General features: G+C 31.8%; 1 long non-coding RNA gene across 1 annotated transcript; it reads left to right on the plus strand.

The window, feature by feature from the left end:
* Positions 1-22,990: 22,990 nt before the first annotated feature.
* Positions 22,991-25,197, plus strand: LOC131627612 (uncharacterized). The gene is made up of 3 exons (XR_009291532.1): positions 22,991-23,092; positions 23,192-23,351; positions 24,950-25,197. It is a non-coding gene; the product is annotated as an uncharacterized LOC131627612 (long non-coding RNA).
* The last annotated feature ends 46,892 nt before the right edge of the window (positions 25,198-72,089 follow it).

Below are 72,089 nucleotides of genomic sequence, written 5' to 3' on the forward strand. Positions count from 1 at the left end.
CTCTGTTTACAGTAAAGAGACATGAAGTCATCTTTATAGAGAGGTATTTCTACTATTCCACCACAAACATTAAAAGAGTGACAGAATAACTGAATTCATTTCATTCAAGATGGGGACCTTACTTGTGTATGTGCAAGTATACCGGTCAATTTTGTCTTGAATGAAAGAAAGATGCTCATCCAAATTAGGGAAAGTTAATCACATGTCTGGGTTTTACTGCCAACTCATGCCTTTCAAAATCCTAAATGGGAAACTTGATTAAAATTAAAATGAAATGTAATGTTTGTTTGTATGGATGTGGTAGAGTAGTAAAAATATATCTCTATAGAGATAAGCAATATGTATCTATTGTATAAAAGATTTGACTTTACCTGGCTTGCATGAGGCCCAAGCTTGGGGCTTTTGATTGTTTTTATTGACTCTGGGAGATAACTCTACTGGGGGTTAATTTACAGGGAATTTATGTTCTGTACAAAGCCCAGAATTGAGGCTGACTCTAGTTGGAGAGTGTTTATTTGATGGATTTTATTTGGTGTTCTGTACAAAGCCCAGAATTGTGGCTGGCTCTACTTAGGGAGACTCTATTTGTGTGCCTTGTACAAAGCCCAAGGTTGTGGCTGACTGCTGAGGATAACTGAGTTTTTTAAGACTATGGATGACTCTATTTTGTGTGCCTTGTACAAAGCCCAAGGTTGTGGCTGACTCTTAACTGTGAAAGTTATTTAATTTGTGCCTTGTATGAAGCCCAAGGTTGTGGCTACTCTAGCTATTGGAAAGATTACTTTCTGCCTTGTACAAAGCCCAAGGTTGTGGAGGACTCTTAAAGAAACTGATTATGGAAGACTCTATGGGGAAAAGATCCTTGAGATTAGGAATCTTTGACACAGGGAAATATGGTTTATCTGCCTTGTACAAAGCCCAAGGTTGTGGCTACTAAAAATGAAGGACTCATTGGGGGAGTTTTATTCTGCTAGAGGTTTTAACAAACTAATTTATTTTTTTATGTTCTTTGGAAGCTAACCCTTTCCAGGGATTTTGACTCAGCTGGAGAAATTGTCTATAAAAAGACTGGATTTTTGGAGGCTAACCCTTTCCAGGGGTTTTGACTCTTTTGGGGAATTTATCTCTTAAAGGAATGAATCTTTGTTAAAATGATAGAATGATTTGGAGGCTGACCCTTTCCAGGGATTTTTTTTTAAAATGAAGGAATGTGTGGAGGCTAACCCTTTCCAGGGGTTTTTGTTAAAATGAAAGAATGTGTGGAGGCTAACCCTTTCTAGGGGTTTTGTGTTAAAAAAAAGAATGGAAGAAAGATTATCTAGTGGAGACTTCTTGTTTTAAAGCCCAAGATTAAGGCTGACTCTGATTGAGAATAAACAAACATAGATCCTAGAATCTGCTAAGGAAGATTGATGAAGATAAGGGTGACAGAGACTGTCCATGTCTCTCATTCCAAAAAGTATACTCGATATGAGATTGAGACAATCTTAGCTTATTTAAAGTCTGGTTTAAAGAATGGAAGAAACTCATCAGGATAGGCTAAAAGGTAACTAAAGACTTATTCCTATGTTTATAAGAAACCTGATGGGTCCTTGTATACAAGCTCAAGAGGAAGCTGGAAATGCTTTTAAGAAGCCTGTGGGTCCTTGTACAAAGCCCAAGAGGAGGCTAATCGAGGGTCATCGAGGGTCCTTGTTATAGCACAAGAGAAATCTATGTGGTTTTGAACTTATTTTGGCTTTAAGCAAACGGGTAAGAGGTTTCACCGGGAATAATTCCTCTTTGGGTGGATGTGTCCTATTTTGGGTTCTAAGGCTTTTGCCATGATGTTTCACCGGGAATAATTCATCTTGGGGGTTTGAACTACAGATCTCTAATTAGGAAAGAGCCTTCACCAGGAAGACATTCTCAATCCTAGGCCATATTCCTATAATATATATATAGTTTAATTGTCCTAGGGTTTACACTCAAACGTAGTTCTAAACAATATATATAAACAGTTCTATATTTGACAGTAATTTAAATAAAGACTGTAAATTGAAAGCTTGTAAAGCCTAACCTGGATGGAGTGGAGGCCTTTGAAGAAGTATATACAAAGCCTTACCAGCAATTTTTGTTGTTTTATTGATAAAACTTGAATATTTATGATAAACAGTTACAGGTTTTGAAAACAGAAGAAGTGAAGATGGACAAAGGTCACATAGGTATCTGAAGAGTTTCACCGGGAATAATGCCCTTCAAATACCAGAAGAATGTTTTGAAAACAGAAAGAAGATTTTGTAAATACAGTTTTTGAAAACAAACTAATGAAAAGAAAAAAAGGTGTTGGGTCTTACACTCTAATAGAAGCCCAATGATTTATTTACCGTTTAAAAAAAACATTTGTTTAAAAAAATATTGAAATATGTTTGAGATTTGACAAAAGTCAACCTAATTAAGGCAAAGACAAAATCTATACCTAATTAAGACCTAAATGATTAGGGTTTTAACTTAAAATCATTCACAAAATGATTAGGTTTAAAAAAACAAATGAAAATGTATTTAAAAGTATTTTAGAAATACTTTAAAAAACATCATTTTAAACCTAATAAAAATTCATGAAATAAATAATATTTTTTGTGATTTTTTTGATTATTCATAAAATAGATATATTAAATGATAAGTGTGTGAAAAATGAAGTGAAAATGATTTAATTTGATAGGCGAAATAATCATGTGAAGTTGTGAAGAAAATAAATGAGAAAAGTGATAAAAATTAAGGATTTGTCTCCACCAAGGCTTGAACCCACGCTCCCATGGTCACCACACAAAACAAAGCCAACTGAGCTACACGCTCAGTGTGACTAAAGAGGGATCCGAGTTGATTATATGTGAAACACGCGCGTTTAAAATAAAAAAGAAAACAAAAGGTCTGAGGGGGGATCGAACCCCATACCTAAGGCATGAGAATGTGAGAGGCGCTTGTAACCAAGTGAGCTGAACGTTTTAGTCGTTCAAAACACACTTCCAATTGATTATATTTTAAACTTGCTTCTGAAAACTCAAAAAAACGCGCGCAAAGTATAACACCCCGAATTTTATTTAATTGGTTAATTATATTATTGAAGGATTTAAATATTTGATTTAGTCGAATTTGGATTGTCGGTGTTATTTAAGGGCGTATTTGGAATTATATAAATTGAAGTCGGATAGTCGGAAAATAATATTAAGAATAATATTATTTATATGTCGGAATTATTATATTGAAGGAATTATTATTATAAGTGATATAATTGATTATTTGAGTTATATCTCTTATTGGGCCTAAATTGATTTTGGAGGATATTAAATAAAGAGAGGATTTAAACACTAAGCCCAATTGGTTTTATATTAGGGTTTTAGAGATTTTGGAAAGTGAGAGTTGTCATAATGAAGAAGCAAGAATAGAGGAGAAAGAGGCAAGACTATGGAGAAGAAGAAGCTTGAAGATTTTTCATCCGTGGTGTCACCCATTGAGTTGCTTCCATTGATAAGGTAAGGGTGGGGTTCTTTTCCTATAATAGGGTTTATGAGCATTTGTATGTTGGGGATGAGGGATTTATATTATTCCAATTGCTTGTGTTAATTGTTGCTGGAAATTAGGATATAGGTTGTAGTTAAAGTTGCTTTCTCCTGCCTTTGATGTCCGGCAGCAAATTTTGTATGGCGGTCGTTGCCGAGCGACACACCCACTTACCCATGTTATTTTATTTCGTTGCTTTTAATTGTCTGCTGTATCCATGCTGTGACCTTGCTTGTTTCTGTTTCAAATTGTTTTACATTGTTTGTTTCTGTTTCATATTACATTCCATTATTTATTCTCATGTTTATACAGTAGCTTAATATAAATACATATATATATATATATATATATATATATATATATATATATATATATATATATATATATATATATATATATATATATATTACTTAATCATACCTTATATGTGCCGTGTGTTACTTAAATATGTATATGTTACTTAATGAAACATATATAATATATATGTGAATAATGACATATATATATATATATATATATATATATATATATATATATATATATATATATATATATATATATATATATATATATATATATATATATATATATTATAGAATGTAAAACAGCCACGTTCGATCGAAATAACCAAATTAAGCGGTATAATTAGTTGCTCGGAATTTGATAAAAATTTACGTGGTAGCTAAGTTTAATTAGTAGATTAACGTGATGGTGATATTTTGTTGAAATTGTGATATTTTATGAGTCGACCGAAATTGTGTTTGATTTAAATATTATTTATAAATAAATATTGATTTTGTGATGGAAATTGACAAACATTTTAGGAATAGAATATAATGAAATTGGAATTAATATTATTTGTAATAATTTTAGGAGTTTTAGAATTAGATATAAATAATTAGAATAATAAGCTAATTTAAATTATTTTAATTTGAATAGAGTTGTTAGAGTTGCTAATAAGGTTGTCAATAGAGTTATTAAAGTTGTCAATAGAGTTGTTAGAGTTGACAATAAAGTTGTTAGAGTTATTTTGAATTACTGAGAGTCGTGCTTTTGTTTGTTTTGAGTAATTCTGACATGTTTAGAGTTGTCAGTGTATAATGTCGGTGTTTGCTTTTCATTGGAACTTTAACAATTCATATCTTTTAAACCGTAACTCCGTTCGAGTTCCCGTTCAAAGCGTTAGAAAGCTAGCGCGATATTTTTTTCAATAAAAATGGTCTTGAGCAATAGAATGCTAGAAATTGGAAATGGAGTAGAAATAGAAGTGAATTAAATTAATAGTGTGATTATTAATTGGTTGATTAAATTGATAGTGGAATTAATTTTAATGTGTTTAATTGATTGGAATATAATTTGGAATTAGATCAACTATTCGGTTTGTCGGTAAATTACGATATTTTGAGAATTTATCCGTAATTGTGTTTTGGCTTGAATATGTATGTTGAGAAATATATATTGCTATGCCAATGATGTCGTTTTGATATTGATTCTCTGTGGGTAGTTGGATAGCATTAATTTTAATGATTAATTGCTTGATTTTAAAAGTGTATGGTCATATATAATTGGCAAAATGAGAATTAACATGAGATAGTATGGTTACTAGTGTTAATTGGATTTTGTGAATCGTAATGGATTAATTGGCCTTTTATATGTGAAAAATATCTATGTGTTGTGAATGTTGTGTATAATTGGTGGATAATTCATAGAGTTGGATTATTGTGGTATGCGGTAGGTTAAGATTGAAGAGAATATCTTAATTGCATATATTGTTGTTAATTGTACATTCATTCATAGCATGGTCGGCTTTATTGTGGAAGCGGTGAAACTGTGGGTTCACATGGTATTAGACGGTGATCCTTGAATGGAAATAGACGTAGATTACGTTGATCCTTAATTGGAAACATGCGTAGTAGCTTTGATCTTGTCCGGATCGGAAGCGGCTTGGATTCTAGAGTGAATTCGGAAAGCGGTAAACTATATGTTTACATTTGGTGGCTTTGATCTTGTCCGAATCTGAAGCGTGGCTAGATTCTATATGAATCGGAAGCGGTGGAACTTTGGGTCCATATTGGGTACCACATGCATAGAGTCACATGTCTTGCATTGAGTCACATTGAGGTTATGTGATGTTTGAATATATGCATTTATGTGATTTTTATGTGTACATGAGATGTGATAATTGAAACTGGTGATATTTTGATACATAATTGGTTAAATGTGTGAATATGTGATAATGATGGATTGTGTATATATTTGGGATAATAGTATTGAATCTTTTGAGTATTATACTATTGAATTTTGTGCATACTTGAATATGTGAAATTTATTGGATGATAATATTTACATGATTATGACTTGTTGTGTGATGAAAAGGATGTGAGACTAATGAATTGTAGAAGTAAGATGTGTATAGTAGCTATTGATACTTGCGATGTGATGATTTTATATGTCTGAATCCTAGCATGCACTTTATCATATGCCCACTTATATGATTTGATATCTCACCCTTTTCTCTTATTTCGCCGTTGCCTTTATATTGGCAACGTGCAGGTATTCAAGTATGAAGATTTAGTTGCCGTTACTCGAGTCGGTTGTCGCTCTGATACGTAGCACTCTGGGGGAACGATTTATATTATTTATGATGTTTCTATTTAATTGTTTCATTTTGGTTGGACAAAATGATAAGTTAACTGAAGATATTTTATTGAATATATTCTTAAGTAATTCCGCTGTGTTTTAATAAAATAAGTTATTCTGTTTCAAAGGTGCTATGTATCCGCTTTATGCGACGAGGTGATTTGTTTTGTTTTGATTATGTGACACCTCATTTGTTTATTGAGGAATTTTGAAAACTCTGATTTTTATATATATTTGTCGAGTAGAAATGGGGTGTTACATTAGTGGTATCAGAGCAGGTCGGTCCGTCCGGCCAAATTGTCGAGTCTGTTGAGTTGTGCGACAGTTGAATGCTGTCAGTGTTTTAGTCTTTAGTACATGACACATGTGTGAAACACTGTCCGTACTTGTTTGTTTTGTTGCAGGAATTGGTTTGATTCCAAGTGGGGGAGAAGTTTTACTTCTCGAAGATGTTTCTGTTGTAAGGGATGGTCAGGTATGCTGTCGACAAGCGACGATGCAAGTATTGTTTTTTGGATGTTACCCAGAGTCGAAGATGATGTGAAGTTAAGGATAATTTTGGGAGACAGAAGTTAGAGAGTGGCGATGTTCGGCACGGTTGAGGACTGAGAACTTGTCGGTGTGTTTAACCTTTGCGTCTGATGCCGGTGTTTGACAAGTGTTAAAGTGATAAAGTTGCGGTAGACTTTATGTTAGACTCGTATAACTGATTAACAGATGTAGTCGATGTGTGAAGTGTTGTGAATCGCGAACCCGAGTTGGAACTCAAGAATGCACGTAGCTTGAGTTTCGGATATCTGATTTGAACTCCGTTTGAAGCGTCAGAAAGATAACGATATGAAGTGTATTATAAGAATGATTGCCGCAAGCGTAATAGATTTGATTCTTACGTGATGATGTTGGGATGAGGTACAGTTGTCGTCAAGGTTAATTGAGGAGTTTAGGAGATAAAATAAAAATTGTCGATGCTTGACGTCGATGTTTACAATTCGAATAACATTAAAGATTTGTATCTTAGGTTTCGAGTATCAGTTCGACGTACCGTTTGAGCCTACGAAGAGGTGAAATTGTATTCTACCTTATGGAAATGTGTAAGCCTGTTGAATAAGAATGGTTATTACCGCATATGTCTGAAGCGAAGTTAAGCAGAACTTGTCGTTGATGATTAAGATGAGAAAACGAGATGTTCGGTATTAAAGATGATTTGAGTACTGATGACTTTTAAGGAAGAGTGAAGTAGTAGCGAAGAAAAAGTCAGACTTCGGGATGATAGAAGTCGTATTTGGGATGCCAAAAGTGGCGGTGTGTACAAAAGAATGACTGTATAGAATTTCTATCGCCAGTTTATCGTGAGGAGGTCTTCGGTTGAGACAAAACGAATTGTGTGATGCTAAGTGATTATGAATTAGACTTCTGTATTATGTTTGGACGTCGGTGTCTCATCGACAAGATCGATTGATAAGGTAAGATGTTGTAGAAGTTGTGAAAACCCAAAGTGAATCATTGGATTACGTCGTGTTATTGGATTTAAGTGGAAATTCGGAAAGAACACTATTATGATGTAACAACGATTTATACTCACTAAGGTTGTCGGATACTAATTGAAAAATTGGGGAACTGATCACCCTCAATCTATTGTTAATGGTAGACGAAACTCGTGTTGGACGTTATAGATTTATCTTGTTGTCTTAATAGTGTAGAAAGAGTATCTATATTTTATCGTGAAGATAGTCGCCCATCAGTTTGTGTAGCTTGGTAAGAGGGATGGTTGAGTTAGAATTAGATGAGATTAACAATCAGTGTGGTACGTATTATGCAAGCGAGTGTTGCAAAGTGAAAGATTGGAAATATCAAGTAAACAACGATGTGAGGATGAGTATTAAAGAAAGTTTGTATTGGATCGAGAATTTGTGAACCATATAAGTAGACAGAATTTTATCGAGAATGGTGACTTAAAAGAGAATTATCAGAGTTGAGCATCGGAAGCCTTAGGTGACACTGTTGTTGAAAGGCTTGGGGGAGTAAGAAACTATATGCCAGAAGTCGGTAAAGATGAGTTATCTTGATATTGGATTGATGGACTGTTGGAATAAATGTGATGCGCCAGAATACTGCATTGATTCGTTGATTATTGAAAAACTGGTAAGAACTGTAATGTGTTTTTGTTCATGAGAATCATTGTTGTGACGAAGAGGTAGTGATCGAAGTGTTACCAAGCGTGATTTGGAGATTTGAGATTTGGATACGAGGTTTGTGTTTGGATGGTGTTGAGCGAATTTTCGAGGACGAAAATATTCTAAGTGGGGGAGAGTTGTAACACCCCGAATTTTATTTAATTGGTTAATTAAATTATTGAAGGATTTAAATATTTGATTTAGTCGAATTTGGATTGTCGGTGTTATTTAAGGGCGTATTTGGAATTATATAAATTGAAGTCGGATAGTCGGAAAATAATATTAAGAATAATATTATTTATATGTCGGAATTATTATATTGAAGGAATTATTATTATAAGTGATATAATTGATTATTTGAGTTATATCTCTTATTGGGCCTAAATTGATTTTGGAGGATATTAAATAAAGAGAGGATTTAAACACTAAGCCCAATTGGTTTTATATTAGGGTTTTAGAGATTTTGGATAGTGAGAGTTGTCATAATGAAGAAACAAGAATAGAGGAGAAAGAGGCAAGACTATGGAGAAGAAGAAGCTTGAAGATTTTTCATCCGTGGTGTCACCCATTGAGTTGCTTCCATTGATAAGGTAAGAGTGGGGTTCTTTTCCTATAATAGGGTTTATGAGCATTTGTATGTTGGGGATTAGGGATTTATATTATTCCAATTGCTTGTGTTAATTGTTGCTGGAAATTAGGATATAGGTTGTAGTTAAAGTTGCTTTCTCCTGCCTTTGATGTCCGGCAGCAAATTTTGTGTGGGGGTGGTTGCCGAGCGACACATCCACTTACCCATGTTATTTTATTTCGTTGCTTTTAATTGTCTGCGGTATCCATGCTGTGACCTTGCTTGTTTCTGTTTCAAATTGTTTTACATTGTTTGTTTCTGTTTCATATTACATTCCATTATTTATTCTCATGTTTATACAGTAGCTTAATATAAATACATATATATATATATATATATATATATATATATATATATATATATATATATATATATATATATATATATATAATAGAATGTAAAACAGCCCCGTTCGATCGAAATAACTAAATTAAGCGGTATAATTAGTTGCTCGGAATTTGATAAAAATTTACGTGGTAGCTAGGTTTAATTAGTAGATTAACGTGGTGGTGTTATTTTGTTGAAATTGTGATATTTTACGAGTCGACCGAAATTGTGTTTGATTTAAATATTATTTATAAATAAATATTGATTTTGTGATGGAAATTGACACATATTTTAGGAATAGAATATAATGGAATTGGAATTAATATTATTTGTAATAATTTTAGGAGTTTTAGAATTAGATATAAATAATTAGAATAATAAGCTAATTTAAATTATTTTAATTTGAATAGAGTTGTTAGAGTTGCTAATAAGGTTGTCAATAGAGTTATTAAAGTTGTCAATAGAGTTGTTAGAGTTGACAATAAAGTTGTTAGAGTTATTTTGAATTACTGAGAGTCATGCTTTTGTTTGTTTTGAGTAATTCTGACATGTTTAGAGTTGTCAGTGTATAATGTCGGTGTTTGCTTTTCATTGGAACTTTAACAATTCATATCTTTTAAACCGTAACTCCGTTCGAGTTCCCGTTCGAAGCGTTAGAAAGCTAGCGCGATATTTTTTTCAATAAAAATGGTCTTGAGCAATAGAATGCTAGAAATTGGAAATGGAGTAGAAATAGAAGTGAATTAAATTAATAGTGTGATTATTAATTGGTTGATTAAATTGATAGTGGAATTAATTTTAATGTGTTTAATTGATTGGAATATAATTTGGAATTAGATCAACTATTCGGTTTGTCGGTAAATTACGATATTTTGAGAATTTATCCGTAATTGTGTTTTGGCTTGAATATGTATGTTGAGAAATATATATTGCTATGCCAATGATGTCGTTTTGATATTGATTCTCTGTGGGTAGTTGGATAGCATTAATTTTAATGATTAATTGCTTGATTTTAAAAGTGTATGGTCATATATAATTGGCAAAATGAGAATTAACATGAGATAGTATGGTTACTAGTGTTAATTGGATTTTGTGAATCGTAATGGATTAATTGGCCTTTTATATGTGAAAAATATCTATGTGTTGTGAATGTTGTGTATAATTGGTGGATAATTCATAGAGTTGGATTATTGTGGTATGCGGTAGGTTAAGATTGAAGAGAATATCTTAATTGCATATATTGTTGTTAATTGTACATTCATTCATAGCATGGTCGGCTTTATTGTGGAAGCGGTGAAACTGTGGGTTCACATGGTATTAGACGGTGATCCTTGAATGGAAATAGACGTAGATTACGTTGATCCTTAATTGGAAACATGCGTAGTAGCTTTGATCTTGTCCGGATCGGAAGCGGCTTGGATTCTAGAGTGAATTCGGAAAGCGGTAAACTATATGTTTACATTTGGTGGCTTTGATCTTGTCCGGATCTGAAGCGTGGCTAGATTCTATATGAATCGGAAGCGGTGGAACTTTGGGTCCATATTGGGTACCACATGCATAGAGTCACATGTCTTGCATTGAGTCACATTGAGGTTATGTGATGTTTGAATATATGCATTTATGTGATTTTTATGTGTACATGAGATGTGATAATTGAAACTGGTGATATTTTGATACATAATTGGTTAAATGTGTGAATATGTGATAATGATGGATTGTGTATATATTTGGGATAATAGTATTGAATCTTTTGAGTATTATACTATTGAATTTTGTGCATACTTGAATATGTGAAATTTATTGGATGATAATATTTACATGATTATGACTTGTTGTGTGATGAAAAGGATGTGAGACTAATGAATTGTAGAAGTAAGATGTGTATAGTAGCTATTGATACTTGCGATGTGATGATTTTATATGTCTGAATCCTAGCATGCACTTTATCATATGCCCACTTATATGATTTGATATCTCACCCTTTTCTCTTATTTCGCCGTTGCCTTTATATTGGCAACGTGCAGGTATTCAAGTATGAAGATTTAGTTGCCGTTACTCGAGTCGGTTGTCGCTCTGATACGTAGCACTCTGGGGGAACGATTTATATTATTTATGATGTTTCTATTTAATTGTTTCATTTTGGTTGGACAAAATGATAAGTTAACTGAAGATATTTTATTGAATATATTCTTAAGTAATTCCGCTGTGTTTTAATAAAATAAGTTATTCTGTTTCAAAGGTGCTATGTATCCGCTTTATGCGACGAGGTGATTTGTTTTGTTTTGATTATGTGACACCTCATTTGTTTATTGAGGAATTTTGAAAACTCTGATTTTTATATATATTTGTCGAGTAGAAATGGGGTGTTACATTAGTGGTATCAGAGCAGGTCGGTCCGTCCGGCCAAATTGTCGAGTCTGTTGAGTTGTGCGACAGTTGAATGCTGTCAGTGTTTTAGTCTTTAGTACATGACACATGTGTGAAACACTGCCCGTACTTGTTTGTTTTGTTGCAGGAATTGGTTTGATTCCAAGTGGGGGAGAAGTTTTACTTCTCGAAGATGTTTCTGTTGTAAGGGATGGTCAGGTATGCTGTCGACAAGCGACGATGCAAGTATTGTTTTTTGGATGTTACCCAGAGTCGAAGATGATGTGAAGTTAAGGATAATTTTGGGAGACAGAAGTTAGAGAGTGGCGATGTTCGGCACGGTTGAGGACTGAGAACTTGTCGGTGTGTTTAACCTTTGCGTCTGATGCCGGTGTTTGACAAGTGTTAAAGTGATAAAGTTGCGGTAGACTTTATGTTAGACTCGTATAACTGATTAACAGATGTAGTCGATGTGTGAAGTGTTGTGAATCGCGAACCCGAGTTGGAACTCAAGAATGCACGTAGCTTGAGTTTCGGATATCTGATTTGAACTCCGTTTGAAGCGTCAGAAAGATAACGATATGAAGTGTATTATAAGAATGATTGCCGCAAGCGTAATAGATTTGATTCTTACGTGATGATGTTGGGATGAGGTACAGTTGTCGTCAAGGTTAATTGAGGAGTTTAGGAGATAAAATAAAAATTGTCGATGCTTGACGTCGATGTTTACAATTCGAATAACATTAAAGATTTGTATCTTAGGTTTCGAGTATCAGTTCGACGTACCGTTTGAGCCTACGAAGAGGTGAAATTGTATTCTACCTTATGGAAATGTGTAAGCCTGTTGAATAAGAATGGTTATTACCGCATATGTCTGAAGCGAAGTTAAGCAGAACTTGTCGTTGATGATTAAGATGAGAAAACGAGATGTTCGGTATTAAAGATGATTTGAGTACTGATGACTTTTAAGGAAGAGTGAAGTAGTAGCGAAGAAAAAGTCAGACTTCGGGATGATAGAAGTCGTATTTGGGATGCCAAAAGTGGCGGTGTGTACAAAAGAATGACTGTATAGAATTTCTATCGCCAGTTTATCGTGAGGAGGTCTTCGGTTGAGACAAAACGAATTGTGTGATGCTAAGTGATTATGAATTAGACTTCTGTATTATGTTTGGACGTCGGTGTCTCATCGACAAGATCGATTGATAAGGTAAGATGTTGTAGAAGTTGTGAAAACCCAAAGTGAATCATTGGATTACGTCGTGTTATTGGATTTAAGTGGAAATTCGGAAAGAACACTATTATGATGTAACAACGATTTATACTCACTAAGGTTGTCGGATACTAATTGAAAAATTGGGGAACTGATCACCCTCAATCTATTGTTAATGGTAGACGAAACTCGTGTTGGACGTTATAGATTTATCTTGTTGTCTTAATAGTGTAGAAAGAGTATCTATATTTTATCGTGAAGATAGTCGCCCATCAGTTTGTGTAGCTTGGTAAGAGGGATGGTTGAGTTAGAATTAGATGAGATTAACAATCAGTGTGGTACGTATTATGCAAGCGAGTGTTGCAAAGTGAAAGATTGGAAATATCAAGTAAACAACGATGTGAGGATGAGTATTAAAGAAAGTTTGTATTGGATCGAGAATTTGTGAACCATATAAGTAGACAGAATTTTATCGAGAATGGTGACTTAAAAGAGAATTATCAGAGTTGAGCATCGGAAGCCTTAGGTGACACTGTTGTTGAAAGGCTTGGGGGAGTAAGAAACTATATGCCAGAAGTCGGTAAAGATGAGTTATCTTGATATTGGATTGATGGACTGTTGGAATAAATGTGATGCGCCAGAATACTGCATTGATTCGTTGATTATTGAAAAACTGGTAAGAACTGTAATGTGTTTTTGTTCATGAGAATCATTGTTGTGACGAAGAGGTAGTGATCGAAGTGTTACCAAGCGTGATTTGGAGATTTGAGATTTGGATACGAGGTTTGTGTTTGGATGGTGTTGAGCGAATTTTCGAGGACGAAAATATTCTAAGTGGGGGAGAGTTGTAACACCCCGAATTTTATTTAATTGGTTAATTAAATTATTGAAGGATTTAAATATTTGATTTAGTCGAATTTGGATTGTCGGTGTTATTTAAGGGCGTATTTGGAATTATATAAATTGAAGTCGGATAGTCGGAAAATAATATTAAGAATAATATTATTTATATGTCGGAATTATTATATTGAAGGAATTATTATTATAAGTGATATAATTGATTATTTGAGTTATATCTCTTATTGGGCCTAAATTGATTTTGGAGGATATTAAATAAAGAGAGGATTTAAACACTAAGCCCAATTGGTTTTATATTAGGGTTTTAGAGATTTTGGATAGTGAGAGTTGTCATAATGAAGAAACAAGAATAGAGGAGAAAGAGGCAAGACTATGGAGAAGAAGAAGCTTGAAGATTTTTCATCCGTGGTGTCACCCATTGAGTTGCTTCCATTGATAAGGTAAGAGTGGGGTTCTTTTCCTATAATAGGGTTTATGAGCATTTGTATGTTGGGGATTAGGGATTTATATTATTCCAATTGCTTGTGTTAATTGTTGCTGGAAATTAGGATATAGGTTGTAGTTAAAGTTGCTTTCTCCTGCCTTTGATGTCCGGCAGCAAATTTTGTGTGGGGGTGGTTGCCGAGCGACACATCCACTTACCCATGTTATTTTATTTCGTTGCTTTTAATTGTCTGCGGTATCCATGCTGTGACCTTGCTTGTTTCTGTTTCAAATTGTTTTACATTGTTTGTTTCTGTTTCATATTACATTCCATTATTTATTCTCATGTTTATACAGTAGCTTAATATAAATACATATATATATATATATATATATATATATATATATATATATATATATATATATATATATATATATATATATATATAATAGAATGTAAAACAGCCCCGTTCGATCGAAATAACTAAATTAAGCGGTATAATTAGTTGCTCGGAATTTGATAAAAATTTACGTGGTAGCTAGGTTTAATTAGTAGATTAACGTGGTGGTGTTATTTTGTTGAAATTGTGATATTTTACGAGTCGACCGAAATTGTGTTTGATTTAAATATTATTTATAAATAAATATTGATTTTGTGATGGAAATTGACACATATTTTAGGAATAGAATATAATGGAATTGGAATTAATATTATTTGTAATAATTTTAGGAGTTTTAGAATTAGATATAAATAATTAGAATAATAAGCTAATTTAAATTATTTTAATTTGAATAGAGTTGTTAGAGTTGCTAATAAGGTTGTCAATAGAGTTATTAAAGTTGTCAATAGAGTTGTTAGAGTTGACAATAAAGTTGTTAGAGTTATTTTGAATTACTGAGAGTCATGCTTTTGTTTGTTTTGAGTAATTCTGACATGTTTAGAGTTGTCAGTGTATAATGTCGGTGTTTGCTTTTCATTGGAACTTTAACAATTCATATCTTTTAAACCGTAACTCCGTTCGAGTTCCCGTTCGAAGCGTTAGAAAGCTAGCGCGATATTTTTTTCAATAAAAATGGTCTTGAGCAATAGAATGCTAGAAATTGGAAATGGAGTAGAAATAGAAGTGAATTAAATTAATAGTGTGATTATTAATTGGTTGATTAAATTGATAGTGGAATTAATTTTAATGTGTTTAATTGATTGGAATATAATTTGGAATTAGATCAACTATTCGGTTTGTCGGTAAATTACGATATTTTGAGAATTTATCCGTAATTGTGTTTTGGCTTGAATATGTATGTTGAGAAATATATATTGCTATGCCAATGATGTCGTTTTGATATTGATTCTCTGTGGGTAGTTGGATAGCATTAATTTTAATGATTAATTGCTTGATTTTAAAAGTGTATGGTCATATATAATTGGCAAAATGAGAATTAACATGAGATAGTATGGTTACTAGTGTTAATTGGATTTTGTGAATCTTAATGGATTAATTGGCCTTTTATATGTGAATAATATCTATGTGTTGTGAATGTTGTGTATAATTGGTGGATAATTCATAGAGTTGGATTATTGTGGTATGCGGTAAGTTAAGATTGAAGAGACAATCTTAATTGCATATATTGTTGTTAATTGTACATTCATTCATAGCATGGTCGGCTTTATTGTGGAAGCGGTGAAACTGTGGGTTCACATGGTATTAGACGGTGATCCTTGAATGGAAATAGACGTAGATTACGTTGATCCTTAATTGGAAACATGCGTAGTAGCTTTGATCTTGTCCGGATCGGAAGCGGCTTGGATTCTAGAGTGAATTCGGAAAGCGGTAAACTATATGTTTACATTTGGTGGCTTTGATCTTGTCCGGATCTGAAGCGTGGCTAGATTCTATATGAATCGGAAGCGGTGGAACTTTGGGTCCATATTGGGTACCACATGCATAGAGTCACATGTCTTGCATTGAGTCACATTGAGGTTGTGTGATGTTTGAATATATGCATTTATGTGATTTTTATGTGTACATGAGATGTGATAATTGAAACTGGTGATATTTTGATACATAATTGGTTAAATGTGTGAATATGTGATAATGATGGATTGTGTATATATTTGGGATAATAGTATTGAATCTTTTGAGTATTATACTATTGAATTTTGTGCATACTTGAATATGTGAAATTTATTGGATGATAATATTTACATGATTATGACTTGTTGTGTGATGAAAAGGATGTGAGACTAATGAACTGTAGAAGTAAGGTGTGTATAGTAGCTATTGATACTTGCGATGTGATGATTTTATATGTCTGAATCCTAGCATGCACTTTATCATATGCCCACTTATATGATTTGATATCTCACCCTTTTCTCTTATTTCGCAGTTGCCTTTATATTGGCAACGTGCAGGTATTCAAGTATGAAGATTTAGTTGCCGTTACTCGAGTCGGTTGTCGCTCTGATACGTAGCACTCTGGGGGGAACGATTTATATTATTTATGATGTTTCTATTTAATTGTTTCATTTTGGTTGGACAAAATGATAAGTTAACTGAAGATATTTTATTGAATATATTCTTAAGTAATTCCGCTGTGTTTTAATAAAATAAGTTATTCTGTTTCAAAGGTGCTATGTATCCGCTTTATGCGACGAGGTGATTTGTTTTGTTTTGATTATGTGACACCTCATTTGTTTATTGAGGAATTTTGAAAACTCTGATTTTTATATATATTTGTCGAGTAGAAATGGGGTGTTACACAAAGCAACTTCATCTTCAACCTCACGATTTCAATTTCTGGAAATCCTATCTCCCTCAATTCTCAACTAAATTCAAAGATGTAAAGATGGATTTTGCTCGTTTTTGGACGAGGATCATGATGGTGTCCTTTAATTTCATTAATTCTACGCGTAACATAAAATTCGCAAGCATGAACACTAAGAACCATAAAACTGAAATTAAACATGAAATACTATATATGCATGATTTGATGCAATTGATTGAGGGTTAATGATCTATGAAGGTGCAGAAACCAACTGGTAACTTCATTTTAGATTTATCATGCGTGAATCATAGAGTTTGAAGCTTTTGAAACTTACCTGAAAAATGAAGATTTGGCTCTGATCAAAGTGTGTTGCAGAGTTGTTGCAACGATCCAGATAGCTTCAGTGATTCTCCTGGAAGGTGTTGAGATGCTTAACTTGGATTTAAAGTGCCCAGAACCACTTGCTCGACCCCAGCTGCAACAGCTCCAAGTGAGAGGTGAAGATGATGATTCTCCACGTACAGAAGTGTTTCAGAGGTTTGGATCACTTCTAAATGACTCCCCTAAGGTGTTTGAATACTTAATTCCAAAGGAAGAGCTTTGGTTTGAAGAATCCGAGTCTTCTTGCCAAAGAACCTTTGAAAAACTTAAGTATGAAGAAAGAAGAGAGAAAGCAAGAATTATTTTGCTTTGGTGTGTCTAATACTGAGGAATGCATCTGTATTTATAGGCAAATGAATGCAGAGCAATTGTACATCGTGAGCTTGCTTAGTGAAGGAAGTTTGGTTTCTTAAGCATGAAGGAATTAAAAGAATATTCCAAGTGCAATGATGAGCTCTTTGATACCACTCCCTAGCTATCATTTTTGCTTGATCTTAGGGGACAATTCTGATGCAGAAGTGAGCTCCAATTGGTTGGGAAGAGATTCCTTTGGTGATTCATCAATTTGCCATAAATTCTCAAATGTAATCATTACATAATCACATGTCTTTGTTTTTGGGAATATTCTCCAATCCTTATGCAATGATGTAAATTGATCTATGGCATGCTTTCAGATGTATTAGAGGTCGTATAGCATCACTTAGTGAAGCTATTTGCACAAAATTACAAAGCTTCAAATTGTACATGACCTATAATTTCACTTCATGAGGCCAACTTTGAACAAGCATAACTCCTAGCTCAAAATGAATTTGGAGAAGGTTGAGCACAATTTGGAAAGCCATAAACATCTAATTCAAATCATTAGTTTGGGGTTTCTTCAGATTCATTTGGGAAAATTGTGAAAAATGAACCCAAAGTTGGATGAAAACTAGGTTAAAAACACTTAGAAAAATTTCTAAGTTTTTATAACCTAAAGCTTGAAAATTCCAAATCTCTTAAATGATTGATTTCTTGAAAAAAGTTGCATTGTAAGATGTTGTTTTATTTTGCAAGATCTACAACTTTCATGTCGGAAGTTTTTTGAGTTGTGTAGGTGAAGTTTTGAGTTCCCAAAATGCCCTCAAAAACCCTAATTCCCGACTTTTTGCTCCTTGATGAATTTCCTTGAATTTATTTGGTCAAATGACTTTAATAACCATATATTTATGATATTAATCTTTAAAAGTCATGGTTTGACCAAAAATCTTAAAAGTCAAAGGTGATCTTATATAGTTGACTTTTTCCAAATAAAGTGAGATTTTGGACTTTTGTGTGGAATTAAGATCTTCTCCTCAAATGAGTGATGTAAATGGATTATATTGAGGTAGTAGAAGTCCTTTAACCATGTATTGAGTTTTGGATCCATGCTCTGATTAAAATTCAACCATCCCGGTGAATTAGGTCAAAAACCCTAATTGTCGACCAGATGAAATTGATGACTGTGGATCTTGAATTGGAGTGTAATGACCAATGGATATTGTTATATGGATCATTTGAAGATGATTGAAGTCTTTGATAAATACCTTTGAGCTTTCTAGGGTTCCCCAAATGTGACCCCTGACTTTAGTCCCTGATGGGCTCAAAACCCTAGACTGGTGAGGTAAGCAAACCTTAGTCCAGGTGATGGGTATCTAATCAATCATAGGTGGATAGAATGAATCTTTTGAGTCCTATGATTGTGTTAGAGACTAATTATTCTATTGATTGATCCTTTGCCTGAGTTCTTTTACTTCTGACCATCGTCGATTAAATGCCAAATGAAGAAGTGACTGCTCTTGGGTATTTGTTTTGATCTGATGAAAAGCCTAAAGATATGACATCTTAGGGGGGTAAAAATTAGAGATGACAGATATGGACATCCGAAACGAGGGGAGGTTGTTTATCGTCATTATAATTGAGACCAGTTCCGCGATATAGACATCCGGATCGAGGGGAGGTTATCACAACTGAGACCAGTTTCGAGATATGGACATCCGAGACGAGGGGAGGTTGTTTATCGTCATTATAACTGAGACCAGTTCCGCAATATAGACATCTGGATTGAGGGGAGGTTATCACAACTGAGACCAGTTTCGAGATATGGACATCCGAAACGAGGGGAGGTTGCTTATCGTCATTATAACTTAGACCAGTTCCGCGATATAGAAATTCGGATCGAGGGGAGGTTATCACAACTGAGACCAGTTTCGAGATATGGACATCCGAAACGAGGGGAGGTTGTTTATCGTCATTATAACTGAGACCAGTTCCGCGATATAGACATCCGAAACGAGGGGAGGTTGTGTACCTTTTTCTAAGTATCGACACTTAGTTGAAGAAGATGGATTGCACATGTTACTTTTCCATCCATTCACTAGAATCCACATTACGTGTTTCTACAGGAGTTTTTCTCCCCATCCCCCGCCAAGTGCGACAACGGGATCAAGTCATGCAAAGATTTTATCACTATTACATCTCAGGAACGCCCAAAATTCGGGCATTCTTTGGTATTTAAGTCTCTTTCACTCTGAAGCATTCGAGATATAAATCTCTCTCCCTCCAGTTGAAAGAAAATTAAATAGGGGCATCTGTCATACCCTAATTTTGACCCCCCTGAGATGTCATATCTTTTAACTGTTCATCAAAGTCAAAGCAGATACTCAGAGCAGTCACCTATTCATCTGGTACTTAGTCGAGGGTGTTCAGGAACAAAAGAACTCAGGCAAAGGATCAATCAGAAAAAGGGATGGTTTCTAACACAACTATGGGACTCAAAAGCTTCATTCTACTCACCTATGATTGATTAGATACCCATCACCTGGACTCAGGATTGCTTACCTCACCAGTCTAGGGTTTTGAGCTCATCAAGGACTAAAATCAGGGATCACATTTGGGAAACCCTAGAAAGCTCAAGGGCATCACTCAAAGGCTTCAATAATTCTCAATTAGTTCATATGACAATGTCCATAGGGCATTACACTTCAATCCAAGGCCTACAGTCATCAATTTCATCTAGTCGATAATTAGGGTTTCTGACCTAATTCACCAAGATAGTTGACTTTTTAATCACGAAATGGATCCAAAACTCAAAGTAAGACTCAAGAGCTTCTATTACCTCAATATAATCCACTCACATTACTCATTTGAAGAGGAGAGTTTGATTCATCACAAAAGTCCAAGAATTCACTTCATTTGGAAAAAGTCAACTGTACAGGATCACCTTTAACTTTTTGGAAATTTTGGTCAACCATGACTTTTGAAGTTTTAAATCATAAATATGTGATATTTGAAGTCATTTGATCAAGAAAAATCAAGAAAATCAATCAAGAATCAAAAGTCAAAAGTTTGTCTTTTCATACTTAGAAAATTTTCTAAGTGTTTTCAAGTGGTTTTTGCCAAACTTTGGAAGGGATTTTCTCAAAATTTCACCTACTTTATGGGACTTTTTCACTAATGAATTGAAGTACATTTTAAGGGCTTTCCAAATTGTGCTAAACCTTCTCCAAATTCATTTTGAGGCTAAGAATTATGATTGATCAAAGTTAGGCACTTGAAGTGAAAATTATAGGTCATGTGCAATTTGGAACTTTGCAATTTTGTGCAAATGACTTCACTAAGTGATGCTACCCGACCTCTAATACATCTGCAAGCACACCATACATCCATTTTCATCATTGCATAAGGATTAGAGAATATTCCCAAAAACAAAGGCATGTGATTATGTAATGATTACATTTGAGAATTTATGGCAAGATGATGAATCACCAAAGGAATCTCTTCCCAACCAATTGGAGCTCATTTCTGTCTCAGATTTGTCCCCTAAGATCAAGCAAAATCGAGGGCTAGGGGATTGATCAAATGGAATCAAAATTCCCATCATTGCATTTTGGATATTTTTGAATTCCTTCATAGCCAAGAAACCAAATCAACCTCACTAAGTAACCACACTCCTCTGCAACTACACTAAACCATTTTCCTATAAATACAAGTGCTATCCTTCATACAATTCACACCAAAGCAACTCTATTCCTTGCTTTCTCTTTCTCTTCTCATGCTTATGGTTTTTCAAAGTTCTTTGGCAAGAAGAATCGTTTTCTTCAAACCAGAGCTTCTCTTTGGAAAGTAAGCATTCTAACATTTCAAGGGGGCTCATTTGAGGTGATCCAAGCACCTGGATCACTTCTGTAGGTGGAGGAACACCATTGTTGCTTTCACTTTGGAGCTGTTGCAGTTGGAGGTCCATAGAGCAATTCAGAAGGTTTCAAACAAAGCCAAGCATCCAGACACGTTCCTTTGGGCATAGTGAAGCTGTTCAGATGGCTACAGCTCATCTGTAACTGAAGATTCATCATCCTCCATGTCCACTTGAAGCTCAAATCGAAGGTGTCGGGTAGAGCAATTCAGAAGGATTGAAGCCACAATAAGCATTCAGTTAGCATCACTGAGTCCCAAGGAAGCTTTTAGGATCACTCACACAAGCCCAGGTGTTCCTCATTATCCTCACGACCTCCATTTTCAGAGGTATTTTTTCAAACTCCAACCCACTTATTTGAGTATTCTTTCTCATATAGCTCGATACTATCTTGTTCAGCATCATCAGAGGATTGAAAACCCTCTATCATCATTCATTTATTCATCTTGTTTGTCATTTAATTTTAAATTTAGGGTTTATGTGTTCTTCGTGTTCATACTGAAATTAGTTAGTTACACTTAGAATAAATGAATTCTGAACCCATGATCATGTTCCTCGTCCAAAAACGAGCAAAATTGATGTTTACATCATACCATTTGGTTGAGAAACCAGAGAGTTAGAATCTTGAATTCTCACAAGCTCAAGGAAGAAGACGACCATGGCTATGGCGCGCAATTTTCAAATCTTTGGGCAAAGTTTATTTTATTTTTAATGGTAGTTTCTTAAACGAATGAATAAGGAAGAGTGTGAGTCCTAAATCTCACAAGAAAATATTGGATTCTCATAAATAACTGTCTTTTAATATTATAATTATCATAATCAAGTAAAAATGTCAATTCATAATGCAAATTTAAAAAAATTGTTTTAAAACATAAAATGATATTTATAAAAGTAGTAAAATTGTAATATATATTAAAATTATGACTCTAAATTAATAATCATAATATTTATATTTATAATAATAAAACGAAACAAAAGTATTGTTTTTTTTACAAAATAAAGACAATATTTGACCGTTGTCTTATTGATGTGCAAAATAAATATCTATATAAACCACTTATATTCGCCAATTATAATCCAATTTCAATATCAAAATACCTGTCATCGTACTATTGATTTTAATAATAATAATAATAATAATAATAATAATAATAATAAAGTTAATAGTAGACATATAGGAGAAAATACATTATTATTGTAATATCCCGATCCTTCGACACCGATAATTATCATTTAAGTGAGTAAATGGTAATTAGAGAGAAAGCATTGGTCTTATTCTCTATTAATCTAAAGAATGATTAATAACAAGAATTAGTGGAGTAGTTAGAATCACATGTGTTTAGTTGGGATGCAACCATATGGCATGATGGTAATTAACACTAAGTTGGAGGGCATCATGAGCACTAAAGAATAAATGCATGGAATATTAGGTCTTGTTTTGGTGAAGACCCATACTTGCCACTACCAAACCAGAATTTTGGGGAAAGAAGAGTTTAGAAGTTAGTGGGAGAAAGAAGAATCATGTTCATCTTTTCCATTTTCGTATTCCATGGCAGCCTCCACTAAATCAGGTATATCTCTCTGCTCGTAACTCCGATTGTAACGATTCTGGTCCCGTTGGATAGCTAACGAATTTCTCTTCAATTTGCACCTATGGTTCGCGTTCATAGCTTATGTTTTGAAGGAGAAAATTGAGCTTGAAGTTGGGACATGCATGCTGATTGTGTGTTAAAGAGTGGATACGGGTTTGATGAATTTGGAGTTGGAGTTTTGGTCAAGTGAGGAGCTCAATTGCAGCATGTTCATCATCCAAAGCTCCATTGATGCAAGGTGAGTCCTTAGATAGTGACTTGGGGGTGTTGCATGTAATGGGGTTATGGTGAGATACACTTGATGCATGTTAGACTAATTGGTGATATGAGTTCTTGATGATAAAGCTATATTGCATGTTGATAGTATGTTTGTGTTCCATATTAATTACTACTAATAGCTGATATTACATGATTTAGACTCCTTTAGAACATTGAGATGTTTGGATTTGGTTTAGAATTTGACTTGATATAGTATTGAGATGTTAGAGGTGTTTGGTTGAAGTTGTATTAGGTTTAGAACCCTTAGAAATGCAGAAAATTGATTCTGCTTCAGGGTAATCGGTTACTGGCATTTGGGTAACCGGTTACTCTGTAGAAAATTGCGTTACTGGGCATTTTGCATGCCAGTAACCGGTTACTGGCTTCTGGGTAACCGGTTACCCTGGGCAAAAGTGCAAAAATCAGCAAACTTCGGAAATTCGTAACTTTCGGCTCGGGTATCGGAATTGCGCAAACTTTATATCGTTGGAAAGCTAGCGACGTGTACTTTCTAATAAAATTGGTCCCCAAACCAGAATGTTTGATTTAATAATAGTGGAGCCCCACTTAGTGAATCAATGAATTAGTATGGGAACTTATGTCTTTACCAATTGATTAATAATTTTTATGTTAAGCATGGCATAGTTGTTTATTGCTTATTATGATTGTGATAACCATATTTGAAAGCGTTATGTCATTATGTTTTATACATGAAAATCTATGGACACCGTCGTTTTGGTTAAACGATCGGTATTGATTGTATTGTTTGTGACCTTGACATTACGTCATATTTCCGTATGCTTGAATCGAAGTGGCCGGAAGGCTAGATTGGGACGCTGCTCCGACTATGTAGTCTATGAGCCCTCCCGGACCGTGTAGTCCAATGGAATAACCCGTTCATGTGTATTGTTCGATATGGTGTGCATCTGAGCTACCGTTGCAGTGTGCTCGTGAGTTTCCGTACGGGGTTTTACTCACTTGCCGTTAACACACTTGCGTGCTCGGTATGGTGGGGTTATGCGGCTATGTAGGCTAATGCATAATGTGGTAACTCACCTCTAGTAAAGTAAAGTAGACTAATACTAGGCTTTCGCCCGATGGGCTCAGGCGTCAAGGTGGCGATTTGTACTCGGCATAACTCACTAGCGTGAAGAAGGTTAACGGAACAATGACGCCATTTAGGCAAAAGTCATCTCGCGGCAATTTAGGCTTGTGCGAACCCGTTTAACCGTCTTGCAGTGTGCTTGTACAAGTCCCTTGACATATAGGCAGGAGGTTACTCATCGAGGATGCATTTATTCCATAATCTAGCCGAGGTTGTTACACTTCTGGATTCCCCGTGTGTGGATGCGGGTTTGCATACTTGTTTGCTATACAGTGTGTATTTGCTTGAGACAAGTCCAATGGTGGACGAGTCACTTTGTTTTCTTCGTACTTGTACCGGATGTGAGGATAAACCCCGGATCAATGGTGGATTCGGTTTGATGCATGTACCCTGTAGATCCGAGTGGACCCATAGGATAGGAGGACTCACTGAGATTTAGTAATCTCACCACAATCAACTTATATTTTTTTCAGGTGCAGTTTAGTAGCGTTTGGTCAGAAGCAGGTTCGGACTAAAGACTTGGAAGTGGTGTTGGCTCGAAGACCTCGTTGGTTTTGACATTCCGCTGTGCAAGATCCATTGAAGACTCATGTATTATGCTTCTTAGTAGAATTTCATGTTGTATTTTATATGGATCTTTCTATAACTATAGCTTTTGTATGTACTCAATATCAATTTTAACGTTTCATGCATAATATACTAGTCAGTTATGTATGGGGTGTTACAATTATACCTTTTACTCATTAATTTGACATCTAATCACATCCCTTCATTTTTATTATATGTGTCTCGGACTTTATTATACATACATTATTATATGACTATGACCAAACCATAATTCAAAACACAAATAGGGTATGCCTTTTTCCATTTTTTTAAATGGCAAAATTTATCATCCTATAGTACAACAACATTTATAAGAACTAGGATAAATTATTCTGCAGGTACCACCTTTCTTAAATCCGCTTTTAATACAATTTGTATTGCATTGTCCACCAGATGCACATTGACCATCCATACATTTGATATCCATAAGGCTGTACTCACCCCTTGATAAACCTACAACCAAACAAACTTCATTATAGATCTTGTGTTCTTAAGTATATTGGAGTATGTAGATTGAATATCAAGTATATAACTAGAGAGAAAAAACAAACTTTTATTTACTACCTGAAAGTAACATCATAGAAATGAACAAAATCAAGCAAAAATAAGATCGATTGAATAACACGGAGGCCATTTTAAAAAAGTTCTCCTTTTACTATTTTTCTTGTGAGATTTAGGACTCACACTCTTCCTTATATATATACTATTTAACTGATTATTAGTAGGTAAAGAATATTCTTTAAAGAAAAGAAATAAATTAATTTAACTTTTTTTGATATTTGCCTTATTTTAAGTTCATTTTTGAAAAGAAAAAAAAAATTAAAAAATATTTTCAAAAGTGTATTTTAGTCAAATGGATGGGCAATTTAATAAGTTGTATATTTGTTATTTTTATTGTGTAATTATGGCTTTTCTTGAAGGACAATTTATTTGGTCGGTAGTATGCAAAAATTTGAAATTTTAATACTTTACTTCATATACTTGATAAATGATTAATTTAAATATATATCTTTCCTATGACACTAAATTTATCCATTCATTTTTATAATTCTAATGGTCTATATTTATTCATTTAATGTTGAAGTTGTTCAAATTAATTAATTCATTTATTTCCTTTATAAATATTAAATGATATTTGTTTTTCAATATGAAATCATAAATTTTTTATTATTTATATTATGTAAATTGTATGATGATAAGTTTTTTATTTGGAATTAAAAAATATCCAATAGTTTAACGGGTATAAATAACACTCTTTTAATACTATAATTACCATAATCAAGTAAAAACGTCAATTCATAATTGAAATTTAAAAACAATTTGTTTTAAAACATAAAACTATACTCCCTTCATTCCTTATTATAAGCAAAATTTCATTTTTTTTAGATACATTGAATAATTAATGTATTAGGACTATATATAATCCAGATACATTAACTATTCAATGTATCTAAAAAAGTGAAATTTTGCTTATAATAAGGAATGAAGGGAGTATTTATTAAAGTAGTAAAATTATAACATAAATTAAAATTAGTGACTCTATACTAATAATCATAATATTTATATTTATAATAATAAAAACGATACAAAAAATATTAGTTTTTACAAAATAAAGATAATATTTGACCATTATCTTATTTATGTACAAATTAAATATCTTAATAAGCTACTTCTAATCGCCAATTATAATCCAATTTAATTACTAAAATACCTATTATGTAAATTGTTTGATGATTAGTTTTTTTTGGAATTTGAAAAAAATCCAATATTTTCTCGCGTATAAATGACTGTCTTTTAATATTATAATTATCATAATCAAGTAAAAATGTCAATTCATAATGCAAATTTAAAAAAATTGTTTTAAAACATAAAATGATATTTATAAAAGTAGTAAAATTGTAATATAAATTAAAATTATGACTCTAAATTAATAATCATCATATTTATATTTATAATAATAAAACGAAACAAAAGTATTGTTTTTTTTTTACAAAATAAAGACAATATTTGACCGTTGTCTTATTGATGTGCAAAATAAATATCTCTATAAACCACTTATATTCGCCAATTATAATCCAATTTCAATATCAAAATACCAGTCATCGTACTATTGATTTTAATAATAATAATAATAATAATAATAATAATAATAATAATAATAATAATAAAGTTAATAGTAGACATATAGGAGAAAATACATTATTATACCTTTTACTCATTAATTTGACATCTAATCACATCCCTTCATTTTTATTATATGTGTCTCGGACTTTATTATACATACATTATTATATGACTATGACCAAACCATAATTGTAACACCCCATACATAACTGACTAGTATATTATGCATGAAACGTTAAAAATTGATATTTGAGTACATACAAAAGCTATAGTTATAGAAACATCCATATTGAGTACAACATGAAATTCTACTAGGAATAATAAAACATTTGTCTTCAATGGATCTGCACATCGGAAGATGAGATCTGACGAGGTCTCCGAGCCATCACCACTTCCAAGTCTTCAGTCCAAACCTGCTACTGATCAAACGCTACTAAACTGCACCTGAAAAAATATAAGTTGATTGGGGTGAGATTACTAAATCTCAGCGAGTCCTCCTATCCTATGGGTCCACTCGGTTCTACGGGGTACATGCATCAACAACCGAATCCACCATTGATTCGGGGTTATCGTCACATCCGGTACAAGTACGGAGCAAACACATGAATCGTCCACCATAGGAGTCATCATATCACAAATACACATTTGTATAACAAACAAGTATGCAGACCCATACCCATGTACGGGGAATCCAGAAGCGCGTTATTGCCTCGACTAGGTTATAAAATACACACCTCGGTGAGTTACACCCATGCCTATTGCCAAGAGACTCGTACAAGCACACTGCAAGAATAGTTAAGCGGGTTCGCACAAGCCTATTTGGCCGCGAGATGACATTGGCCAAAATGGCGTCATTGTCCCGGTAACCACCTTTACGCACGTGTGTTCACTCCGAGTACTGAACCGTCGTCTTGACACATGAGCCCACCGGGCGAAAGCCTAGTGCTTAGTCTACTTGACTTCACTAGAGGTGAGTTACCGATTATGTATTAGCCTACATGGCCACATAACCCCACCATACCGAGCACGCAAGTGTGTTAACGCCAAGTGAGTAAAAACCCCGTACGGAAACTCACGAGCACACTGCAGCGGTAGCTCAGGTGTAAGCCCCAATGATCATAAGATCGAGCTATAACATGGACCACAAATTCTGGGACACTCCATTGACCATAAGGTCGGAGTCATGTTCCCAACCTAGCCCCTGGCCCGCTTTGATTCAAGCATACACACGCATAACAAGCGATAATCCATACAATACAATCAGTTCCGATCGTTTAACCAGAACGACGGTGTCCACAGATTCCATGCATCATACATAATGGCATAATAATTCCAAATATGGATATCACATTCATAAGAAGTAATAGATAATTTATATCCCGCATAACGTAAGAATTATTAATCAGTTAGTAAAGACATAAGTTCTTATACTAATTCAGTGGTTCACTAAGTGGGGTTCCAATATTATTAAATCAAACATTCTGGTTTAGGGACCTATTTCATTAGATAGTACGTATTACTAGCTTTCCAACGATATAAAGTTTGCGCGAAACGGACTTACGACGCAAAAGTTATGAATTTCCGAAGTTTTGGAAAATCTGCCCAACAGCAATGTAATGGGTTACATGAATCATGTAACCGGTTACATCACTGTAAAACTGCATTTTTCACCCTTTTTCACACATGTAACCGGTTACAACAACCATGTAACCGGTTACATCGCTGACAGACCCAAAATTCTGCATTTCAAGAGTTCTAAACCAGTCCAAATGCCCTGTAGTTGATCCCCTGCATCTTTAATACAATCCCAACGAATTTCTAACATATTTATATAATCAAAACCACCAGCATGCAATCACTAACAACATGTGCAACTAGTAGCTATCACACACAACTAGCAATTATCATATAAGCATGTTTTAACATCATAGATTCATGGATTATTTCTCACAATCCCTAACCCCAAATCTAACCCTTGCATGCAAATTCCCCAAGCCACTATCTAAGGACTCACCTTGGATTGATAGATATTTAGATGGTGTTAATGCAGCCTTTGGACTCTCCTCTTGCCCAAAGGTTTACCTTCTTCATCATCAAATTCGCAGCTGCGTTCACACACAAACTCAGCATGGAACACTCCACTTCAAACCTGCTTATTTCCCTCAAAACAGAACCCATGAATGCGAATTAGTACATCAGATTGAAGGGAATTTCGTTAGCTATCCAAAACTTCAAGAATTACCTCAATCGGAGCTGTGAGCAGAGAGTTATGGCACTTTTAGTGGAGGCTGTCTATGGGTTGCGAAAATGGAGAAGATGGACATGACTTCTACTTTCTCCCACTTGCTTCTAAGTTCTTCTTTGTTAAAAATTCTGACTTATAACAACTAACCCTCCAAACATGCCCTTATGATCATGCAATAGAGATCAAGGTCCATTATGTCCTCTAACTTGTTCATATTTACAACAATGCCATGTAGCCATATTCTAACTATGCCATTAGATTCTAACCATTCCACATGAAACTTCCTCTTAATAATCCTTCTTAGATTAACATAATCCAATATCAATATGCCTTCTAGTCATCACTTAACCAATTAAATGATAATTATCGGGTTTAGAGAGCTAGGGTATTACATTCTCCCCCCCCCTAAATAGAATTCTTCCTCGAATTCCTTCCATTCACCAAGAAAACCAACCCGTCATAGCTATCCAATTAAGGGAAAGAATATTACTAGCATTCCTCCTTAGGTAATCTCACTACTCTGTCTGAGGGTCATTCCATATGAAGAAACGTAATCTTCCAAAACACCTGCGTCCCACTATGCATGATTAGCTATTTAACTCTCAAGCAACACGTCTATTCAGATACATCGTCTTGACACACCTGGGAAAAGATCCTTCCAGGGTCCTAGGCCTTCACTGCTCTGCACTGAATCTCTCGAATTTCAGAAACCCTAGCAATCCACTCCTGTTGGATATCTGCTGTTCAAACTCTATTGTGTTCACCCTTGTCCAACACACTTACTGATTCACTTAGCTCCTTGAATTACTTCCCGTTCGAGAATTTACTGCCACAACGTCACTTCTGCGACAACACTTCAAATTATTCTCCACTCGAGTCCATACAATGTCATTAGGTGATCTCCAATTTCCTTGGTCTTAACCTCTGGTTCCAAAAGTCTTAGGATGATTTTCCCAAATTTACCTTTACTTATACAACTGAATCTTCTTACTTTAACCCTTACTCCAGTTTAGACATAACAACTGTCACCGTAAACTGTGAAGGTGTAATCATCTTGCAATTATAGCCTTGACATTCGACAACTTCGAACAAGATTTTACTGATAAGAGGAGAAATTCAACAACTGACCTGTAACCATTGTCCTAATCTTCCTGTACAATCATAGTACACAAGGCATAACCACAAAGAACTTGCGCCAACTGAATGTCCTCTCTAGCCTTCAGCATTTCGACGGTCTGATACTCAGTCCAACCCTTGTGACTGACAAGCTAAGCTGATAACCTACGAACATCAGACCGCATGCCATCCACAAAAATGTATTCCCAAGCTGGTCCATTGAGAACACCTCTTGAGTTATGGTGATCCTTGAGAGACTAGAACGAACGAAACGCTGCTTCGACAATTTCCCTTAGGAAGATACTTTCATCCCAACATAAAATACTACAAATAGTCCGTCCGTTCCTACCTCGGACTTATCTGATTCTTCCTTGATCCGTTGCGCTACTCTGATTCCAACAAGTCACACACCTTGAAATCCTCTGAGTCACATCATATCCATAATTCCCTTAGCTTCCATTAATACACAATAATTCCTTATCCACAGTTGTCCAATTACAACACGTGCCAGGACTCCATATACATCCATCATCGACCACTACTCTTGAAAGTTGCATACTCTCCAGAATCAAGCTTCTACTTACTCTGCCATTCCATATAGTTCATCTACCACAACTTAGGTACACGTTTCGATCTCAAGACATTGAAACCCAAATACTCACTGACTTAGAGGTTCGTCCTTGTCACTGATTTCCACAGTGTACAACTGCTATGTTTTTCAGTCCAACCAATCTTGTTGCTCAACCGGTATATCCAACCCTTCACGAAGTACTGCAGCTCATGATAACTCTAGCAGTTTTACACAACTTCTACCCAACCATACACCTTCATTCTCTTAGCGTAGTATCACCTCTGATAACTCGTGCGACTTACTGATATAACGATCCTCCCATAGTCACACTCCATTCACACAGTCATCTAACGTATGTTCCACCTCTGAATCAGACACTGATCTGACTTCCTCAGCGGCTGCATCCTTCATTGCAGTGCTTCCAATGGTCTGAGTGTAGTCACAATGCAAGAAATTGCACTTGCACTTCGAACATCTCTCTTATAAACTCCTTAGCAGTTCTCAAATTAAAATGTCCATGCTTTACCAAGATTAACACTTCTCCACTCAGAGTATCTAGCAATACCTTACCAGACACATCACACATCGAACTAGTCCGAGACACAATTCGCATATTCCATCACCGATTGCCAATGGTACATGATATCCACTTACTATACTGACCAGGATATCATGACCACACATGAGTCTCACTCTAGGCACTCATGCAAGATTTCCAACTTAACACTTCACGAAACGAGAACGTCCCCAAGGTACAATCTGATACTAACTCACGCGATCACGATCACTCAGGGTCTCCATAAGTATAGTATTGGATCTTGATCCATTTCACCATCGGCTGTCTAGTTATTCCTCTACTATCGAGCACGACATATGGATCCTTATCCCACATACCTTATGAGAGTTTGGATCTCTGTTTCACGAGTGCCAAATCAGAATTCCACCTTGAGCTTCAGATCACCTTTGTCCCACACATGTCGGAAAAAGGATTACTCACGCATCTTGTGCACGATAGCGATACTGTGGCATTGTACCCGTCTGGTAGTACCAACATGGTGGTCCAACTCCGAGACCATGTATCCAGGTAACCTACCTCTGTGGCGTATAACGATATCCACGCGTATCCTGAAGTCACAACCGACAAGTGTCTGAACAGACCTTCAATAGGCTCACCGTTCCTCAAGTCCTTCAATTCACACTCCTTAGGATGCTAAAACATGAGAGTGCTACACACCAAGGTTTACTTACTCGGAAAGCCAAAACGCCAAGCACGAAGATTTGAAGTTCAACTTCGGATTGCCATGCAGTGCATGAGATTCCAAGGATAATTTAGTCCAGATAGGAATACTATGGTTCCTAACAACTAACTCAATTGCGATCATCCTACTGACGTTCCAGATAGATCTTAGTTCTTACTCGCCTGAACGCCCAACGCCAAGCGTAGTTCTATGGCTTCACTCGGGGTCAGACGAACAACAACTAACAAGAACTTAGGTTACTGCATTTCACGCTTCTACATCATTTCATATTCCATCTAGCGTAGTTCTAGAACTTAAATACAAAAGGATAAGAATAGGAATACACATCCTCTTCTACCGACTGGTATTCAGGCTTCGCCCAATCGTAAGTTACCACATCCGCACCTTCCATCAACCTTTACTAGGTAACCACTCTCGCTTAGGGTACGTCAAGTTGAATCAGGGTCTAATACTCCTCCCTCCAATTACTGTCCGTACTAGCACAATTAGAAAGGTCTGACTCCTCTGTCCGCATTTCCAAAGGTTATTCTGTTCTATCAGCTCACCAGTCACACCTAACACTAGCAGCATCATCGGTACTAAATCCTACAAAATCCCAGCTCAACACCTTCGGAGAATTTCACTTACAAGGCTCTTTCTCAATCCTGTCTGGTTTTCCCTTGCTATTACCAAGACTTAGAGAAAGCTTCACTTCGTTCAGTCAAAATCCTGGGGGTTCTAGTTGTCTCGATCCTCATCTTGACAGTTCGGGTATCACTACTTCGCGTCAAACGCTCTCCTTAAGCTTGACGACTCCAATATCCCTTCTACTTACGTCGTCCAATAAATCCAACTTCCATATACAATTCACCACCCAACCGATCCTTTCTACTTGGGTTCATGACACTTACAGGTTTACGAGTCCTCGTGGCGGCTCTTCCGTAATCCTACTGTCTCACACTCAGTCGATGAGTTGATCAAGTTCAACAACTGAATGAGATATCAGTAAAATCAGGCTGGCAACGCACACTTGAGAGGAGGAAAGGATTTGCTAGTGATGTCTCATGGCTCGGCCGAGAATCGACCTGCTCTGATACCAACTGTAACACCCCATAGATAACTGACTAGTATATTATGCATGAAACGTTAAAAATTGATATTTGAGTACATACAAAAGCTATAGTTATAGAAAGATCCATATTGAGTACAACATGAAATTCTACTAGGAATAATAAAACGTGTGTCTTCAATGGATCTGCACAGCGGAAGATGAGATCTGACGAGGTCTCCGAGCCATCACCACTTCCAAGTCTTCAGTCCAAACCTGCTACTGATCAAACGCTACTAAACTGCACCTGAAAAAATATAAGTTGATTGGGGTGAGATTACTAAATCTTAGTGAGTCCTCCTATCCTATGGGTCCACTCGGTTCTACAGGGTACATGCATCAACAACCGAATCCACCATTTATTCAAGGTTATCCTCACATCCGGTACAAGTACGGAGCAAACACATGAATCGTCCACCATAGGAGTCATCATATCACAAATACACATTTGTATAACAAACAAGTATGCAGACCCATACCCATGTACGGGGAATCCAGAAGCGCGTTAATGCCTCGACTAGGTTATAAAATACACACCTCGGTGAGTTACACCCATGCCTATTGCCAAGAGACTCGTACAAGCACACTGCAAGAATAGTTAAGCGGGTTCGCACAAGCCTATTTGGCCGCGAGATGACATTGGCCGAAATGGCGTCATTGTCCCGGTAACCACCTTTACGCACGTGTGTTCACTCCGAGTACTGAACCGTCGTCTTGACACATGAGCCTACCGGGCGAAAGCCTAGTGCTTAGTCTACTTGACTTCACTAGAGGTGAGTTACCGATTATGTATTAGCCTACATGGCCATATAACCCCACCATACCGAGCACGCAAGTGTGTTAACGCCAAGTGAGTAAAAACCCCGTACGGAAACTCACGAGCACACTGCAACGGTAGCTCAGGTGTGAGCCCCAATGATCATAAGATCGAGCTATAACATGGACCACAAAGTCCGGGACACTCCATTGACCACAAGGTCGGAGTCATGTTCCCAACCTAGCCCCTGGCCCGCTTCGATTCAAGCATACACACGCATAACAAGCGATAATCCATACAATACAATCAGTTCCGATCGTTTAACCAAAACGACGGTGTCCACAGATTCCATGCATCATACATAATGGCATAATAATTCCAAATATGGATATCACATTCATAAGAAGTAATAGATAATTTATATCCCGCATAACGTAAGAATTATTAATCAGTTAGTAAAGACATAAGTTCTTATACTAATTCAGTGGTTCACTAAGTGGGATTCCAATATTATTAAATCAAACATTCTGGTTTAGGGACCTATTTCATTAGATAGTACGTATTACTAGCTTTCCAACGATATAAAGTTTGCGCGAAAGGGACTTACGACGCAAAAGTTATAAATTTCCGAAGTTTTGGAAAATCTGCCCAACAGCAATGTAACGGGTTACATGAATCATGTAACCGGTTACATCACTGTAAAACTGCGTTTTTCACCCTTTTTCACACATGTAACCGGTTACATCAACCATGTAACCGGTTACATCGCTGACAGACCCAAAATTCTGCATTTCAAGAGTTCTAAACCAGTCCAAATGCCCTATAGTTGATCCCCTGCATCTTTAATACAGTCCCAATGAATTTCTAACATATTTATATAATCAGAACCACCAGCATGCAATCATTAACAACATGTGCAACTAGTAGCTATCACACACAACTAGCAATTATCATATAAGCATGTTTTAACATCATAGATTCATGGATTATTTCTCACAATCCCTAACCCCAAATCTAACCCTTGCATGCAAATTCCCCAAGCCACTATCTAGGATTCACCTTGGATTGATAGAGGTTTAGATGGTGTTAATGCAGCCTTTGGACTCTCCTCTTGCCCAAAGGTCTACCTTCTTCATCATCAAATTCGCAGCTGCGTTCACACACAAACTCAGCATGGATCACTCCACTTCAAACCTGCTTATTTCCCTCAAAACAGAACCCATGAATGCGAATTAGTTCATCAAATTGAAGGGAATTTCGTTAGCTATCCAAAACTTCAAGAATTACCTCAATCGGAGCTCTGAGCAGAGAGTTATGGCACTTTTAGTGGAGGCTGTCTATGGGTTGCGAAAATGGAGAAGATGGACATGACTTCTACTTTCTCCCACTTGCTTCTAAGTTCTTCCTTGTTAAATATTCTGACTTATAACAACTAACCCTCCAAACATGCCCTTATGATCATGCAATAGAGATCAAGGTCCATTATGTCCTCTAACTTGTTCATATTTACAACAATGCCATGTAGCCATATTCTAACTATGCCATTAGATTCTAACCATTCCACATGAAACTTCCTCTTAATAATCCTTCTTAGATTAACATAATCCAATATCAATATGCCTTCTAGTCATCACTTAACCAATTAAATGATAATTATCGGGTTTAGAGAGTCAGGGTATTACAATAATTCAAAACACAAATAGGGTATGCCTTTTTCCATTTTTTAAAATGGCAAAATTTATCATCCTATAGTACAACAACATTTATAAGAACTAGGATAAATTACTCTGCAGGTACCTCCTTTCTTAAATCCGCTTTTAATACAATTTGTATTGCATTGTCCATCAGATGCACATTGACCATCCATACATTTGATATCCATAAGGCTGTACTCACCCCTTGATAAACCTACAACCAAACAAACTTCATTATAGATCTTGTGTTCTTAAGTATATTGGAGTATGTAGATTGAATATCAAGTATACAACTTGAGAGAAAAAACAAACTTTTATTTACTACCTGAAAGCAACATCATAGAAATGAACAAAATCAAGCAAAAATAAGATCGATTGAATAACACGGGGGCCATTTTAAAAAAGTTCTCCTTTTACTATTTTTCTTGTGAGATTTAGGACTCACACTCTTCCTTATATATACTATTTAACTGATTATTAGTAGGTAAAGAATATTCTTTAAAGAAAAGAAATAAATTAATTTAACTTTTTTTGATATTTGCCTTATTTTAAGTTCATTTTTGAAAAGAAAAAAAAATTATAAAATATTTTCAAAAGTGTATTTTAGTCAAATGGATGGGCAATTTAATAAGTTGTATATTTGTTATTTTTATTGTGTAATTATGGCTTTTCTTGAAGGACAATTTATTTGGTCGGTAGTATGCAAAAATTTGAAATTTTAATACTTTACTTCATATACTTGATAAATGATTAATTTAAATATATATCTTTCCTATGACACTAAATTTATCCATTCATTTTTATAATTCTAACGGTCTATATTTATTCATTTATTGTTGAAGTTATTCAAATTAATTAATTCATTTATTTCCTTTATAAATATTAAATGATATTTGTTTTTCAATATGAAATCATAAATTTTATTATTATTTATATTATGTAAATTGTATGATGATAAGTTTTTTATTTGGAATTAAAAAATATCCAATAGTTTAACGGGTATAAATAACACTCTTTTAATACTATAATTACCATAATCAAGTAAAAACGTCGATTCATAATTGAAATTTAAAAACAATTTGTTTTAAAACATAAAACTATACTCCCTCCATTCCTTATTATAAGCAAAATTTCATTTTTTAGATACATTGAATAATTAATGTATTAGGACTATATATAATCCAGATACATTAACTATTCAATGTATCTAAAAAAGTGAAATTTTGCTTATAATAAGGAATGAAGGGAGTATTTATTAAAGTAGTAAAATTATAACATAAATTAAAATTAGTGACTCTATACTGATAATCATAATATTTATATTTATAATAATAAAACCGATACAAAAAATATTAGTTTTTACAAAATAAAGATAATGTTTGACCCTTATCTTATTTATGTGCAAATTAAATATCTTAGTAAGCTACTTTTAATCGCCAATTATAGTCCAATTTAATTACTAAAATACCTATTATGTAAATTCTTTGATGATAAGTTTTTTTTTGGAATTTAAAAAAAATCCAATATTTTTTCGCATATAAATAACTATCTTTTAATATTATAATTATCATAATCAAGTAAAAATGTCAATTCATAATGCAAATTTAAAAAAATTGTTTTAAAACATAAAATGATATTTATAAAAGTACTAAAATTGTAATATAAATTAAAATTATTACTCTAAATTAATAATCATAATATTTATATTTATAATAATAAAACGAAACAAAAGTATTGTTATTTTTACAAAATAAACACAATATTTGACTGTTGTCTTATTGATGTGCAAAATAAATATCTCAATAAACCACTCATATTCGACAATTATAATCCAATTTCAATATCAAAATACCTGTCATCGTACTATTGATTTTAATAATAATAATAATAATAATAATAATAATAATAAAGTTAATAGTAGACATATAGGAGAAAATACATTATTATACCTTTTACTCATTAATTTGACATCTAATCGCATCCCTTCATTTTTATTATATGTGTCTCGGACTTTATTATACATACATTCTTATATGACTATGACCAAACCATAATTCAAAACACAAATAGGGTATGCCTTTTTCCATTTTTTAAATGGCAAAATTTATCATCCTATAGTACAACAACATTTATAAGAACTAGGATAAATTACTCTGCAGGTACCACCTTTCTTAAATCTGCTTTTAATACAATTTGTATTGCATTGTCCATCAGATGCACATTTACCATCCATACATTTGATATCCATAAGGTTGTACTTACCCCTCTATAAACCTACAACCAAACAAACTTCATTATAGATCTTGTGTTCTTAAGAATATTGGAGTATGTAGATTGAATATCAAGTATACAACTAGAGAGAAAAAACAAACTTTTATTTACTACCTGAAAGCAACATCATAGAAATGAACAAAATCAAGCAAAAATAAGATCGATTGAATAACACTGAGGCCATTTTAAAAAAGTTCTCCTTTTACTATTTTTCTTGTGAGATTTAGGACTCACACTCTTCCTTATATATACTATTTAACTGATTATTAGTAGGTAAAGAATATACTTTAAAGAAAAGAAATAAATTAATTTAACCTTTTTTAATATTTGCCTTATTTTGAGTTCATTTTTGAAAAGAAAAAAAATAAAAATATTTTCAAAAGTGTATTTTAGTCAAATGGATGGGCAATTTAATAAGTTGTATATTTGTTATTTTTATTGTGTAATTATGGCTTTTCTTGAAGGACAATTTATTTGGTCGGTAGTATGCAAAAATTTGAAATTTTAATACTCTACTTCATGTACTTGATAAATGATTAATTTAAATATATATCTTTCCTGTGATACTAAATTTATCCATTCATTTTTATAATTCTAATGGTCTATATTTATTCATTTAATGTTGAAGTTGTTCAAATTAATTAATTCATTTATATCCTTTATAAATATTAAATGATATTTGTTTTTCACGATTTTGATCCCCCTATTTTCTTTTTAAACAGTTTTGGTCCCCCATCCCAATTTTGTTCATGAACAGTGCATGAACAGTACATGTCCGTACATGAACAGTACATGTCCGTACATGAACAGTTGCGCCAAAATTGGGATGGGGGACCAAAACTGTTTAAAAAGAAAATAGGGGGACCAAAATCGTGAAAAACCAAAACAGGGGGACCAAAACTGTAATTTAGCCTTTTTTTTTTACAAAATAAAGACAATATTTGACCGTTGTCTTATTGATGTGCAAAATAAATATCTCAATAAACCACTTATATTAGCCAATTATAATCCAATTTCAATATCAAAATACCTGTCATCGTACTATTGATTTTAATAATAATAAAGTTAATAGTAGACATATAGGAGAAAATACATTATTATACCTTTTACTCATTAATTTGACATCTAATCACATCCCTTCATTTTTATTATATGTGTCTCGGACTTTATTATACATACATTATTATATGACTATGACCAAACCATAATTCAAAACACAAATAGGGTATGCCTTTTTCCATTTTTTTAAATGGCAAAATTTATCATCCTATAGTACAACAACATTTATAAGAACTAGGATAAATTACTCTGCAGGTACCACCTTTCTTAAATCCGCTTTTAATACAATTTGTATTGCATTGTCCATCAGATGCACATTGACCTTCCATACATTTTATATCCATAAGGCTGTACTCACCCCTTGATAAACCTACAACCAAACAAACTTCATTATAGATCTTGTGTTTTTAAGAATATTGGAGTATGTAGATTGAATATCAAGTATACAACTAGAGAGAAAAAACAAACTTTTATTTACTACCTGAAAGCAACATCATAGAAATGAACAAAATCAAGCAAAAATAAGATCGATTGAATAACACGGACTCCGTTTTAAAAACGTTCTCCTTTTACTATTTTTCTTGTGAGATTTAGGACTCACACTCTTCCTTATATATACTATTTAACAGATTATTAGTAGGTAAAGAATATACTTTAAAGGAAAGAAATAAATTAATTTAACTTTTTTTAATATTTGCCTTATTTTAAGTTCATTTTTGAAAAGAAAAAAAAATATTTTCAAAAGTGTATTTTAGTCAAATGGATGGGAAATTTAATAAGTTGTATATTTGTTATTTTTATTGTGTAATTATGGCTTTTCTTGAAGGACAATTTATTTGGTCGGTAGTATGCAAAAATTTGAAATTTTAATACTCTACTTCATATACTTGATAAATGATTAATTTAAATATATATCTTTCCTGTGATACTAAATTTATCCATTCATTTTTATAATTCTAATGATCTATATTTATTCATTTAATGTTGAAGTTGTTCAAATTAATTAATTCATTTATATCCTTTATAAATATTAAATGATATTTGTTTTTCAATATGAAATCATAAATTTTATTATTATTTATATTATGTAAATTGTATGATGATAAGTTTTTTATTTGGATTAAAAAATATCCAATAGTTTAACGGGTATAAATAACACTCTTTTAATACTATAATTACTATAATCAAGTAAAAACGTCAATTCATAATTAAAATTTAAAAACAATTTGTTTTAAAACATAAAACTATATTTATTAAGGTAGTAAAATTGTAAAATAAATTAAAATTAGTGACTCTATACTGATAATCATAATATTTATATTTATAATAATAAAAACGATACAAAAAATTTTAGTTTTTACAAAATAAAGATAATGTTTGACCATTATTTTATTTATGTGCAAATTAAATATCTTAATAAGCTACTTCTAATCGCGAATTATAGTCCAATTTAATTACTAAAATACATATTATGTAAATTCTTTGATGATAAGTTTTTTTTGGAATTTAAAAAAAATCCAATATTTTCTCGCGTATAAATAACTGACTTTTAATATTATAATTATCATAATCAAGTAAAAATGTCAATTCCTAATGCAAATTTAAAAAAAAAATTAAAACATAAAATAATATTTATAAAAGTAGTAAAATTGTAATATAAATTAAAATTATGACTCTAAATTAATAATCATAATATTTATATTTATAATAATAAAACGAAACAAAAGTATTGTTTTTTTTTACAAAATAAAGACAATATTTGACCGTTGTCTTATTGATGTGCAAAATAAATATCTCAATAAACCACTTATATTAGCCAATTATAATCCAATTTCAATATCAAAATACCTGTCATCGTACTATTGATTTTAATAATAATAAAGTTAATAGTAGACATATAGGAGAAAATACATTATTATACCTTTTACTCATTAATTTGACATCTAATCACATCCCTTCATTTTTATTATATGTGTCTCGGACATTATTATACATACATTATTATATGACTATGACCAAACCATAATTCAAAACACAAATAGGGTATGCCTTTTTCCATTTTTTTAAATGGCAAAATTTATCATCCTATAGTACAACAACATTTATAAGAACTAGGATAAATTACTCTGCAGGTACCACCTTTTTTAAATCCGCTTTTAATACAATTTGTATTGCATTGTCCATCAGATGCACATTGACCTTCCATACATTTTATATCCATAAGGCTGTACTCACCCCTTGATAAACCTACAACCAAACAAACTTCATTATAGATCTTGTGTTCTTAAGTATATCGGAGTATGTAGATTGAATATCAAGTATACAACTAGAGAGAAAAAACAAACTTTTATTTACTACCTGAAAGCAACATCATAGAAATGAACAAAATCAAGCAAAAATAAGATCGATTGAATAACACTAAGGCCATTTTAAAAAAGTTCTCCTTTTACTATTTTTCTTGTGAGATTTAGGACTCACACCGTTCCTTATATATACTATTTAACTGATTATTAGTAGGTAAAGAATATACTTTAAAGAAAAGAAATAAATTAATTTAATTTTTTTTAATATTTGCCTTATTTTGAGTTCATTTTTGAAAAGAAAAAAATAAAAAATATTTTCAAAAGTGTTATAAAATTAACCAAAACAATATAGAGATGAAGGAGAGATGAAGGAGAGAAAGAGTAGAGAAAATGTAATATTGTATTATCATCTTTCAAGTAGTTCTCTTTACATTGCAAAGTGGTATCTATTTATAGGACATTAGGAAGATGAAAAATCATAACCTTACTATACCACTTAATAAGGAATATGAAGATGAAAGATAAGAATATATATGGACATCCACAATATTTATTCATAACACTCCCCCTTGGATGTCCATTGAGGATATGCCTCGTTAAAACCTTACTAGAGAAAACCCAGTGGGAAAAATTCTAGTGAAGGAAAAAGAGTACAATATCCCTTGAATGTGAATTGCCTCGTTAAAAACCTTACCAGGAAAACCCAATGGGACAAAACCATGGTGAAGGAAAAAAGAGTGCAAAACATATGTATTTCTCCCCCTCACGCAGACATTTACATGTGAGACGATATTCTTTGTATTCGTTGCTTAAAATGTCTTCTTCGAAGTGACTTCATGTAGTGGTAATAGTTATGCAGGATTTTATGAAGTTGTTTCCATGATTTGTTTCATAGATCTCCATGAAATGGTTGTACCATCACATGTAAATAAATAACCTCTTCCTGATCTACCATTGTGAGAATCTGACAAGTAACCTGCATCTCTAAGATAACGAAGTATATGTTTGACCGCTTTCCAATTTCTTCGTATAGGTGAATAATTCTATCTTACTTATAGATTGACCGCAAATGATATATCATGATGTGTATATTTAGCAAGGTGCATTAGTACTCCAATTGCACTAAGATATGGTACTTCTGGACCAAGCAATTTTTATCCTTTTCTCGAGGCCTAAAAAGATCTTTCTCCACATCTAATGATCTAACAACCATATTGGAGTAGGAAACATGTGACATTTGTTCATATAGAATCATTTCAACACTTTTCTATATAGCCTTTTGATGTACAAGTATTCTTTTGTCCACATGCTCAATTTAGAAACCTAGACATATTTTGTCTTTTCTAGGTCCTTCATCTCAAAATCTTTATTTAAACAATTTGTAGCTTTTGGAAGCTCTTCAGGAGTTTCAATAATACTAATGTCATCCACATAGACAACTATTATTGCAAATACTTTTCCACACCATTTTATGAAAATACAAGGACAAATTGAGTTATTAGTATATTCGTCATTTAGTAAATATTCACTGAGGCGATTATACTACATGCATCCAGATTCTTTCAGCCCATAGAGAGACTTGTTCAATTTTATGTAGTAGTTTTCTCGAGATCCACAACTACGTGCCTCTGGTATATTGAACCCTTCAGGGAGCTTCACATAAATGTCACTATTAAGTGAACCATATAAATAAGATGTCATTACATCCATCATGTTCAAATTAAGTCCTTCATGTGTCACAAGACTAATTAATCAAAAATTGATTGAATCCACTACAGGTGAATATGTTTTTATCAAAATCTATCTTAGGTCTTTGTGAAAATCATTGAGCAATAAATCAGACTTCATATCATTCTTATTTTTCTTTTTCACAAAAACTCATTTATATCCAATTAGTTTCACACCTTGAGGTGTTCAGACTACAGGTCCAAAAGTGAGTCACTTGTAAAGTGAGTTTAATTCTTCTTCAATTGAATATATTTATTTTGGCCAATTGTCACTTAGTTTACAATCTTTAATAGACTTTGACTCATGATCCTCGTTATCATTGATCACTTTTAGCGTTATATTGTATACAAAGACATTGTCAATATTGACTTTATTTGGTTATCTCAATTTCGGTTCCATTCCATTTCATCCATGACATAATTTATCGAGATCTCTTTATTTCATATTTCAAGTACTTGATTTGTTCTTCTGGAACTGAAAATTAAATTAGATCAAAGTGCTTTTAGCATTTTCATATCCTCACTTGGGTCATTTTTAGTTTCTTTTCTTAGTAGAGGACTTTTAACATTGGAACCGACTTTCATACCACGCTTCATGCGCATCAACAACTCATATGCAATATTATATTATCCAATAGGAGAATCAACTTTGAGTGGAGTATTATCAGCTAATAATTTATTTCATAAACTTTGCAAATGAATAATATTTTGAACTTTTGGTTCATATTGATTTGTACGAGGATCAAGACAACAATTTATTTTAAATTGTTCATTTGAACTTCTTGTTCATGATTTTAGTTGTTCATTTGAACTTCTTGTTCATGATTTCAGCTGCTTATTCCCTCCCCCTAATATTGGGAAAATTAATTTATCAAGTGATAATCAGCCTACTGGGCTGCAATCAAGTATTTGATTATTTTCTCAAAATATATCCTCAAAATTGAGAGTCATATTAATTATATTTTTCCAATATTCTTTCGTGACTCATCTTAATGTATTATATTGGAGCAATTGGAAGATACACAACACATCCAAATATTCACTTAGATGAGAAGTATAAGAATAACTTAGGGAGGACTAAGATATAGTATACTGTTGGCTTAATGCGAATAAATATCTTAATATCATACTTTGGGTGTTTCAAATATATAATTTAGAATTGATGATCTCATAAGTATCAACCATATAATTAACTTTAGACGTCTAAAGAATGGATCTTCGGGTCCATTTTCTTTTTATGAACATATATTACATGATATTTAATATCAATTTTAATAATATATGTGATACTTATACATAAATTTCTAAAAAAATCTAGAAAATAAGATCTTAGTCTAATTAGTTGAGAAAATAATTTCACAAACTTTTGGTTGTGAGTAGAGACATATGCATGCTATTTTAGTCTATGCAACAATTCATATCATAAAAATGCAATTTCTCAAATTTTCATTTTCCTTTAGAAACACACAAAAATTTAATGGATTGAAGAAACTTCTGGTTCTTCAATACAAATTATTCGCATCATATTATATCCAAGATGACCCAACCGGTTTTACCAACGACACATTTAAGTAAACTACTGGTTTACAATAACATGTGCTTAAATTGTATAATATAAGTGTAGTACAAGCCCGAGGGAAAAATCGATACCTTTTCTATTATACATTTTATGTCCAAATTCATTTGTGTAATACAAAGATATTCAATACCTCCAGTATAATTCAAAACCAATATAATAGTATCTCATTATTAAACACTTTAATCAAATACATTCATATGAACATATGATCATATAATTATCAAACAGTTTCCCCTTATAAAATTAAACATATTTAATCAAACAATATTATATCACTAAAATTATATCGTCATATAATTAATTTGATTCACTATCCTTCAGGGGTGGATAAGTTCTTCAAGAACTATAAAAATAATTTGTTATAAACAATAATCTAAAATATATATATAATCTTAAGTATTGAACGTTGAATTCTTCTGGAATTCATCAATTATTGATAAACACAATATTCGATTAAACTCAATCTTTGAACAATAATTTGGAGTTAGTTTAATAATCTTTAGTTCTACAAATATCACATCACAAACTATTTCCATAAACAATGGTCAATAAAAATTATTCTTTGAACAATCCTTCAGGGATATGTTATTAGTATAGATGCAATCCTTCTAGGATTCAATAATATCATGATGAAATTCTTCTAATATTATAGATACAATATTTTAAGATGTGATAAATCCTTATTTTAAAACTTTAACTCTTCGGGAATTATATATCACAATTGATCTTCGTAGTGATAAAAAAAAATTGTGTGTGGGTAGTTCTTCAGGAACTCAATCACAATAGTTCTTCATGAACTCAATCATATTTTGTAGTTCTTCAGGAATTATATATCAAACTCAATATTATCCTTCTAGGATATTTGATATGTTCTTCAAGAACTATATAACAAACTTAATACTATCTTTAATGGATATTTGTTAAGTTCTTCAGGAACTATATAACAAACACGTTATTTTGTAATCATTTAGAGAATATTGATAATCTAATAAGATATAATATCAAAATTCAACACGGATAACAAGAAAGAAAAATAATAAAATAATTACCAAATATTACCTCTAACACTTAGGACTTCAAAATTTTTTTCTTCCAAGTTTGGTAGAGCTTCGTGCTGATAACGTGTTATAAAATTAACCAAAACAATATAGAGATGAAGGAGAGATGAAGGAGAGAAAGAGTAGAGAAAATGTAATATTGTATTATCATCTTTCAAGTAGTTCTCTTTACATTGCAAAGTGGTATTTATTTATAGGACATTAGGAAGATGAAAAATCATAACCTTACTATACCACTTAATAAGGAATATGAAGATGAAAGATAAGAATATATATGGACATCCACAATATTTATTCATAACGAAAAGTGTATTTTAGTCAAATGGATGGGCAATTTAATAAGTTGTATATTTGTTATTTTTATTGTGTAATTATGGCTTTTCTTGAAGGACAATTTATTTGGTCGGTAGTATGCAAAAATTTGAAATTTTAATACTCTACTTCATATACTTGATAAATGATTAATTTAAATATATATCTTTCCTATCACACAAAATTTATCCATTCATTTTTATAATTCTAATGGTCTATATTTATTCATTTAATGTTGAAGTTGCTCAAATTAATTAATTAATTCATTCATTTATTTCCTCTATAAATATTAAATGATATTTGTTTTTCAATATGAAATCATAAATTTTATTATTATTTATATTATGTAATTTGTATGATGATAAGTTTTTTATTTGGAATTAAAAAATATCCAATAGTTTAACGGGTATAAATAACACTCTTTTAATACAATAATTACCATAATCATGTAAAAATGTCAATTCATAATTGAAATTTAAAAACAATTTGTTTTAAAACATAAAACTATATTTATTAAAGTAGTAAAATTGTAACATAAATTAAAATTAGTGACTCTATACTGATAATCATAATATTTATATTTATAATAATAAAAAAAGTACAAAAAATATTAGTTTTTACAAAATAAAGATATTATTGGACCATTATCTTATTTATGTGCAAATTAAATATCTTAATAAGCTACATCTAATCGCCAATTATAGTCCAATTTAATTACTAAAATACCTATTATGTAAATTCTTTGATGATAAGTTTTTTTTTGAATTAAAAAAATCCAATATTTCTCGCGTGTAAATAACTGTCTTTTAATATTATAATTATCATAATCAAGTAAAAATGTCAATTCATAATGCAAATTTAAAAAACTGTTTTAAAACATAAAATGATATTTATAAAAGTAGTAAAATTGTAATATAAATTAAAATTATGACTCTAAATTAATAATCATAATATTTATATTTATTATAATAAAACGAAACAAAAGTATTGTTTTTTTTTACAAAATAAAGACAATATTTGACCGTTGTCTTATTGATGTGCAAAATAAATGTCTCAATAAACCACTTATATTAGCCAATTATAATCCAATTTCAATATCAAAATACCTGTCATCGTACTATTGATTTTAATAATAATAATAATAATAATAATAATAATAATAAAGTTAATAGTAGACATATAGGAGAAAATACATTATTATACCTTTTACTCATTAATTTGACATCTAGTCACATCCCTTCATTTTTATTATATGTGTCTCGGACATTATTATACATACATTATTATATGACTATGACCAAACCATAATTCAAAACACAAATAGGGTATGCCTTTTTCCTTTTTTTTTTAAATGGCAAAATTTATCATCCTATAGTACAACAACATTTATAAGAACTAGGATAAATTACTCTGCAGGTACCACCTTTCTTAAATCCGCTTTTAATACAATTTGTATTGCATTGTCCATCAGATGCACATTGACCTTCCATACATTTGATATCCATAAGGCTGTACTCACCCCTTGATAAACCTACAACCAAACAAACTTCATTATAGATCTTGTGTTCTTAAGTATATCGGAGTATGTAGATTGAATATCAAGTATACAACTAGAGAGAAAAAACAAACTTTTATTTACTACCTGAAAGCAACATCATAGAAATGAACAAAATCAAGCAAAAATAAGATCGATTGAATAACACTGAGGCCATTTTAAAAAAGTTCTCCTTTTACTATTTTTCTTGTGAGATTTAGGACTCACACTCTTCCTTATATATACTATTTAACTGATTATTAGTAGGTAAAGAATATACTTTAAAGAAAAGAAATAAATTAATTTAACCTTTTTTAATATTTGCCTTATTTTGAGTTCATTTTTGAAAAGAAAAAAAATAAAAATATTTTCAAAAGTGTATTTTAGTCAAATGGATGGGCAATTTAATAAGTTGTATATTTGTTATTTTTATTGTGTAATTATGGCTTTTCTTGAAGGACAATTTATTTGGTCGGTAGTATGCAAAAATTTGAAATTTTAATACTCTACTTCATATACTTGATAAATGATTAATTTAAATATATATCTTTCCTATCATACTAAATTTATCCATTCATTTTTATAATTCTAATGGTCTATATTTATTCATTTAATGTTGAAGTTGTTCAAATTAATTAATTAATTAATTCATTTATTTCCTCTATAAATATTAAATGATATTTGTTTTTCAATATGAAATCATAAATTTTATTATTATTTATATTATGTAATTTGTATGATGATAAGTTTTTTATTTGGAATTAAAAAATATCCAATAGTTTAACGGGTATAAATAACACTCTTTTAATACAATAATTACCATAATCATGTAAAAATGTCAATTCATAATTGAAATTTAAAAACAATTTGTTTTAAAACATAAAACTATATTTATTAAAGTAGTAAAATTGTAACATAAATTAAAATTAGTGACTCTATACTGATAATCATAATATTTATATTTATAATAATAAAAAAAGTACAAAAAATATTAGTTTTTACAAAATAAAGATATTATTGGACCATTATCTTATTTATGTGCAAATTAAATATCTTAATAAGCTACATCTAATCGCCAATTATAGTCCAATTTAATTACTAAAATACCTATTATGTAAATTCTTTGATGATAAGTTTTTTTTTGAATTAAAAAAATCCAATATTTCTCGCGTGTAAATAACTGTCTTTTAATATTATAATTATCATAATCAAGTAAAAATGTCAATTCATAATGCAAATTTAAAAAACTGTTTTAAAACATAAAATGATATTTATAAAAGTAGTAAAATTGTAATATAAATTAAAATTATGACTCTAAATTAATAATCATAATATTTATATTTATTATAATAAAACGAAACAAAAGTATTGTTTTTTTTTACAAAATAAAGACAATATTTGACCGTTGTCTTATTGATGTGCAAAATAAATGTCTCAATAAACCACTTATATTAGCCAATTATAATCCAATTTCAATATCAAAATACCTGTCATCGTACTATTGATTTTAATAATAATAATAATAATAATAATAATAATAATAATAAAGTTAATAGTAGACATATAGGAGAAAATACATTATTATACCTTTTACTCATTAATTTGACATCTAGTCACATCCCTTCATTTTTATTATATGTGTCTCGGACATTATTATACATACATTATTATATGACTATGACCAAACCATAATTCAAAACACAAATAGGGTATGCCTTTTTCCTTTTTTTTTTAAATGGCAAAATTTATCATCCTATAGTACAACAACATTTATAAGAACTAGGATAAATTACTCTGCAGGTACCACCTTTCTTAAATCCGCTTTTAATACAATTTGTATTGCATTGTCCATCAGATGCACATTGACCTTCCATACATTTGATATCCATAAGGCTGTACTCACCCCTTGATAAACCTACAACCAAACAAACTTCATTATAGATCTTGTGTTCTTAAGTATATCGGAGTATGTAGATTGAATATCAAGTATACAACTAGAGAGAAAAAACAAACTTTTATTTACTACCTGAAAGCAACATCATAGAAATGAACAAAATCAAGCAAAAATAAGATCGATTGAATAACACTGAGGCCATTTTAAAAAAGTTCTCCTTTTACTATTTTTCTTGTGAGATTTAGGACTCACACTCTTCCTTATATATACTATTTAACTGATTATTAGTAGGTAAAGAATATACTTTAAAGAAAAGAAATAAATTAATTTAACCTTTTTTAATATTTGCCTTATTTTAAGTTCCTTTTTGAAAAGAAAAAAAATAAAAAATATTTTCAAAAGTGTATTTTAGTCAAATGGATGGGCAATTTAATAAGTTGTATATTTGTTATTTTTATTGTGTAATTATGGCTTTTCTTGAAGGACAATTTATTTGGTCGGTAGTATGCAAAAATTTGAAATTTTAATACTCTACTTCATATACTTGATAAATGATTAATTTAAATATATATCTTTCCTATCATACTAAATTTATCCATTCATTTTTATAATTCTAATGGTCTATATTTATTCATTTAATGTTGAAGTTGTTCAAATTAATTAATTAATTAATTCATTTATTTCCTCTATAAATATTAAATGATATTTGTTTTTCAATATGAAATCATAAATTTTATTATTATTTATATTATGTAATTTGTATGATGATAAGTTTTTTATTTGGAATTAAAAAATATCCAATAGTTTAACGGGTATAAATAACACTCTTTTAATACAATAATTACCATAATCATGTAAAAATGTCAATTCATAATTGAAATTTAAAAACAATTTGTTTTAAAACATAAAACTATATTTATTAAAGTAGTAAAATTGTAACATAAATTAAAATTAGTGACTCTATACTGATAATCATAATATTTTATTTATAATAATAAAAAAAGTACAAAAAATATTAGTTTTTACAAAATAAAGATAATATTGGACCATTATCTTATTTATGTGCAAATTAAATATCTTAATAAGCTACATCTAATCGCCAATTATAGTCCAATTTAATTACTAAAATACCTATTATGTAAATTCTTTGATGATAAGTTTTTTTTGGAATTAAAAAAAATCCAATATTTCTCGCGTGTAAATAACTGTCTTTTAATATTATAATTATCATAATCAAGTAAAAATGTGAATTCTTAATGCCAATTTAAAAAACTGTTTTAAAACATAAAATGATATTTATAAAAGTAGTAAAATTGTAATATAAATTAAAATTATGACTCTAAATTAATAATCATAATATTTATAATTATTATAATAAAACGAAACAAAAGTATTGTTTTTTTTTACAAAATAAAGACAATATTTGACCGTTGTCTTATTGATGTGCAAAATAAATGTCTCAATAAACCACTTATATTAGCCAATTATAATCCAATTTCAATATCAAAATACCTGTCATCGTACTATTGATTTTAATAATAATAATAATAATAATAATAAAGTTATTAGTAAACATATAGGAGAAAATACATTATTATACCTTTTACTCATAAATTTGATATCTAATCACATCCCTTCATTTTTATTATATGTGTCTCGGACATTATTATACATACATTATTATATGACTATGACCAAACCATAATTCAAAACACAAATAGGGTATGCCTTTTTCCATTTTTTTTAAATGGCAAAATTTATCATCCTATAGTACAACAACATTTATAAGAACTAGGATAAATTACTCTGCAGGTACCACCTTTCTTAAATCCGCTTTTAATACAATTTGTATTGCATTGTCCATCAGATGCACATTGACCTTCCATACATTTGATATCCATAAGGCTGTACTCACACCTTGATAAACCTACAACCAAACAAACTTCATTATAGATCTTGTGTTCTTAAGTATATCGGAGTATGTAGATTGAATATCAAGTATACAACTAGAGAGAAAAAACAAACTTTTATTTACTACCTGAAAGCAACATCATAGAAATGAACAAAATCAAGCAAAAATAAGATCGATTGAATAACACTGAGGCCATTTTAAAAAAGTTCTCCTTTTACTATTTTTCTTGTGAGATTTAGGACTCACACTCTTCCTTATATATACTATTTAACTGATTATTAGTAGGTAAAGAATATACTTTAAAGAAAAGAAATAAATTAATTTAACCTTTTTTAATATTTGCCTTATTTTGAGTTCATTTTTGAAAAGAAAAAAAATAAAAATATTTTCAAAAGTGTATTTTAGTCAAATGGATGGGCAATTTAATAAGTTGTATATTTGTTATTTTTATTGTGTAATTATGGCTTTTCTTGAAGGACAATTTATTTGGTCGGTAGTATGCAAAAATTTGAAATTTTAATACTCTACTTCATATACTTGATAAATGATTAATTTAAATATATATCTTTCCTATCACACAAAATTTATCCATTCATTTTTATAATTCTAATGGTCTATATTTATTCATTTAATGTTGAAGTTGCTCAAATTAATTAATTAATTCATTCATTTATTTCCTCTATAAATATTAAATGATATTTGTTTTTCAATATGAAATCATAAATTTTATTATTATTTATATTATGTAATTTGTATGATGATAAGTTTTTTATTTGGAATTAAAAAATATCCAATAGTTTAACGGGTATAAATAACACTCTTTTAATACAATAATTACCATAATCATGTAAAAATGTCAATTCATAATTGAAATTTAAAAACAATTTGTTTTAAAACATAAAACTATATTTATTAAAGTAGTAAAATTGTAACATAAATTAAAATTAGTGACTCTATACTGATAATCATAATATTTATATTTATAATAATAAAAAAAGTACAAAAAATATTAGTTTTTACAAAATAAAGATATTATTGGACCATTATCTTATTTATGTGCAAATTAAATATCTTAATAAGCTACATCTAATCGCCAATTATAGTCCAATTTAATTACTAAAATACCTATTATGTAAATTCTTTGATGATAAGTTTTTTTTTGAATTAAAAAAATCCAATATTTCTCGCGTGTAAATAACTGTCTTTTAATATTATAATTATCATAATCAAGTAAAAATGTCAATTCATAATGCAAATTTAAAAAACTGTTTTAAAACATAAAATGATATTTATAAAAGTAGTAAAATTGTAATATAAATTAAAATTATGACTCTAAATTAATAATCATAATATTTATATTTATTATAATAAAACGAAACAAAAGTATTGTTTTTTTTTACAAAATAAAGACAATATTTGACCGTTGTCTTATTGATGTGCAAAATAAATGTCTCAATAAACCACTTATATTAGCCAATTATAATCCAATTTCAATATCAAAATACCTGTCATCGTACTATTGATTTTAATAATAATAATAATAATAATAATAATAATAAAGTTAATAGTAGACATATAGGAGAAAATACATTATTATACCTTTTACTCATTAATTTGACATCTAGTCACATCCCTTCATTTTTATTATATGTGTCTCGGACATTATTATACATACATTATTATATGACTATGACCAAACCATAATTCAAAACACAAATAGGGTATGCCTTTTTCCTTTTTTTTTTAAATGGCAAAATTTATCATCCTATAGTACAACAACATTTATAAGAACTAGGATAAATTACTCTGCAGGTACCACCTTTCTTAAATCCGCTTTTAATACAATTTGTATTGCATTGTCCATCAGATGCACATTGACCTTCCATACATTTGATATCCATAAGGCTGTACTCACCCCTTGATAAACCTACAACCAAACAAACTTCATTATAGATCTTGTGTTCTTAAGTATATCGGAGTATGTAGATTGAATATCAAGTATACAACTAGAGAGAAAAAACAAACTTTTATTTACTACCTGAAAGCAACATCATAGAAATGAACAAAATCAAGCAAAAATAAGATCGATTGAATAACACTGAGGCCATTTTAAAAAAGTTCTCCTTTTACTATTTTTCTTGTGAGATTTAGGACTCACACTCTTCCTTATATATACTATTTAACTGATTATTAGTAGGTAAAGAATATACTTTAAAGAAAAGAAATAAATTAATTTAACCTTTTTTAATATTTGCCTTATTTTAAGTTCCTTTTTGAAAAGAAAAAAAATAAAAAATATTTTCAAAAGTGTATTTTAGTCAAATGGATGGGCAATTTAATAAGTTGTATATTTGTTATTTTTATTGTGTAATTATGGCTTTTCTTGAAGGACAATTTATTTGGTCGGTAGTATGCAAAAATTTGAAATTTTAATACTCTACTTCATATACTTGATAAATGATTAATTTAAATATATATCTTTCCTATCATACTAAATTTATCCATTCATTTTTATAATTCTAATGGTCTATATTTATTCATTTAATGTTGAAGTTGTTCAAATTAATTAATTAATTAATTCATTTATTTCCTCTATAAATATTAAATGATATTTGTTTTTCAATATGAAATCATAAATTTTATTATTATTTATATTATGTAATTTGTATGATGATAAGTTTTTTATTTGGAATTAAAAAATATCCAATAGTTTAACGGGTATAAATAACACTCTTTTAATACAATAATTACCATAATCATGTAAAAATGTCAATTCATAATTGAAATTTAAAAACAATTTGTTTTAAAACATAAAACTATATTTATTAAAGTAGTAAAATTGTAACATAAATTAAAATTAGTGACTCTATACTGATAATCATAATATTTATATTTATAATAATAAAAAAAGTACAAAAAATATTAGTTTTTACAAAATAAAGATAATATTGGACCATTATCTTATTTATGTGCAAATTAAATATCTTAATAAGCTACATCTAATCGCCAATTATAGTCCAATTTAATTACTAAAATACCTATTATGTAAATTCTTTGATGATAAGTTTTTTTTGGAATTAAAAAAAATCCAATATTTCTCGCGTGTAAATAACTGTCTTTTAATATTATAATTATCATAATCAAGTAAAAATGTCAATTCATAATGCCAATTTAAAAAACTGTTTTAAAACATAAAATGATATTTATAAAAGTAGTAAAATTGTAATATAAATTAAAATTATGACTCTAAATTAATAATCATAATATTTATATTTATTATAATAAAACGAAACAAAAGTATTGTTTTTTTTTACAAAATAAAGACAATATTTGACCGTTGTCTTATTGATGTGCAAAATAAATGTCTCAATAAACCACTTATATTAGCCAATTATAATCCAATTTCAATATCAAAATACCTGTCATCGTACTATTGATTTTAATAATAATAATAATAATAATAATAATAATAATAAAGTTATTAGTAAACATATAGGAGAAAATACATTATTATACCTTTTACTCATAAATTTGATATCTAATCACATCCCTTCATTTTTATTATATGTGTCTCGGACATTATTATACATACATTATTATATGACTATGACCAAACCATAATTCAAAACACAAATAGGGTATGCCTTTTTCCATTTTTTTTAAATGGCAAAATTTATCATCCTATAGTACAACAACATTTATAAGAACTAGGATAAATTACTCTGCAGGTACCACCTTTCTTAAATCCGCTTTTAATACAATTTGTATTGCATTGTCCATCAGATGCACATTGACCTTCCATACATTTGATATCCATAAGGCTGTACTCACCCCTTGATAAACCTACAACCAAACAAACTTCATTATAGATCTTGTGTTCTTAAGTATATCGGAGTATGTAGATTGAATATCAAGTATACAACTAGAGAGAAAAAACAAACTTTTATTTACTACCTGAAAGCAACATCATAGAAATGAACAAAATCAAGCAAAAATAAGATCGATTGAATAACACTGAGGCCATTTTAAAAAAGTTCTCCTTTTACTATTTTTCTTGTGAGATTTAGGACTCACACTCTTCCTTATATATACTATTTAACTGATTATTAGTAGGTAAAGAATATACTTTAAAGAAAAGAAATAAATTAATTTAACCTTTTTTAATATTTGCCTTATTTTGAGTTCATTTTTGAAAAGAAAAAAAATAAAAAATATTTTCAAAAGTGTATTTTAGTCAAATGGATGGGCAATTTAATAAGTTGTATATTTGTTATTTTTATTGTGTAATTATGGCTTTTCTTGAAGGACAATTTATTTGGTCGGTAGTATGCAAAAATTTGAAATTTTAATACTCTACTTCATATACTTGATAAATGATTAATTTAAATATATATCTTTCCTATCACACTAAATTTATCCATTCATTTTTATAATTCTAATGGTCTATATTTATTCATTTAATGTTGAAGTTGTTCAAATTAATTAATTAATTCATTCATTTATTTCCTCTATAAATATTAAATGATATTTGTTTTTCAATATGAAATCATAAATTTTATTATTATTTATATTATGTAATTTGTATGATGATAAGTTTTTTATTTGGAATTAAAAAATATCCAATAGTTTAACGGGTATAAATAACACTCTTTTAATACAATAATTACCATAATCATGTAAAAATGTCAATTCATAATTGAAATTTAAAAACAATTTGTTTTAAAACATAAAACTATATTTATTAAAGTAGTAAAATTGTAACATAAATTAAAATTAGTGACTCTATACTGATAATCATAATATTTATATTTATAATAATAAAAAAAGTACAAAAAATATTAGTTTTTACAAAATAAAGATAATATTGGACCATTATCTTATTTATGTGCAAATTAAATATCTTAATAAGCTACATCTAATCGCCAATTATAGTCCAATTTAATTACTAAAATACCTATTATGTAAATTCTTTGATGATAAGTTTTTTTTGGAATTAAAAAAAATCCAATATTTCTCGCGTGTAAATAACTGTCTTTTAATATTATAATTATCATAATCAAGTAAAAAAGTCAATTCATAATGCAAATTTAAAAAATTGTTTTAAAACATAAAATGATATTTATAAAAGTAGTAAAATTGTAATATAAATTAAAATTATGACTCTAAATTAATAATCATAATATTTATATTTATTATAATAAAACGAAACAAAAGTATTGTTTTTTTTTACAAAATAAAGACAATATTTGACCGTTGTCTTATTGATGTGCAAAATAAATGTCTCAATAAACCACTTATATTAGCCAATTATAATCCAATTTCAATATCAAAATACCTGTCATCGTACTAATGATTTTAATAATAATAATAGTAATAATAAAGTTATTAGTAAACATATAGGAGAAAATACATTATTATACCTTTTACTCATAAATTTGATATCTAATCACATCCCTTCATTTTTATTATATGTGTCTCGGACATTATTATACATACATTATTATATGACTATGACCAAACCATAATTCAAAACACAAATAGGGTATGCCTTTTTCCATTTTTTTTAAATGGCAAAATTTATCATCCTATAGTACAACAACATTTATAAGAACTAGGATAAATTACTCTGCAGGTACCACCTTTCTTAAATCCGCTTTTAATACAATTTGTATTGCATTTCCATCAGATGCACATTGACCTTCCATACATTTGATATCCATAAGGCTGTACTCACCCCTTGATAAACCTACAACCAAACAAACTTCATTATAGATCTTGTGTTCTTAAGTATATCGGAGTATGTAGATTGAATATCAAGTATACAACTAGAGAGAAAAAACAAACTTTTATTTACTACCTGAAAGCAACATCATAGAAATGAACAAAATCAAGCAAAAATAAGATCGATTGAATAACACTGAGGCCATTTTAAAAAAGTTCTCCTTTTACTATTTTTCTTGTGAGATTTAGGACTCACACTCTTCCTTATATATACTATTTAACTGATTATTAGTAGGTAAAGAATATACTTTAAAGAAAAGAAATAAATTAATTTAACCTTTTTTAATATTTGCCTTATTTTGAGTTCATTTTTGAAAAGAAAAAAAATAAAAATATTTTCAAAAGTGTATTTTAGTCAAATGGATGGGCAATTTAATAAGTTGTATATTTGTTATTTTTATTGTGTAATTATGGCTTTTCTTGAAGGACAATTTATTTTGGTCGGTAGTATGCAAAAATTTGAAATTTTAATACTCTACTTCATATACTTGATAAATGATTAATTTAAATATATATCTTTCCTATCACACTAAATTTATCCATTCATTTTTATAATTCTAATGGTCTATATTTATTCATTTAATGTTGAAGTTGTTCAAATTAATTAATTAATTCATTCATTTATTTCCTCTATAAATATTAAATGATATTTGTTTTTCAATATGAAATCATAAATTTTATTATTATTTATATTATGTAATTTGTATGATGATAAGTTTTTATTTGGAATTAAAAAATATCCAATAGTTTAACGGGTATAAATAACACTCTTTTAATACAATAATTACCATAATCATGTAAAAATGTCAATTCATAATTGAAATTTAAAAACAATTTGTTTTAAAACATAAAACTATATTTATTAAAGTAGTAAAATTGTAACATAAATTAAAATTAGTGACTCTATACTGATAATCATAATATTTATATTTATAATAATAAAAAAAGTACAAAAAATATTAGTTTTTACAAAATAAAGATAATATTGGACCATTATCTTATTTATGTGCAAATTAAATATCTTAATAAGCTACATCTAATCGCCAATTATAGTCCAATTTAATTACTAAAATACCTATTATGTAAATTCTTTGATGATAAGTTTTTTTTGGAATTAAAAAAAAATCCAATATTTCTCGCGTGTAAATAATTGTCTTTTAATATTATAATTATCATAATCAAGTAAAAATGTCAATTCATAATGCAAATTTAAAAAACTGTTTTAAAACATAAAATGATATTTATAAAAGTAGTAAAATTGTAATATAAATTAAAATTATGACTCTAAATTAATAATCATAATATTTATATTTATTATAATAAAACGAAACAAAAGTATTGTTTTTTTTTACAAAATAAAGACAATATTTGACCGTTGTCTTATTGATGTGCAAAATAAATGTCTCAATAAACCACTTATATTAGCCAATTATAATCCAATTTCAATATCAAAATACCTGTCATCGTACTATTGATTTTAATAATAATAATAATAATAATAATAAAGTTATTAGTAAACATATAGGAGAAAATACATTATTATACCTTTTACTAATAAATTTGATATCTAATCACATCCCTTCATTTTTATTATATGTGTCTCGGACATTATTATACATACATTATTATATGACTATGACCAAACCATAATTCAAAACACAAATAGGGTATGCCTTTTTCCATTTTTTTTAAATGGCAAAATTTATCATCCTATAGTACAACAACATTTATAAGAACTAGGATAAATTACTCTGCAGGTACCACCTTTCTTAAATCCGCTTTTAATACAATTTGTATTGCATTTCCATCAGATGCACATTGACCTTCCATACATTTGATATCCATAAGGCTGTACTCACCCCTTGATAAACCTACAACCAAACAAACTTCATTATAGATCTTGTGTTCTTAAGTATATCGGAGTATATAGATTGAATATCAAGTATACAACTAGAGAGAAAAAACAAACTTTTATTTACTACCTGAAAGCAACATCATAGAAATGAACAAAATCAAGCAAAAATAAGATCGATTGAATAACACTGAGGCCATTTTAAAAAAGTTCCCCTTTTACTATTTTTCTTGTGAGATTTAGGACTCACACTCTTCCTTATATATACTATTTAACTGATTATTAGTAGGTAAAGAATATACTTTAAATAAAAGAAATAAATTAATTTAACCTTTTTTAATATTTGCCTTATTTTGAGTTCATTTTTGAAAAGAAAAAAAATAAAAATATTTTCAAAAGTGTATTTTAGTCAAATGGATGGGCAATTTAATAAGTTGTATATTTGTTATTTTTATTGTGTAATTATGGCTTTTCTTGAAGGACAATTTATTTGGTCGGTAGTATGCAAAAATTTGAAATTTTAATACTCTACTTCATATACTTGATAAATGATTAATTTAAATATATATCTTTCCTATCACACTAAATTTATCCATTCACTTTTATAATTCTAATGGTCTATATTTATTCATTTAATGTTGAAGTTGTTCAAATTAATTAATTAATTCATTCATTTATTTCCTCTATAAATATTAAATGATATTTGTTTTTCAATATGAAATCATAAATTTTATTATTATTTATATTATGTAATTTGTATGATGATAAGTTTTTTATTTGGAATTAAAAAATATCCAATAGTTTAACGGGTATAAATAACACTCTTTTAATACAATAATTACCATAATCATGTAAAAATGTCAATTCATAATTGAAATTTAAAAACAATTTGTTTTAAAACATAAAACTATATTTATTAAAGTAGTAAAATTGTAACATAAATTAAAATTAGTGACTCTATACTGATAATCATAATATTTATATTTATAATAATAAAAAAAGTACAAAAAATATTAGTTTTTACAAAATAAAGATAATATTGGACCATTATCTTATTTATGTGCAAATTAAATATCTTAATAAGCTACATCTAATCGCCAATTATAGTCCAATTTAATTACTAAAATACCTATTATGTAAATTCTTTGATGATAAGTTTTTTTTGGAATTAAAAAAAATCCAATATTTCTCGCGTGTAAATAACTGTCTTTTAATATTATAATTATCATAATCAAGTAAAAATGTTAATTCTTAATGCAAATTTAAAAAACTGTTTTAAAACATAAAATGATATTTATAAAAGTAGTAAAATTGTAATATAAATTAAAATTATGACTCTAAATTAATAATCATAATATTTATATTTATTATAATAAAACGAAACAAAAGTATTGTTTTTTTTTACAAAATAAAGACAATATTTGACCGTTGTCTTATTGATGTGCAAAATAAATGTCTCAATAAACCACTTATATTAGCCAATTATAATCCAATTTCAATATCAAAATACCTGTCATCGTACTATTGATTTTAATAATAATAATAATAATAATAATAATAATAATAATAATAATAAAGTTATTAGTAAACATATAGGAGAAAATACATTATTATACCTTTTACTAATAAATTTGATATCTAATCACATCCCTTCATTTTTATTATATGTGTCTCGGACATTATTATACATACATTATTATATGACTATGACCAAACCATAATTCAAAACACAAATAGGGTATGCCTTTTTCCATTTTTTTTAAATGGCAAAATTTATCATCCTATAGTACAACAACATTTATAAGAACTAGGATAAATTACTCTGCAGGTACCACCTTTCTTAAATCCGCTTTTAATACAATTTGTATTGCATTTCCATCAGATGCACATTGACCTTCCATACATTTGATATCCATAAGGCTGTACTCACCCCTTGATAAACCTACAACCAAACAAACTTCATTATAGATCTTGTGTTCTTAAGTATATCGGAGTATATAGATTGAATATCAAGTATACAACTAGAGAGAAAAAACAAACTTTTATTTACTACCTGAAAGCAACATCATAGAAATGAACAAAATCAAGCAAAAATAAGATCGATTGAATAACACTGAGGCCATTTTAAAAAAGTTCCCCTTTTACTATTTTTCTTGTGAGATTTAGGACTCACACTCTTCCTTATATATACTATTTAACTGATTATTAGTAGGTAAAGAATATACTTTAAATAAAAGAAATAAATTAATTTAACCTTTTTTAATATTTGCCTTATTTTGAGTTTATTTTTGAAAAGAAAAAAAATAAAAATATTTTCTGTAATATCCTGATCTTTTGGCACCGATAATTATCATTTAAATGAGTAAATGGTAATTAGAGAGAGATCATTGGTCTTATTCTCTATTAATCTAAGAATGATTATTAGAAGAATTAGTGGAGTGGTTAGAAACAAAGAGGATTGGTTAGAATGGAACTAAGTGGCAAAGTGGTAGTTTTGGCTTAGTTGAGGGGCACAAGAGACATTTAACTCTATTGCATGGACTTAAGGACTTGTTTGGCTTGCAAATCAGAATTTGTGGAGAAGAACAACTTAAGAGCAAGAGAAGAACTCATGAAGCAAGTTCATTTTCGCACCTTGGGTACAGCTCCACTAAATCAGGTATATCTCTCAACTCGTAACTCCGATCGTAACGATTCTGGTCCCATTGGATAGCTAACGAATTTCTCTTCGATTTGCACCTATGGTTCGCGTTCATAGCTTCTGTTTCGAAGGAGAAAACTGACCTTGAAGTTGTGTCAGTGATGCTGAAAGTGGGTACAAGTGTGATTACGGATTTGATGAAGATGGAGTGAAACTTTGGCTATGGTGGGAGTCCAATGGCAGCAAACATCATCTTTCTAAACCTCCATTTTAGCAAGGTGAGTCCTTTAGATAGAACTTGGGTAGGATTTGGGGAAGAAAGCATGTCAAGGGTTTAGATTGAGATAAATATATTGCATGCTTAAATGAATGATAAATGTGATAAATTGCTAGTTGTGTGTGATAGCTACTAGTTGCATATGTTGTTAATGATTGCATGCTGGTGGTTCTGATTATATAAATATGTTAGAAATTCATTGGGACTGTATTAAAGATGCAGGGGATCAACTATAGGACATTTGGAATGGTTTAGAACCCTTAGAAATGCAGAAAATTGATTCTGCTTCAGGGTAATCGGTTACTGGCATTTGGGTAACCGGTTACTCTGTGTAAATTTGCGTTTCTGGGCATTTTTCATGTCAGTAACCGGTTACTGGATTCTGGGTAACCGGTTACCCTGGGCAAAAGTGCAAAAATCAGCAAACTTTAGAAAGTCATAACTTCCTGCTCGGGTATCGGAATTGCGCAAACTTTATATCGTTGGAAAGCTAGCGACGTGTACTTTCTAATTAAATAGGTCCCCAAACCAGAATTATTGATTTAATAATAGTGGAGCCCCACTTAGTGAATCGAGGAATTAGTATGAGAACTTATGCCTTTACTATTTGACCAATACTTCTCCTGTTATGTGTGGCATTTATTATCTAATGCTTATTATGAATGTGATATCTATGTTTGAGATGATATGCAATTATATGATGTGCATGAAATCCTATTGACACCGTCGTTTTGGTTAAACGATCGGCTTTGGTTGTATTGTATGGATTAACGCTTGTTATGCGTGTGTATGCTTGAATCGAAGTAGACCCGGTACTAAGTTACGATTCGGACCGTGGGTCCTGGAGTTGTCCGTGGGACTGCCCTGATCATGGATCCCAGAGGCACATACCTGAACTACCGTTGCAGTGTGCTTGTGAGTGCCGTACGGGGCTTTTTACTCACTTGCTGTATACACACTCGCGTGCTCGGTATGATGGCGTTATGCGGCTAAGTAAGCCTACGCATAACAGGTAAACCATCTCTAATGATGCCATGTAGGCTACATCATTAGGTTCCTATCCGGATGGGCTCATGCGTCAAGACGGCGTGTTGCACTTGCTGTTAACACCACGTGCGTACAGATGGTTAATGGGACGATGTCGCCTCTTAGGCAAGGTCATCTCGCAGCCATGTAGGCTTGTGCGAACCCATTTAATCATTCTTGCAGGGTGCTTGTGTAAGTCTCTTGACAAATAGGCATGGGTGAACCCACCGAGGGTGTGTTAGTAACTTAGTCTAGTGGTATTAACGTACTTCTGGATTCCCCGTACATGGGTATGGGTCTGCATACGTGTTTGTTGTACTATTTGTGTACTGTGATGCGATGACTCCTATGGTGGACGATTCATGTGTTTGCTCCGTACTTGTACCGGATGTGAGGATAAACCCCGGACCAATGGTGGATTCGGTTTGTGATGCATGTACCCTGTAGAACCGAGTGGACCCATAGGATAGGAGGACTCACTGAGATTTAGTAATCTCACCCCAATCAACTTATATTTTTCAGGTGCAGTTTAGTAGCTTTTGACAGATAGCAGGTTCGGATTGACGGCTTAAAGTGGTGACGGCTCGGAGACCTCGTCAGATCTCATTTTCCGCTGTGCAGATCCATTGAAGACACATGTGTTGTAATTCTTAGTAGAATTTCATGTTGTATTTTATATGGACCTCTCTATATCTATAGCTTTTGTATGTACTCAATATCAATTTTAATGTTTCATGCATAATATACTAGTCAGTTATGTATGGGGTGTTACAGTTGGTATCAGAGCAGGTCGATTCTCGGCCGAGCCATGAGACATCACTAGCAATTCCTTTTCCTCCTCTCAAGTGTGCGTTGCTAGCCTGATTTTACTGATATCTCATTCAGTTGTTGAACTTGATCAACTCATCGACTGAGTGTGAGACAGTAGGATTACGGCAGAGCCGCCACGAGGACTCATAAGCCTGTAAGGTTGTGAACCTAAGTTGTTGGAGTGGGATGAGTAATGAATTGTTGGACGTTTTAAGTGGATGATATTGGAGTCGTCAAGCTTAAGGAGAGCGTTCGACACAAAGTAGTAATACCCAAACTGTCAAGGTGTGGATGGAGACAGCTTGAACCCCCAGGATTTTGATTGGACGAAGTGAAGATTTCTCTAAGTCTTGGTAATAGCAAGGGAAATCCAAATAGGAATGAGTAGGAGCCTTATAAGTGGGATTCTCCGAAGGTGTTGAGCTGAGAATTAGTAAGATTCAGTACTGATGATGCTGCTGGTGTTGAGTGCGACTGATGAGCTGATAGGACAGAATAACCCTTGGAAATGCGAATAGAGGAGTCAGACCTTTCTGTTTGTGCTAGTACGGACAGTAATTGGATGGATGAGGTAATAGATCCTGATCCAACTTGAAGTATCCTAATTGAGAGTAGTTACCTAGTAGATGTTGGTGGGATGTACGAGCGTGGTAGCTTACGATTAGGTGAGGCTTGAATACCCGGTCGATAGAAGAAGATGTGTATTTCTGTTCTTATCATTTTATATTTAGTTCTAGAACTACGCTAGATGGAATATGAAATGATGTAGAAGCGTGAAATGCAGTATTCAAGTTCTCTTAGTTGTTGTTCGTCTGACCCCGAGTGAAGCCATAGAACTACGCTTGGCGTTGGGCGTACAGGCGAGTAAGAACTAAGATCTATCCGGACTGAATTATCCTTGGAATCTCATGCATGCGTGGGGCGAGTGGGTACGCGCACTGCATGGCAATCCGAAGTTGAACTTCAAATCTTCGTGCTTGGCGTTTTGGCTTTCCGAGTAAGTAAACCTTAGTGTGTAGCACTCTCAGGTTTTAGCATCCTGAGGAGTATGATTCGAAGGATTTGAGAAACGATGAACCTATTGGAGGCTGTTCAGACACTTGTCGGTTGTGACTTTAGGATACGCGTGGAGATCATTATACGCCACTGAGGTAGGTTACCTGGATACATGGCCTCGGAGTTGGACCACCATATTGGTACTACTAGACGGGTATAATGCCACAGTATCGCTATCGTGCACGAGATGCGTGAGTCATCCTTTTTCCTACATGTGTGGGACGAAGGTGATCTGAAGCAAGATGGAATTCTGATTTGGCACTCGTGAGACACAGATCCAGACTCTCAAAAGGTATGTGGGATAAGGATCCATACATCGCGCTCGATAGTAGAGGAATAACTAGACAGGCGATGATGTGATGGATCAAGATCCAATACTATACTTAAGGAGACCCTGAGTGATCGTGATTGCGTGAGTTAGTATCAGATTGTACCTTGGAGACGTTCTCGTTTCATGAAGTGTTAGGTTGGCAATTTTGCATGAGTGTCTAGAGTGAGACTCATGTGCGGTCATGATATCCTGGTCAGCATAGTGAGTTGATATCATGTACCAATGGCGACCGGTGATGGAATATGCAAGTTGTATCTTGGATCGGCTCGATGTGTGATGTGTCCGGTAAGGTATTGCCAGATACTCTGAGTAAAGAAATGTGAATCTTGGTAAAGCATGGACATTTTGGTTTAGGAACTGCTAAGGAGTTTATAAGAGAGATGTTCGAAGTGCAAAGTGCAAAGTGAAATTTCTTGCATTGTGGCTACACTCAGACTGTTAGAAGCACCACAATGAAGGATGCAGCCGCCAAGGAAGACAGTTTAGGTCAGAGGTGGAACATACGTTAGATGACTGTGTGAATGGAGTGTGGCTGTGGGAGGATCGTTATATCAGTAAGTTGCACGAGTTATCAGAGGTGATACTACGCTAAGAGAATGAAGGTGTATGGTTGGGTAGAAGTTGTGTAGAACTGCTAGAGTTATCATGAGCTGCAGTACGTCGTGAAGGGTTTGACATACCGGTTGAGCAACAAGATTGGTTGGAATGAAAAACATAGCAGTTGTACGCTGTGGAAATCAGTGACAAGGACGAACCTCTAAGTCAGTGAATTTTTGGGTTTCAATGTCCTGAGATCGAAACGTGTACCTAAGTTGTGGTGGATGAACTATATGGAATGGCAGGGTAAGTAGAAGCTTGATTATGGAGAGTATGCAACTTTGACGAGTAGTAGTTGATGATGGATGTATATGGAGTTCTGGAACGTGTTGTAATTGGATAACTGTGGATAAGGAACTGTTGTGTAGTAATGGAAACTAAGTGAATTATGGATATAATATGACTCAGAGGATTTCAAGGTGTGTGACTTGTTGGGATCAGAGTAGCGCAACGGATCAAGGAAGAATCAGATAAGTCTGAGGCAGGAACGAACAGACTTTTGTAGGATTTTATGTTGGGATGAAAGTATCTTCCTAAGGGAAATTGTCGGAGCAGCGTTTCGTCCATTCCAGTCTCTCAAGGATCACCATAACTCGAGAGGTGTTGTCAATGGACCAGCTTGGGAATACATTTTTGTGGGTGGCATGGGGTCCGATGTTCGTAGGTCATCAGTTTAGCTTGCGAGTCACAAGGGTTGGACTGAGCATCAGACCGTCGAAATGCTGAAGGCTGGAGAGGGCATTCAGTTGGCGCAAGTTCTTTGTAGTTATGCCTTGTGTACTATGATTGTACAGGAAGACTGGTACAATGGTTACAGGTCAGTTGTTGAATTTCGCGTCTTATCAGTAGAATCTTGTTCGAAGTTGTCGGATGACAAGGCGATAGTTGCAAGACGATTACACCTTCGTGGTTTGCAGTGACAGTTGTTATGTCTAAACTGGAGTAAGGGTTAAAGTAAGGAGATTAAGTATATAGATAAAGGTAAAATTGGGACAATCATCCTAAGACTTTGGAAACCAGAAGTTAAGACCAAGACATTTGGTTAACGCCTAGCGTCATTGTTTGGACTTTGGTGGAGAATAATTTGAAGTGTTGTCGCAGAAGTGACGTTGTGGCAGTAAGTTCTCGAACGGGAAGTAATTCAAGGAGCTGAGTGAATCAGTGATGTTTGTTGAACGAGGGTGAACACACCAGATAACGAAACGAAGGATATCCGACATGAGTGGATTATTAGAGTTTTTGAATTTCTGGGGATTCAGTGCAGAGCAGGGAAGGTCAAGGACCCTGGAAGGATATTTCCCCAGGTATGTCAAGACGAAGTATCAGATTCGACGTATTGCTTGAGAGTTAAGGTTTCTAATCATGTGTAGTGGGATGCAAGCGTTTTGGCAGATTATGTTTCTTCGTATGGAATGGTCCTCAGACAGAGTAGTGAGATTATCTAAAGACGAATGTGAGTAACATTCTTTCCCTTGATTGGATAGATAAGAAGGGTTGGTCTCCGTGGTAACCGGAAGGAATTCGAGGACGAATTCTAATTAAGGGGGGGGGGGGGAGAATGTAATATCCTGATCTTTTGGCACCGATAATTATCATTTAAATGAGTAAATGGTAATTAGAGAGAGATCATTGGTCTTATTCTCTATTAATCTAAGAATGATTATTAGAAGAATTAGTGGAGTGGTTAGAAACAAAGAGGATTGGTTAGAATGGAACTAAGTGGCAAAGTGGTAGTTTTGGCTTAGTTGAGGGGCACAAGAGACATTTAACTCTATTGCATGGACTTAAGGACTTGTTTGGCTTGCAAATCAGAATTTGTGGAGAAGAACAACTTAAGAGCAAGAGAAGAACTCATGAAGCAAGTTCATTTTCGCACCTTGGGTACAGCTCCACTAAATCAGGTATATCTCTCAACTCGTAACTCCGATCGTAACGATTCTGGTCCCATTGGATAGCTAACGAATTTCTCTTCGATTTGCACCTATGGTTCGCGTTCATAGCTTCTGTTTCGAAGGAGAAAACTGACCTTGAAGTTGTGTCAGTGATGCTGAAAGTGGGTACAAGTGTGATTACGGATTTGATGAAGATGGAGTGAAACTTTGGCTATGGTGGGAGTCCAATGGCAGCAAACATCATCTTTCTAAACCTCCATTTTAGCAAGGTGAGTCCTTTAGATAGAACTTGGGTAGGATTTGGGGAAGAAAGCATGTCAAGGGTTTAGATTGAGATAAATATATTGCATGCTTAAATGAATGATAAATGTGATAAATTGCTAGTTGTGTGTGATAGCTACTAGTTGCATATGTTGTTAATGATTGCATGCTGGTGGTTCTGATTATATAAATATGTTAGAAATTCATTGGGACTGTATTAAAGATGCAGGGGATCAACTATAGGACATTTGGAATGGTTTAGAACCCTTAGAAATGCAGAAAATTGATTCTGCTTCAGGGTAATCGGTTACTGGCATTTGGGTAACCGGTTACTCTGTGTAAATTTGCGTTTCTGGGCATTTTTCATGTCAGTAACCGGTTACTGGATTCTGGGTAACCGGTTACCCTGGGCAAAAGTGCAAAAATCAGCAAACTTTAGAAAGTCATAACTTCCTGCTCGGGTATCGGAATTGCGCAAACTTTATATCGTTGGAAAGCTAGCGACGTGTACTTTCTAATTAAATAGGTCCCCAAACCAGAATTATTGATTTAATAATAGTGGAGCCCCACTTAGTGAATCGAGGAATTAGTATGAGAACTTATGCCTTTACTATTTGACCAATACTTCTCCTGTTATGTGTGGCATTTATTATCTAATGCTTATTATGAATGTGATATCTATGTTTGAGATGATATGCAATTATATGATGTGCATGAAATCCTATTGACACCGTCGTTTTGGTTAAACGATCGGCTTTGGTTGTATTGTATGGATTAACGCTTGTTATGCGTGTGTATGCTTGAATCGAAGTAGACCCGGTACTAAGTTACGATTCGGACCGTGGGTCCTGGAGTTGTCCGTGGGACTGCCCTGATCATGGATCCCAGAGGCACATACCTGAACTACCGTTGCAGTGTGCTTGTGAGTGCCGTACGGGGCTTTTTACTCACTTGCTGTATACACACTCGCGTGCTCGGTATGATGGCGTTATGCGGCTAAGTAAGCCTACGCATAACAGGTAAACCATCTCTAATGATGCCATGTAGGCTACATCATTAGGTTCCTATCCGGATGGGCTCATGCGTCAAGACGGCGTGTTGCACTTGCTGTTAACACCACGTGCGTACAGATGGTTAATGGGACGATGTCGCCTCTTAGGCAAGGTCATCTCGCAGCCATGTAGGCTTGTGCGAACCCATTTAATCATTCTTGCAGGGTGCTTGTGTAAGTCTCTTGACAAATAGGCATGGGTGAACCCACCGAGGGTGTGTTAGTAACTTAGTCTAGTGGTATTAACGTACTTCTGGATTCCCCGTACATGGGTATGGGTCTGCATACGTGTTTGTTGTACTATTTGTGTACTGTGATGCGATGACTCCTATGGTGGACGATTCATGTGTTTGCTCCGTACTTGTACCGGATGTGAGGATAAACCCCGGACCAATGGTGGATTCGGTTTGTGATGCATGTACCCTGTAGAACCGAGTGGACCCATAGGATAGGAGGACTCACTGAGATTTAGTAATCTCACCCCAATCAACTTATATTTTTCAGGTGCAGTTTAGTAGCTTTTGACAGATAGCAGGTTCGGATTGACGGCTTAAAGTGGTGACGGCTCGGAGACCTCGTCAGATCTCATTTTCCGCTGTGCAGATCCATTGAAGACACATGTGTTGTAATTCTTAGTAGAATTTCATGTTGTATTTTATATGGACCTCTCTATATCTATAGCTTTTGTATGTACTCAATATCAATTTTAATGTTTCATGCATAATATACTAGTCAGTTATGTATGGGGTGTTACATTTTCAAAAGTGTATTTTAGTCAAATGGATGGGCAATTTAATAAGTTGTATATTTGTTATTTTTATTGTGTAATTATGGCTTTTCTTGAAGGACAATTTATTTGGTCGGTAGTATGCAAAAATTTGAAATTTTAATACTCTACTTCATATACTTGATAAATGATTAATTTAAATATATATCTTTCCTATCACACTAAATTTATCCATTCACTTTTATAATTCTAATGGTCTATATTTATTCATTTAATGTTGAAGTTGTTCAAATTAATTAATTAATTCATTCATTTATTTCCTCTATAAATATTAAATGATATTTGTTTTTCAATATGAAATCATAAATTTTATTATTATTTATATTATGTAATTTGTATGATGATAAGTTTTTTATTTGGAATTAAAAAATATCCAATAGTTTAACGGGTATAAATAACACTCTTTTAATACAATAATTACCATAATCATGTAAAAATGTCAATTCATAATTGAAATTTAAAAACAATTTGTTTTAAAACATAAAACTATATTTATTAAAGTAGTAAAATTGTAACATAAATTAAAATTAGTGACTCTATACTGATAATCATAATATTTATATTTATAATAATAAAAAAAGTACAAAAAATATTAGTTTTTACAAAATAAAGATAATATTGGACCATTATCTTATTTATGTGCAAATTAAATATTTTAATAAGCTACATCTAATCGCCAATTATAGTCCAATTTAATTACTAAAATACCTATTATGTAAATTCTTTGATGATAAGTTTTTTTTGGAATTAAAAAAAATCCAATATTTCTCGCGTGTAAATAACTGTCTTTTAATATTATAATTATCATAATCAAGTAAAAATGTCAATTCATAATGCAAATTTAAAAAACTGTTTTAAAACATAAAATGATATTTATAAAAGTAGTAAAATTGTAATATAAATTAAAATTATGACTCTAAATTAATAATCATAATATTTATATTTATTATAATAAAACGAAACAAAAGTATTGTTTTTTTTTACAAAATAAAGACAATATTTGACCGTTGTCTTATTGATGTGCAAAATAAATGTCTCAATAAACCACTTATGTAACACCCTACACATATTTGTCTAGAATAATATGCATAAAGTATTATATATGGTTCATAAAGACAATAATTACATAATGTCGCAGCGGAAAGATAGTAATAAAAACATCACAAGCACGAGGTACAAGAGCCGAATGTATCATGGCCAAAATGATAATACATCCAAAATAGTACAATATCCAATAAAGTACTACAAGAGCATAAAATGCGAACAAAAGATAATATCTAGCATCAACGCCAAAGGGCTAATCCGCCTTGCCTTTGCCACAATCTTGCCTTGAGCCACCTGAAAAAGATAGAATTGGAATGGGATGAGATTACTAAATCTCAGTGAGCCCGCCTATCCTATTAGTCCACTCGGATCTAAAGGGTACATGTAAAACAAACGAATCCGCCATGGATTCGGGTAATCCTCACATCCGGTACAAGTACGGAGCAACCAAATGACTTATCCACCATTGGACTCATCACATACAAACACACAAATCTAACACAAACAAGTATGCAAAACCCGTATCCTTATACGAGGAATCAAGAAGCGCGTTAATGCCTCGACTAGGTTATAGAACACACCCTCGATGAGTTACACCCACGTCTAATGTCAAGAGACTTGTACAAGCACACTACAAGAATGGTTGAATGGGTTCGCACAAGCCTAATTGGCCGCGAGATGACCTCAGCCGAAAGGGCGTCATTGTCCCAACAGCCACCTTTACGCACGTGTGTTGACATCAAGTACAACACGCCATCTTAACACGTGAGCCCATCGGGCGAAAGCCTAGTGTGTAGTCTACTTGACCCCACTAGAGGTGAGTTACCGATTATGTGTTAACCTACGTGGTTACATAACCCCACCATACCGAGCACGCAAGTGTGTTAACACCAAGTGGGAAAGCCTCCAGACCCTCACAAGCACACTGCAACGGTAGCTCAGGTGTGAGCCCAAGATCGCACGATCGGGGCTGTCCCATTGATCACAAAGCCCGGGACGACTCATTGATCACAAGGCCCGAGTCATAAAATCAACCTAGCCCCTGGCCCGCTTCGATTCATGCATACACACGCATAACAAGCGTAAAGTCACACAAAGC

The sequence above is a fragment of the Vicia villosa genome, unplaced genomic scaffold, assembly GCF_029867415.1.
Source record: "Vicia villosa cultivar HV-30 ecotype Madison, WI unplaced genomic scaffold, Vvil1.0 ctg.000374F_1_1, whole genome shotgun sequence".
Classification (NCBI taxonomy): Eukaryota; Viridiplantae; Streptophyta; class Magnoliopsida; order Fabales; family Fabaceae; genus Vicia; species Vicia villosa.